Genomic DNA, 72,089 nt, shown 5'->3' with positions numbered 1-72,089 from the left:
GAAATTTCCCTTAATGTCATGTTGGAAGTATAACCATTCGTTTGTTAGGGATTTGACTTCATGGGTTCTTTTCCACCATCTAACTCTTGTGTTTACGTTATTATGTGTGTAGATTATTGTCATACCCCAATTTTGTCCGGGCATATTTAAATTTTTGTAAAATCGATTTCATTTTTAATTTGCATCATATGCACAGCATGACATGCATTCCATCATGAATAATAACTAAAATATCAGTCAGAATAAATTTATTGAAAATACAGACAAATCAGTTGAATCTTTTCTCAAGAACGTGCAAAAATCAGCGGGTAAAAAGTTTCAAAATTAAAATTACAGATGTCAGTATCATCAACCTCCGGCTCACGTAGTTTAACCTGGTGTGCTCGTTGTATTTTTTTAGCGGCTATTTCGGTCGCGTTTTGACCCGCCTGAGTCTTTTAACCGGTGCAAATTTATTTCAGAATTTGAAGAAACACTATATTTTTTCAATAAGTATATTTTGTGTTGATCATTTTAGTGTGCCCGATTTAATTTTTCGAGCAAATTTATATCTGGTTTCTATTTATAATCGGTCAATATTTTTGCTTGTTTTAATCATTCTACTAAAGTAATTAGAATTTATTTAAATCAAATATTTATTAGAAATTTTTAATAATATTTTTTTAAATAATAATGATTGTTTTCAAAAAATAAAATAAAGTTTATACATTGGATTCCTTGTGAAATTGACAGCTGGTGCCACCAATTACTCCAACGGATCTCTCACTAAAAACAAAAAAAAATACAAAAAGAGGAAGCTAACAGATAGGTGAGTCTCGACCCACTGCTCTAGCTCTCTTTAAAAAAGAAAAATAAAGAAAATAAAAGAAAAGAGGATGGTTCCTCTTCTTTCTCAATATACCTCGTTCTCACTTTCTTACTGTCTAAAAAAACAAAAAAAAGATTAAAGATGAACCACTGTTCATCTTCCTAGCAACAACCCGTAACCACCGCGAAACCCATCACGAAACCGCCGTGCTTCTCAAACTCCACCGCTCCACACGCCGTCAACAACGCACCTCACCGCGATCTCACCTTCTCCGTCGTGCACAACCTCGTCGTTACAACCAAATCCGCTTCAACCACCGCGTCTCACATCCTTCCGTCGCACACCTTCACGCGACTCCACCAACAAAAACACAGCTCATCCAACAACGCCTTGCAACTCCGTTTAGTTCCGGCAATCTGAGGCGTGAGACTTTCAGGGACGGGATCGTTCATAAATCATCAAACAACAACATTTCGCTTCCAGCAATGGTCCGACGGTGGTAAACGCAATCTTTTTCGTTTGGATAAATTTTCTTTTTTTTGCTTGATAACGACTTCGACTTAGATTCATTATACCTTTGTCTGTTATGATGAGCATGGATGGAAGCGTTGGTTTGTGTTTAATTATGTGGTCGACATTATATTTCCGGTAATAATTTGGTTCAGGGACCGGTCTATTTTAATTGCGATGTTTGTTCACTGAGAATTCTAGTAATATGTTTGAACTATACTTAATATTTCTTATTTCCATGGCTTTTGGCTTTTCATCATTGTAATTTAAATAAGCATTTTCAAACTCCAAGTTGTAGAATGTGTGCAATCCACTGGCTGTTTTGATTCTTTTCATATCATATTTTGCCTCCAAGTTCTCATATGCAGAAAAAGAGCTATATTAGATGGTTCTTTAAACATTATCATGTTCATTAATAAGTGATATCCTTTTGATTTCTTTTTGGTTTGTTTGGATAAGCTACCGGTAATGGTCCGACGGTGATACCGGTGATGCGAGCCTGCTTGGGAAGTACTTCCATAATGCTCCTAGTTTTCCTAAAAATATTCTAATCCATGTGAGTTTAGTTTATTTTATTCACTATTTAGGGATACTTCCACTTAGCCAGTTAGAACGGTCATAATAAAGAGTACAGTAAAAAAATCAATATGATTTAGGCTTTTCTTTATTTAATATTATTCTGCTATTGTTTTAGGCTTTTCTTTTATTTAATATTATTCTGCTATTGTTTTAGGCTTTTCTTTTATTTAATATTATTTTGCTATTGTTACAGTACTATAATTAAATAACTAAGTGGAGGTTTGTTTAAATTGATAGGGGTTGGGTTTTGTTTAGGAAAATGGAAAATACCTAAAATCTTGGTCCAACACCATTTTTTTAAAAATTCAAATCAAATTATTTTATAATAAGAAACGAAAAGGGAGATGACTTTGAGTCTTCAATTTCTCCCCTCGATTGTTTGAATACGAGTTTTCTTACTCGGTCAGTTAAACACTCGTCATTTCTTTACAAACTTCCAAACCCCGATTAAATCAAAATATTTTCACAGTAAGCTAAATGAAAAGGGAGTTGACTTTGAGTTTTCAGCTTCACTCCTCAATTGGTCGAATACGAGTTCTCTTACTCGGTCAGTCGAACAATTGTCATTTTTCCGCAAACATATAACTTAATCAAATCATTTTCATAATAAACCATACGAAAAGGGAGATGGTCTTGAGTTTTCAATTCCTCTTCTCAAATGCTTGGATATGAGTTGTCTTACTCATCCATTCAAGTACTTGTCGTTTATTCTAAAATACATCAACCATACATATACCTATTTTCATAATCACTGAGATGAAAAAGAAAGTGGTCTAGAGTCTTCTATTCCCTTTCCCGATTATTAGGATACGAGTTGTCTTACTCGACTATCCGAGTATTTCGTCATCCTTTCAAAACACCTTAATCTTCATTAAATCCTTTTACAACTAAGGATGAAAAAGAAAGCGGTCTAGAGTCTTCTATTCCCTTTCCCGATTATTAGGATACGAGTTGTCTTACTCGGCTATCCGAGTATTCGTCATCCATTCAAAGCACCTTAATTATTATCAAATCCTTTCTACAATAAAGGATGAAAAAGGAAGTGGTCTAGAGTCTTCTATTCCCTTTCTCGACTGTTAGGATACGAGTTGTCTTACTCGACTATCCGAGTAATCGTCATCCGACCAAAAAATATCTCAACATAACCAATCAAACAAAACACCCAACATATTAATTCAACTTGTCACCCTCGTGTGATCAAAACTCTTTTCAAAAGAACACTATTTAATCCTTTCTAATGCGCACAACAAACTAGTGTTTAAGCCTCCGCCGAGAGTAGACAAGCCAGCATTTAGCCTTTAGAACGCGATCTAGACAACTGTTCACTAAAAGACACCAACCAACCGTAGTTCCCCGAACTACGAATGCTCTGATTTCCTTATTTAAGGATACGTAGGCAGGAGATTGCTGTATCTTCGCGAGCACACTAATAAAAAACCTCCCCTTTCTCCTTTTTGAGGTTCTCATCCATTTCTATTTTTAATAACCTAAAGATAACAAACAAACATAAATTAACACTCGAAACACACTACTGAACTAAAAGGTTCCCGTTGAGTACAACGGACGCAAGGGGTGCTAATACCTTCCTCTTGCGTAATCCACTCCCGAACCCGAATATGGTTGCGAAGACCATTATTCCATTTCCTAAAGGTTTTATCGATATTTTCCTATCCCTTCATTGGGATAAATAAAGTTCGGTGGCGACTCTGTTCGAACGTAATTTTTTCCGCGACCATTGCGAGGAATCGTATTTTTCGAGATGCGACAGATGGCGACTCTGCTGGGGACTAGCTCCAAGCAAAAGAGAGTGAAGCCTAATTTAGTTCAGTTTCTGTATTGTGTGTTAATCTTGTTTGTTTATTTGTTATTTTTTATTTTTCTATTATTATTCTGTCATAATTATTATATTGTGATTTATTGACTATGTCTTATTTGGGATTCTCTGGCTGATAATACTTTGTGAGATAGGCTCTCCACCCGAGTCTGAGAAAAACCATAAGATTAAGTTGGTGGTTGCGTAGTGGGCGCCCGCAAGGAGTCTTCCTTGTTGGGAAGAAACGAAGACCCCGCCTAGAGGAGATTCTCTTGAGATATTGTTGCCCGACGAGTCTTCGTCACGACTATAGTATTCCCAAGTTGGATCAATGACTCTAGGGACCTTTTAACCCACTATATCCGACGGTTATGTAGTATTAACCTACGAAGTTTCAAACTTGTTGGGTTAATACGAAAGCCCCAATCAGATGAGATCCCTTGGACGTATTACTATCTTACAGTAATATTTCCAACCTCGATCTATGACTCTGAGAACCTTGTTAGAACCCTGGACTCGAGAGTCGTGTAGTAGAATCCTCATGGAGCTTTCCTTGTTTGGATAATACGAAGACCTCACCTAGATGATATCTTCTTAAGGATATTATTGTCCGACGAGTCTTCGTCACGGCAGTGACGTTCTCAAGAAATATCCGTGACTCTAGGAACCTACCAACTGTAGAGCCTACCCATGGGGTTCCATTATTCAGAGATACCCGTCGTTCACCCGTTATTATGATCCCTCTGAGAACACTTTGAACCTGTGATCCTAAACATGTCACTACCTTCATACACATATCATTGCATTTGCATTCATCATCATACATTTCATATCATTTCCACACAAAAATAAATACAAAAAATTCATCCGTCCTTCGTTCATAACCTGTAGTTGGTTTCCCGACACTTATATCAGACTTAAATTAGCTCTTGAAAGATCATGGATCCGTTGGAGCAAAGTCATATTGCATTGGGAGGAGATGTGGACTCGATGGAAAATCAGCTAGACCAACTTGTGGAAGCTATGATAGTTTCATCAAAAAAGGAAGACATCCTCAACACGGACAATCGTTGGATTGATTTGTTTCTATTTTTGCATTTGTAGTTTCTTTGTTGTTAAAAGCTGCTTGTGTTTAAACATTGTCGTTTTTAATGGTAATATTGATGACGTAATGATGCATGTTTTGAACTAATTATCTCGCATTCGCTCATTTTTCTTCTCTTATATCAAAAACAAAAAAATACATCAGTGTTTCTCCCATTCACTTTTCTTTATCATAACTTTTGTTTTAGCAAAGATTTGAGGGAGGATGACGAAAACAAGATACCCATAATTGCTGACTATATGCTTTCAGATAAAATCCTGCTGATGATGTAAAGGCATTGTTTCAAATTCCCAAACACTGGAGAGATAAGGAGTTAATCCCTAGTCAACCACTTCGAGCCTGAAGTAGGAGTTTCTTTCGGATCTAAAAAACCTTACATTAAACCAGGGGCAGGGTAATGTTCAGTTAATCTGACAATGTATTCAAATCACAAGATGAAATATCCAGTATGTGGATCAACTACATGATATTCTTCGCACACATCCTAAAGTGTCGAAGGAACCTTGAAAAATTAAAAAGTTATGACAGTTGTTCTTTAATGACCAATAACTTGGCAGTCACATTCTAAAAAAGAATCAAAGAAAAGCCCTCTAAGTCGATACCCCAAAGGGGGACTTAGGCAAAAACCGGGGCAATCCCGATGGACTAAAGCTTCAAAAGCGCTCCATGCAAAAGTTAGGGATCAAAACAAAAATCAAATGAGGTCACAAAAACCCTCACAAAATAAAAACAAGATTTAGTGACCACCATATCCAAATCAAAAGGTCACCAACATCCATAAAGAACGAAATAAGTGACTGTCATTTCAAAAAGATCTTACACTGCTGAAGTCTCATAAGAGTAAGTGTGTGTCGAATTAATTGAACGTAGGATTGGAGATCATCATGAAGAAGGGGTGGGTTAAAATAAACTTTGAGCCTTATATCCTTTTGTTTCAATAACCATGAACCAAGCCACGTTACAACCCTTAAAAGACCTAATTGAGGTAGGGCTTATTTCGAAAGCATACTACAGCAAGGTTGCGTAAACTGACTCCTAAAGATTTGCTAATCTTCAACATCGATTGTCCTTATTCCCGCTGTGTCTTTCACACTTTAAATTGCTAAGTCAGCATTACATTTGGACTCATGGTCCACTCGTCACACATTATCACATCATTTCAATAATAATTCTTTTCAAAACCTGCATAAGTATCGCATTAAAATTACCATTTCTGAACAAATAATTTTAACTGCAAGTCAGTACTTGACGTCAGGGAAATTCCAACAATAGGGAACAATTAGAGGAACTTGGACATTCGTTGGTGCTAACCCGAACCAAGACTACCTCATAACCCACGAATCAAGTGCATGCCACCCAAAACTTCAAGTTGATCATAGGAAAATTACTCCAAGAATTGGTCAGTCTTAAACAGTCTCCAACATTTGTTAATAAATGTACAAGTCATTTCAAGAATCATTTAATCCAGAGTAAATCATCTCAAAATTCTATTAACTGGGAAAGATCACCTATAGGTTATGTTGGCCAGGGGCAAACCCCTTCAATGTTCAGTTAAGATGAGTTAAGTCGCTTCAACGCTCATACCGGGGCAAGCTACCTCAAGAGCACAGAAAAGTCAACCACTCCAAGAGTCAGTTAACCAAGGATAAATCCTTTCATGGGTCAAAATTCCGGGGCAATCCATCTCCAAATTATGGTACAATTTCTTTCAAAATCCTTTCGAGGTAAACATCCGCAAAGACTCAACAAACTGGGGCAAGATGAGCCACATAGGAGCAAGTCCTCTCCATGTTTTCAAGCTGGTCAATCAAAAAGTTTGGTCACAAGTCAGCAAATGCAGAGTTCAAGATGAGTGTCGGGGAATCATGATACCACCCCATAAAATAACCTGTTGACAGATAGAAGCCTTTCTGTAAAGAACCTTCTCTTCCAATACCCGCGCAGGGGCATTTTGGAAACCTTCCAATCATTACATAAATCATCATCATGCATTAGTCATGTCGCTTTGCTCTAGCATAAAGCCATGCATATCATATCATTTATCAGGCATAACCCATAACATGAACATGACATCAAAAAGCCTTGAAACCCAAAATCTGACGCCAAAGTCCAATTCTCGTTTGGCAAATTATTTCAAAGTCCAGTTCTCGCCTGGAAATTTATTTCAAAGTCCAGTTCCCGTCTGGTAACTTATTTCAAAAGCCCAGTTCCCGTCTGGCAAACCTTTTTCAAAAAAACCAGTTCCCGTCTGGCAACTTATTTCAAAGTCCAATTCTCGTTTGGCAATTTATTTCAAAGCCCAGTTCCCGTCTGGCAATTCATTTCAAAGCCCAGTTCCCGTCTGGAAATTTATTTCCAAAGTCCAGTTCTCGTCTGGCGATTTATTTCCAAAGTCCAGTTCTCGTCTGGCGAACTATATCAAAAATCAGTTCTTGCATGACAAATCATTTGGCAAATACCAGTTCTCGTATGGTAAATTATCTCTTAATACCAGTTCTCGTCTGATAGGTCACTTATTTCGATACCAGTTCTCGTCTGGTAGTCAATTATTTTCACCAGTTCTCGTCCGGTAGCCTATTTTTAAAAAAGTCAGTTCCCGTATGACAAACAAAAAAAATTCAGTCCCGTCTGACATTTCAATTATTTTCACCAGTTCGTGTCTGGTAACATATCCTTCAAGTGCTGTCCTCACCTGGCAGTTCAGTCTCCTTCACCAGTTCTCATCTGGCAGTTCCCATATAAAGTCCAACCTCATTGGCAGTCAAGAATAAAACCCTACAAAAGCATCCAATTACCCAGTTGCATTCCTACATGCATCACATGCATAATTTCCTGCCAAACAGGAAGATTCATCAAACACAGTCATATCAATCATCAACATACTTATGCATAACCTTATACAAAATAAAAATCATTCGCATTCCTACATGCACAGCCAAATATCCCCAACAATTGCATATTTACATACATCTCATGCATCCCCCCATGCATAGTATTTCCACCCAAAGTGGAACGTCATACAAAAATCACACCAAAATATCAGGATCCAAGGTCATTCATGTATGGCTTGGATATTTCTCATTTCCAAATAAAGTTATTTCCCTGCATGTGCTCGTAGAATTATTTCTCAGCAAATTATTGTTCAAATTTATGATTAAAAATGATATTTCCAGCATTTTTCTTTACAGTCATTGCTCCCCAAGCAGAGGTTACCCTAAAAAGTCTCTTATGAGCCTTTTCCCCTGCAGAGCATTTCTAGTATGTCTCCCTCAAAAGGAGTCTTTTCTTAAAATTCCCCCAACAGACGAATATTCGAGATACTGCTTCATTTATCTGAAGAATCTCATTTCTCTGTTTGAGATACTGCTCTAATATCCTCGGAGAGTCTTAGATTCAATTAAGGTATTTTTCCCTTGCTGGAATATTTTAATTATATCATATAAGATGCTGCTTCGACCCGATACAGAGAATCTCATTTTTACTGTTTGAGATACTGCTTCATCAATATGAAGAGTCTCATTTCAGATTTTTTTAGAGATACTGCTCTAAGTATCCTCGGAGAGTCTTAGATTCAATTAAGGTATCATTCCCTTGTTCGGAATATCTTAATTCTATCATATAAGATGCTGCTTCGACTCGATACAGAGAATCTCATTTTTACTGTTTGAGATACTGCTTCATCAATATGAAGAGTCTCATTTCAAATTTTTTTTAGAGATACTGCTCTAATATCCTCGGAGAGTCTTAGATTTGGTTAAGGTATATTTCCCTTGTTGGAATATCTTAATTCTATCATATAAGATGCTGCTTTGACTCGATACAGAGAGTCTCATTTTTACTGTTTGAGATGTTGCTTCATCAATATGAAGAGTCTCATTTCAGATTTTTTAGAGATACTGCTCTAAGTATCCTCGGAGAGTCTTAGATTCAATTAAGGTATCATTCCCTTGTTCGGAATATCTTAATTCTATCATATAAGATGCTGCTTCGACTTGATACAGAGAATCTCATTTTTACTGTTTGAGATACTGCTTCATCAATATGAAGAGTCTCATTTCAGATTTTTTAGAGGTACTGCTCTAAGTATCCTCGGAGAGTCTTAGATTCAATTAAGGTATCTTTCCCTTGTTGGAATATCTTAATTCTATCATATAAGATGCTGCTTCGACCCGATACGGAGAATCTCACTTTTACCGTTTGAGATGCTGCTTCATCAATTTGAAGAGTCTCATTTCATATCTTTTTAGAGATACTGCTCTAATATCCCCGGAGAGTCTTAGATTCAATTAAGGTATCTTTCCCTTGTTGGAATATCTTAATTCTATCATATAAGATGCTGCTTCGACCCGATACGGAGAATCTCACTTTTACCGTTTGAGACGCTGCTTCATCAATATGAAGAGTCTCATTTCATATCTTTTTAGAGATACTGCTCTAGCATCCTGGAAAAGTCTTGAGATTTAGCAGGGGATGTCACTCCATTACTAACATATCTCGACTATGATGTCCAAGATACTGTTCTGACGACTCCCAGAAAGTCTTGGATGTCTCATTTTACCTTTTGATAACTTTTCTTACTGTATTTCTCACTACATTTACTTTCTGCATTTCTTCCTTACATTTCAAAAAGACAAAATTTAGGTCTTTTCGTATTTAATTATCTTCCACTATGAATGTATGAAGACTGTTGTCATTCTTACCTTCTAGTTCAAGATAATGAAATAGGGGCAGCTGTCATACCCCAATTTTGTCCGGGCATATTTAAATTTTTGTAAAATCGATTTCATTTTTAATTTGCATCATATGCACAGCATGACATGCATTCCATCATGAATAATAACTAAAATATCAGTCAGAATAAATTTATTGAAAATACAGACAAATCAGTTGAATCTTTTCTCAAGAACGTGCAAAAATCAGCGGGTAAAAAGTTTCAAAATTAAAATTACAGATGTCAGTATCATCAACCTCCGGCTCACGTAGTTTAACCTGGTGTGCTCGTTGTATTTTTTTAGCGGCTATTTCGGTCGCGTTTTGACCCGCCTGAGTCTTTTAACCGGTGCAAATTTATTTCAGAATTTGAAGAAACACTGTATTTTTTCAATAAGTATATTTTGTGTTGATCATTTTAGTGTGCCCGATTTAATTTTTCGAGCAAATTTATATCCGGTTTCTATTTATAATCGGTCAATATTTTTGCTTGTTTTAATCATTCTACTAAAGTAATTAGAATTTATTTAAATCAAATATTTATTAGAAATTTTTAATAATATTTTTTTAAATAATAATGATTGTTTTCAAAAAATAAAATAAAGTTTATACATTGGATTCCTTGTGAAATTGACAGCTGGTGCCACCAATTACTCCAACGGATCTCTCACTAAAAACAAAAAAAAATACAAAAAGAGGAAGCTAACAGATAGGTGAGTCTCGACCCACTGCTCTAGCTCTCTTTAAAAAAGAAAAATAAAGAAAATAAAAGAAAAGAGGATGGTTCCTCTTCTTTCTCAATATACCTCGTTCTCACTTTCTTACTGTCTAAAAAAACAAAAAAAAGATTAAAGATGAACCACTGTTCATCTTCCTAGCAACAACCCGTAACCACCGCGAAACCCATCACGAAACCGCCGTGCTTCTCAAACTCCACTACTCCACACGCCGTCAACAACGCACCTCACCGCGATCTCACCTTCTCCGTCGTGCACAACCTCGTCGTTACAACCAAATCCGCTTCAACCACCGCGTCTCACATCCTTCCGTCGCACACCTTCACGCGACTCCACCAACAAAAACGCAGCTCATCCAACAACGCCTTGCAACTCCGTTTAGTTCCGGCAATCTGAGGCGTGAGACTTTCAGGGACGGGATCGTTCATAAATCATCAAACAACAACATTTCGCTTCCGGCAATGGTCCGACGGTGGTAAACGCAATCTTTTTCGTTTGGATAAATTTTCTTTTTTTTGCTTGATAACGACTTCGACTTAGATTCATTATACCTTTGTCTGTTGTGATGAGCATGGATGGAAGCGTTGGTTTGTGTTTAATTATGTGGTCGACATTATATTTCCGGTAATAATTTGGTTCAGGGACCGGTCTATTTTAATTGCGATGTTTGTTCACTGAGAATTCTAGTAATATGTTTTAACTATACTTAATATTTCTTATTTCCATGGCTTTTGGCTTTTCATCATTGTAATTTAAATAAGCATTTTCAAACTCCAAGTTGTAGAATGTGTGCAATCCACTGGCTGTTTTGATTCTTTTCATATCATATTTTGCCTCCAAGTTCTCATATGCAGAAAAAGAGCTATATTAGATGGTTCTTTAAACATTATCATGTTCATTAATAAGTGATATCCTTTTGATTTCTTTTTGGTTTGTTTGGATAAGCTACCGGTAATGGTCCGACGGTGATACCGGTGATGCGAGCCTGCTTGGGAAGTACTTCCATAATGCTCATAGTTTTCCTAAAAATATTCTAATCCATGTGAGTTTAGTTTATTTTATTCACTATTTAGGGATACTTCCACTTAGCCAGTTAGAACGGTCATAATAAAGAGTACAGTAAAAAAATCAATATGATTTAGGCTTTTCTTTATTTAATATTATTCTGCTATTGTTTTAGGCTTTTCTTTTATTTAATATTATTCTGCTATTGTTTTAGGCTTTTCTTTTATTTAATATTATTTTGCTATTGTTACAGTACTATAATTAAATAACTAAGTGGAGGTTTGTTTAAATTGATAGGGGTTGGGTTTTGTTTAGGAAAATGGAAAATACCTAAAATCTTGGTCCAACACCATTTTTTTTTAAAATTCAAATCAAATTATTTTATAATAAGAAACGAAAAGGGAGATGACTTTGAGTCTTCAATTTCTCCCCTCGATTGTTTGAATACGAGTTTTCTTACTCGGTCAGTTAAACACTCGTCATTTCTTTACAAACTTCCAAACCCCGATTAAATCAAAATATTTTCACAGTAAGCTAAATGAAAAGGGAGTTGACTTTGAGTTTTCAGCTTCACTCCTCAATTGGTCGAATACGAGTTCTCTTACTCGGTCAGTCGAACAATTGTCATTTTTCCGCAAACATATAACTTAATCAAATCATTTTCATAATAAACCATACGAAAAGGGAGATGGTCTTGAGTTTTCAATTCCTCTTCTCAAATGCTTGGATATGAGTTGTCTTACTCATCCATTCAAGTACTTGTCGTTTATTCTAAAATACATCAACCATACATATACCTATTTTCATAATCACTGAGATGAAAAAGAAAGTGGTCTAGAGTCTTCTATTCCCTTTCCCGATTATTAGGATACGAGTTGTCTTACTCGACTATCCGAGTATTTCGTCATCCTTTCAAAACACCTTAATCTTCATTAAATCCTTTTACAACTAAGGATGAAAAAGAAAGCGGTCTAGAGTCTTCTATTCCCTTTCCCGATTATTAGGATACGAGTTGTCTTACTCGGCTATCCGAGTATTCGTCATCCATTCAAAGCACCTTAATTATTATCAAATCCTTTCTACAATAAAGGATGAAAAAGGAAGTGGTCTAGAGTCTTCTATTCCCTTTCTCGACTGTTAGGATACGAGTTGTCTTACTCGACTATCCGAGTAATCGTCATCCGACCAAAAAATATCTCAACATAACCAATCAAACAAAACACCCAACATATTAATTCAACTTGTCACCCTCGTGTGATCAAAACTCTTTTCAAAAGAACACTATTTAATCCTTTCTAATGCGCACAACAAACTAGTGTTTAAGCCTCCGCCGAGAGTAGACAAGCCAGCATTTAGCCTTTAGAACGCGATCTAGACAACTGTTCACTAAAAGACACCAACCAACCGTAGTTCCCCGAACTACGAATGCTCTGATTTCCTTATTTAAGGATACGTAGGCAGGAGATTGCTGTATCTTCGCGAGCACACTAATAAAAAACCTCCCCTTTCTCCTTTTTGAGGTTCTCATCCATTTCTATTTTTAATAACCTAAAGATAACAAACAAACATAAATTAACACTCGAAACACACTACTGAACTAAAAGGTTCCCGTTGAGTACAACGGACGCAAGGGGTGCTAATACCTTCCTCTTGCGTAATCCACTCCCGAACCCGAATATGGTTGCGAAGACCATTATTCCATTTCCTAAAGGTTTTATCGATATTTTCCTATCCCTTCATTGGGATAAATAAAGTTCGGTGGCGACTCTGTTCGAACGTAATTTTTTCCGCGACCATTGCGAGGAATCGTATTTTTCGAGATGCGACAATTATGTCACCAAATGGGTTGAAGTAATAGTTTTTACCGCTAATGATGTCCAAATTGTTTCTAACTTTTTGAAAAAAAAATGTTTTTGTTAGGTTTAAAGTTCCTATAGTCTTGATAAGTGGTAGACAAACGTGCTTCTTAAACATGTACTTTTAAGGTGTGCTTGCTTAATATAATTTAAAAAACCAAATATTCACACCTTAACATCCTTAAACTTACGGACAAGTCGAAGTGTCAAATAGGCAACTAAAACAAACTCTATAAAAGACAGTTGATACATCTAGAAAAGGTTAGTCAAAAAAGTTAGATGGCGCTCTATGGGCGTATAAAAAAAACTTTCAATACTAACTTAGGATTATACCCGTATCAATTGGTCTACGAGAAAGCTTGTCACTTACCGATACAACTATAACATAAAGCTTATCGGGCGATAAAGTTATTGAACTTTGATGAGAAAGCATCGAGGAGGAAAAAGGTTGTTGAAACTGAATGTTTTACAAGGAGATAACCAAGAGGTATCATGATAATAACTTGGTTAGATGAAACTTCCAACCAGGGTAGAAGGTTCTACTTTACAATTCTTGACTGAGGTTGTTTCCAGGTAAGTTGAAATCAAAGTGGTATGGTCCTTTCGTTATTCCTAAGGTATTTGCTAGTATTGTGTTAGAAATGCAAGATCCTGAAGATTCACACACTCTCATAGTGAATGAACCAAGTTTAAAGTTATATGCTGGAAGGGAGATACCAGTTGCAAAGATGTCTTAAATACTCACGAAACCTTAGAATAACAACAATCAAGTTAATAACGTTAAAGAAGCGTTTAATGGGAGATAACCTATCGGATAAATTTTTATTTTTATTGGAATTTAATTTCATGCTATTTCGTTCTAATAGTTTTTTAGCATGTTGTCATACTAAAATAATGAAGATAAAGTACCAAGAATGTGAAAAATGAGTGAGATCCCTTAGAATTACCGTGGTCGCGATGCACAAATCACTATCACGATAAAGGCTAATCGTGATCGCGGTCATGATAGGAACATTCCAAAGAGACATTAAGGAACATGGTTGTTAGAATGTACCGTTGGTTATCACAATCACGATGTCTGCCATCATGGTCATATGTGGTGCTGAAAACGCCTATAAAAGTCCATTCAAATTGTTTGATATGTACAACCATTATTGCAACCACTTCTATTAACTACTTTCACTCTAAAGTATCTACATTCATCTAATTTCCTTATTGTTATTTCTCTACACGTTAACCTTCTGCGTATTTCAGTTGAAATGGACCAAAATTGCAGTTGCGTCTCTGGTCTATCAACCTCATATGCACCATCAACTCAAGATGATACTATCTTCCTAAATTATCAATTGTATCTCAAACACACACAAAGAAGTGCCTTAAATTGAAAAATTACAACATAGCGTGTGAAAGAGCTTTTGATTGTCTCAATCTGGAGGGATACAAAGCTTTAATAGAGATGTTGGAGTAAAAGTGTTGGATAAAGCTCAACAATATGATTAAAGAAACCAACAAGTTGTCTGGTTTGGAATTTTATGCGAACACAACCCATCATGATAAAAAGTAGTACACATTATATATGCAAGGTAAATGTATCGATTATACTCCTAATGATATTAACATTTTACTTGATTTTTACCCCATATGTCTATGTGGAATTCAAAATAGATGGGGCATCAACCACAAGCTAAGAGAGAAAATATGTGAAATGATGAATAACGAGATACGCTAACCATGAGCATAATTATTTGTTGTGCAAGTCATTCCATTAAGGTTACTCATATCACAAGTGCGCCCAATTCCAAATGTACAAACATCATTTTTTTGTTGAAACTCCAAAGGCAACTTCTAATTAACCAGAATTCATTGTGAAGAGAGTTATGGGTCTAATGTCCATTTTGAACAATGATCCTATCGATGTTGGGCGTCTGATGGCTAAAAATATTAAACATATGGTTGATGCATCACAACATGTACACTTTTGAAAAATTACAACATAGTGTGTGAAAGAGCTTTTGATCATCTCAATCTGGAGGGGTAGAAAACTTTAATAGAGATGTTGGAAGAGAAAAGTTGGATAAAGCTCAATAATTTGATTAAAGAAACCAACAAGTCGATTGGTTTGGAATTTTATGCGGACATACCCATCACGATCAAAAAGAGTACACATCATATGTGTGAGGTAAATGTATCGATTATATTCATAATGCTATTAGCGTTTTACTTGATTTGCGCCTCACATGTCTATGTGGAATTCAAAATAGAAGGGGCATCAACCACAATCTAAGAGAACAAATATGTGAAATGATGAAGAATGAGATATTCCGACCATGAGCATAATGGTTTGTCGTGCAAGTCATTCCATTAAGGTTACTCATGACACAAGTGCGCCCAATTCCAAATGTACATACATCATTTTTGGTGTAAACTCTATAGGCAACTTCTAATTAGAGTTTATTGTGAAGAGAGTTATGGTTCTAATGTTCATTTTGAACCATGATCCTATCGATGTTGGGTATCTGATGGCTAGAAATATTAAATATATGATTGATGTATCACAACGTGCTTGTGGACACTTTTGTATTATATATTAATAAGTTGTATGGGTTGGAAGGTGCCCAAAGTAACCAAAATGACTAAATGATCACTTATATTCAACAAATTAACCATAGTTCCACGATGAGGATACAAATAATTCATATTCATGGAGGTGCGTAAGAAGAAGCCCAAGATGAAGGCTCAAATCAATTTTATCATCTAAAGATACAACAACAATAAGCATATCCTCATCAACAACAAGAAGATCCATATCATATGCAAAGGCTTAAAGAGAGCGCACTTGGTATGTCTAGTTAGGCCTCTAAAATTTTCATCCATCTTGTATGTCGAACCACTCAGATTCATACATCATTTTCAAGAATATTATAATGAGCACTAAGATCATATGCTTGTATAGAATCAGAGATAACATTTTGCAACTGTAGAAGACATGGAGGCATACTTTAGAGAGCATGACCAAGCACTGATCCAACAAACATATCATATGATAACCACATGGGCTAGATAGAACCGACATTTTAGAACATTATGGAGGATATGCACAACTGCTTCAACTCCGACAACATGTGACTTAGGAGTTTCATAATTTTTCTCAGTTTTGATATTAACTATCTCTATTTGTGTACTTCAACTTGATAAAGAGTATTAGTTAGTCTTATGAATACTATTTCCTTTATGTAATTTCTATATGCTTTACTTAATGAACGAGTTTGTGGTTGTTATTTCTTTTAGTTAATGATTTGCTACCTTGCCAATGACAAGATGAAAATCAACATGAAATAAGTCATCATAAAATAGTGAACAAAAAAGGAGTTTATCATTATATAAGTTACAACTATAGATAGACAATGCATGAAGAAAATGGAAATCCAACTAAAGTATGCTTCATCTCTAGATACCTAAACTAATAAGGTTTCAGTCAAAAATTCTATTATTTACTTTTCGTTCTTTCAGGAGTATCTGTATAATTTATATTTTCTAGAATTTGCTCTAATTTTTATATAGTCTATTGGTATGACAAATTACATACTAAGACACTTATTTGTGGAAACTCTGAGCCTTTTTCAACCAACCTGTTTAAAATGTTTATATTTTTTGCTTAAACCCTTTCAACCCGGGCCTTTTCTTCTGTGACATAGCCTGATATGTAGTCCATTTGACTTGAAATATTAGTCTTTCCACCCTTTTTGGAGTTAGTTGGAAATTTTAATTTCCCTATCTAATGCAAAAGAATAATTATGGGGTTGCTATTGGAAGTTAGCAAAATTTAATTTTGGGGTTGGGGTACTAGAGAAAAATTGTCAATAAAAAGAAATAAAAAGAAAGAAGATAGAGAATTAAGAAGTTAAAATGACTTATTGAAAAAAATGAATGAGTGAAAAAGATGATGAAGATGAATGAAAAAGGATCAACAAATTGCATTCTCTAGTACTGGTTAAGCAAATGAAAATGGTTATAAAAGGAACATGACAACATAAGGAAAACTAAGTACCTAACTCTAAAGATTTAAGTCTGCTATTCTAAAATATCCTACACTGACATAAGCCTCATTACAATCTTGAAAGACCTTAAAAGTGTGTTTAAATATGACTTTGATTGACTTTGTTAGAATTTTTGAAAACTTATGATAAAATACTTTTGTGTGTTGATTGTGTGAAGAGAAAGAAAGACAATAGTTTTGGGTCATATGAATCATGTTAAAGACGAAGAAGGAAAATTATTGGTTTAGGAACAAGATATAAAAGATAAGTGGAAGATGTATTTCTAAAATTTATTTAACAAAGAGCATGATATCTCACCAGATTCTAGCAAACCCGATATTAGAGAAGAGGATTGAAACTACAACTACTATCGTCGAATTCATAAACAAGAGGCAAATGAACCATTGAAGTTATGGGAAATACTGATTGAATGGAGATAAAGAAAACATACTTAAGTCATTGAGAGTCAATTTGGTTTTATGCTTGGAAGATCGAACATGGAAGCGATCTATCTACTACGACATATGATATAGCAGTATTAGTTAAACCAACAAGACTTGCACTTAACTTTTATTGACTTGGATAAGGCGTAAGATAAAGTGCCTAAAGATATTTTAAGGAAAACCCTAAATAAGAAAAGGGTTAAGATTGCATAAATTTGAGCTATCCAAGATATGTACGAAAGAGTATCTATTAGTGTGCGGATACAAGATGGAGAGATATACAAATTTCCCATTACAATATGTTTGCACCAAAGCACAATACTAAGCCCATACCCTTTTACTTTAATTTTGGTTGTACTTACGAAATACATCTAAAAGCTATAACTAAGATGCATGCTTTTTGTAGATGATATAGTTCTGGTTGGATAGTGGAAGAGTGATTTAAACGAGAGGTTGGATACTTGGAGATGATTTTTAAAAATACATGATTTTTGCCTAAGTAGAAGTAAGACAAAGTATATGGAATGCAAGTTCAAAAAAGAAAAAGTGTTTGTAACTTATAGGTGAAAGTTGGAGACCATATCACCCATAAAGTCACACAATTTAAATATTTTGGGTCTATAATACAAAATGATGGAGAAATAAAATAAGATGCAAATCATCAAATTCAAGTTAGGTGGCTGAAACAGAGGATAACTTCAGGGGTTTTATGTGACACAAAGGTACCACTCATATTGAAGAGAAAATGTTACCAGACTATGGTAAAACTTAGGATATTGTATAGGACAAATGATTGGGTGGTTAAGAATTAAAACAAGAACAAATTGAGTGTAGCCAGGGACGAAGCCAGAGATTTTAAGAAGTGGGGGCAATATATTTCTTATAGCATATATTATGTATCATATATTGTTTAAATTATAGATATTTTATTTATTTTTTATGAGATTTATTTTTAAAAAACATTAATATTTTTTTTAAAAAAATTTGTGTGTGTAATTTTCTCAATTTTATACAATAATATCTATCTATCTATCTATCTTTATATAAGTAATTACAAATGATATGAGTAGTTATCCGAAATATTTAGTCATAACATTTTAGTGTTAAAATAAAAATATATAAAATTAAAATTATTTTTTAGTAAAAAAAATATTTTAAAATTAAACACAATCAAATTGACAATATTTTAGACAAATTTTAAAATTGATTTTTAAAATAATAAAAAAAACTTATAATTACCTATAACAAAATCTTCTAATAATAAATGTTGTAAAATATTTCACTGAAATATTAAAAAGTGATTCTTACATGTTACATCTACATGCTTTAAATAAGAGAGAATAAAAAACCTAATGGGCTTTGACTAATGGGCCTCATTACTAATAGAAATAATTACTATTTACAATCTAATATTTACAACACTCCCCCTCAAGCTGGTGAATGGATATCTATCATTCCCAGCTTGCAAGTAAGTTGCCTGAATCTTTCTGTTGGTAAGCCTTTTGTTAACACATCTGTCAGCTGATGCCCGGAAGGAACGTAAGATGTAGTTATCAGTCCAGTATCCAACTTCTCTTTGATAAAATATCGGTCAATCTCAATGTGTTTAGTCCTGTCATGCTGAACAGAATTATGAGCAATACTAATAGCTGATTTATTGTCACAAAACAATTTCATAGGACCTTCACATTGTATCTTCAAGTCTTCTAGAATTTGTTTCATCCACAATAGCTCACAAATTCCTAGTGTCATAGCTCTAAATTTTGCCTCGGCGCTTGATCGAGCAACTACACTTTACTTCCTACTCTTCCAAGCTACAAGGTTACCACACAGAAAAGTACAATAGCCTGACGTAGATCTTCGGTCACTCACTGATCTGGCATAATCCGCATCAGTGTAAGTCTCCATAGTTAGATTTCCACCTCTTTTAAACAAAAGTCCTCTCCTTGGAGTTGCTTTAAGATATTGTAGAACGCGGTCTACAGCCTGCAAATGTCTCACCCTCGGATCATGCATGAATTGGCTCACCATACTGACTGCATATGCCAAATCTGGTCTAGAGTGTGCCAAGTAAATCAATTTTCCCACTAATCTCTGATATTGACCCTTGTCAACTTTGTCACTTTCCTCCTCAAAGCTTATCCTGTGATTTTGTTCAATGGGAACACTTGCAGGTTTGCATCCAAGTTTGCCAGTTTCCTGCAAAAGATCAAGCACATACTTCCTTTGAGAAATAAAGATGCCTTGCTTTGAGTAGGCTACCTCAATTCCCAAGAAATACTTGAGTTGCCCAAGGTCTTTCATCTCAAACTCTGCTGATAATTTCTCTTTGAGGAAATGTCTCTCAATCAAATCATCTCCTGTAACAATAATATCATCAACATAAACAAGAAGTACAGTCGGTTTTCCTCCTTGTGAATGTTTAAAAAATAAAGTGTGGTCTCCTTGACTTTGCTTATAGCCCAAACACATCATTGCCTTTGTGAATCTTCCAAACCATGCCCGAGGGGACTGCTTTAGTCCATATAAGACTTTCTTCAATTTACACACCTTGTTAGCTCCATTTGTTATGCCAACACCTGGTGGAATCTCCATATACACTTCTTCCTCTAAGTCTCCATGCAAGAACACATTTTTAACATCAAACTGTTGCAATTCTCATCCACATGAAGCAACAAGAGATAGTAAAATTCGAACAGTATTCATCTTTGCCACTGGGGCAAATGTCTCCTCATAATCAATACCATACGTCTGAGTATAACCTTTTGCCACTAGTCTTGCTTTGTACCGATCAAGTGTACCATCAGATTTATACTTTACAGTATAGATCCATCTGCATCTAACTGGACTTTTGTCTCTTTTCCTTTCAATAATCTCCCAAGTACCATTTTTTTAAAGTGCTCTCATTTCCTCATCCATAGCTTGGACCCAATTTATATTTTGCAATGCTTCTTCAACAGATGATGGGATTTTCACAGAATCAACAACTGCAATAAAACTTTGATATTGTGTGGAAAGATGTTTAGTGGAGACATATTGAGAGATAAGGTGTCGATATAGGGAGGGACAAGATCTTTTATCCTTCCTCAAAGCAATGGGTAAATCAACTGGATTAGTGTCACAAGTATCAGAAATGGCACAATCATCACTAGAGGAATCATTTTCAGTACTTACCTTCGGTTCAGGCGATTGAATTTGTTTCTGGAGAAGGTCATGTTTACTTCTTCTCTGATACACTAGAGTTGGTGTTGGAGGTGCTGATTCCTGTAAAACAGAAGGCCTTGAAGGACCATGAACACTTACTGGCTCAGATTCAGGTGTTGAACTAGAACTCAAACTCAAACTAGGTGACAACTCGGGTTCAAGAGAGGGAACACTGATAGGTGTTCTAGGGAGGCTAGGACCAAGGATCAGAAACTCGGACTCAAACTCTGACTCTGACTCTAAGTCACTTATGTTCTCCCCCTGAGACCGAGAACGAGTGAAATATGACACATTTTCATGAAAGGTGACATCTTTGGAGACAAAGAATTTTCGACTCGGAGGATGATAACATTTGTACCCTCTTTTGTTGGGTGCATAACCCAGAAAGATACATCTGACAGCACGGGGATCCAATTTGTTGCGATATTGTTTGTGAACATGAACAAAAGCAACACAACCAAAAATGCGAGACTCAAGAGTGTGTAAGATAGGAACAGATGGAAAACGTGAAAGCATAAATTAGGCAGGACTTTTATTACCTAACACTCGAGATGGGACCCGGTTAATCAGATAGGCAGCAGTAAGAATTGCCTCATCCCAATAAGAGGTAGGAACAGACATTTGAAAAAGGAGAGATCTAGCAACTTCAAGTAAATGACGATTTTTTCTTTCTACGACACCGTTTTGTTGTGGGGTGTCAACACATGTGAATTCATGGAGAATGCCATGTTTACTAGTGAAGTTGGAAAATGTATGATTGACATATTCTTTACCATTGTCAGAACGAATTCTTTTTATGCCTTTCCCAAATTGCGTTTGTACCATATTATAAAATTGGATAAATATTTGTGGTACTTCGGATTTAGTATTCATCAAGAAAATCCAAGTTACCCGAGTACAATCATCAATAAATGAGACAAACCATTTTGCACCAAAAATATTAGAGGTAGGGGCAAGTCCCCAAACATCAGAATGAATCAAATCAAAAGGTTCATCACTTTTATTAAAACTGGAAGGAAAAGATACACGATTGTGTTTTGTCAACTAACAAACATCACACTTAAAAGACTCAACAAAATGGTGTATCAACAACGACGGAAACATAGACTTAAGTATATAAAATGGAGGATGACCGAGACGCTTGTGCTGAAGCCAAATTTGTGAGGCTGAAGAGGAAGACTGAGACTGGAAACAGGAGGACAACACCTTTGGATGGTCATCAGAGAAGTAGTATAACCCTTCCTTTTCCTTAGCAATTCCAATCGTCTGCCTCGTGGTAAGGTCCTGAAAAACACAATGGGACATAGAAAAAATTACTTTACAATTCAGATCACGGGTAAGCTTATGGATGGAAATTAAATTGTGGCAAAGTGTGGGAACATGAAGCACAAATTGCAACTGGAATGGAGGTTGCAAGTTAATATTTCCAGTGCCAACAACACAAGCATGAGAGCCATCAACAACAGTGATATAAGGAATACTCGAAGGTGTGGTATAAGAGCATAATAATGTGGAATCAAATGTCATATGATTAGTAGCACCAGAGTCAAGAATCCACGTATTCTTAGGAATATTACCACAAACAGTAAGAGATCGGGAACACAAACTCTTACCAGTAACTGCTAGAGACCCAAAACCAGAAGGCTTACTCATGGAGTCAAGCATAGACTTCAATCGTTCCACATCATTCTGACTGAAGGAGGAAAGATCAGTTCCCCTCTTTTCAAAGCTTTCAGTATCCTGGACATGTGTAGCAACATGTGCCTGATACTGGTGTATGTTGCGAGAACCGCCACCTCGGCTAAGAACCTGCTCCCTCCCATGAAGTTTGAAACACCTATCCTTTGTATGCCCTGATCGGTTGCAATGCTCACAGTAGAATTTATCACGATCATTCTTGGATGATGATGGTGGCGGTCCTTGTCTTGTTGTTTTGCTAGCTACTAATGTTGACACATCCGGGGGTTGTTCATGAAGCATAGCTTGACGACGAGTTTCCTCACTACGGACAATGTAAAAAACTTCATTAAGATCAGGAAATTTTTCCTTACCTAAAATCTGCACCCGAATAGGGTCAAATTCAGCATTAAGGCCTGCTAGGAAATCAAAGATCTTATCCCGCTCAACAACAGTATTCAAGGTGGCAGTATCCTTGCTGCACTCCATCTTCAAATTCTGATACTGATCCAACTCAATCCAAAAACCATTGAGAACTCCAAAATACTCAATGATCGAAAGATTTCCCTGCTTAATGTTGAAGATTTTCCTCTTTAAATCATAACAAACAGACATATCTTCTTTCATGGAATAACTGCGACGAAGATACTCCCAAACTGCCTTTGCACTTGAGAGATACATGCAATTTCTACTAATTTATGGAGATATGGAGTTCCAAAGCCAAGTAATAATAACAGAATCATCTTTATCCCAGGAAGGGAAGTTAAGAGCAGTAACCAGAGGAGGATTTCCTTCAATATGATCAAGCATGTCGCAACATTTTAGAGTGTGTCTGATGAACTGAGACCATTGAAAATAATTTTTGCCGGTAAGCCAATAACCTTTTTGAACGACAAAATCCTTAGCATTAAATGGGGCTGGTGGATTTGTGGGAGGTGGAGGTGGAGGTGGAGGTGGAGGTGGTTGATCGTTAATAATCTCAGCCATTGAAAGGACAATCGAGAGAAACAAACCAAGAAATAGGATGGGTTAGGGTTTCAAAGATGAGTGAACAAAAACAAGAAGCACGATGTGCTACAACACAAAACAACAATGACCCAAACACCCAAAAACAACAACAAACTGCAGTAAAAAAAAACTCCGCTACAAGGCGGCTAGGGTTTAGGCGGAAGCGAATCCCCCAAAATCGGGAGCTCCTGATACCATGTTGTAAAATATTTCACTGATATATTAAAAAGTGATTCTTACATGTTACATCTACATGCTTTAAATAAGAGAGAATAGAAAACCTAATGGGCTTTGACTAATGGGCCTCATTATTAATAGAAATAATTACTATTTACAATCTAATATTTACAATAATAAATATCTTTCAATTAATTAATAGGTCATTACTATATTAGTTAATCTCATTTAAATAATTAATGAGTCATTACTATTTTAATTGAACATTTTTGTATTAATAGTTATATGAATGTGAAGTAACACTATTTTTCTTTAAAAAATATAGTGGGGGCACGAGACCCCTACATGTGAACATGGCTACGTCCCTAAGTGTAGGAGAGATGAATATGTTATGTTACGTGTGTGGTAATACTTGAAAATACATAATTAGAAATGAACATATGATAAAGAGTGTCGGTGGTTTTGACATGTAAAGAAAGACCTGCAAATTTTGTGGTAAGAATATTATATCATATAGAGAGAAGTCACACAATTAGAGGAAGAGAAAGACATGTAAAGATTTTTGTATTTTAAAATTTAAAGAGTGCAAGATCTGTAGGTTTTTGCTGCTCCGCTTTCACTTTTTTACGAGACAGACATAAATTTTAGACTCACATCCTCAATAATATATACAACTTTTTATACTTAAACTTGAATTAATATATACAACTTAACAATATCAACCTACTCTTTTTGATCATTATTATAAATGAAAAATAATCTTAAACATTGATCACTTTTATAAATAAAAAATTAATTTTTTTAAATACTAATAACATATTATTTAATTTAAATATATTCAATATTAAAGATAAATTCCTTATTTAACTTTACTTAAGAAATCAATTACTATATTTTATTTTTAAACAATTTTTGTCTTGCATTCCCAATTTTGCTCAATAAAGAGCTGAATTGTATTTTTTAATTTTAATATTTGGCATTTTACAGATTATTATATTTATTAATACATAAATGAAAATAACCCAGAAACATTTCATCATTGTTTTCGGAATATTTCTTCTTCCTTGTCTAACTTTTTCCATTATCTTCTTCCTTCCCTATGTGTGTTTATATAAATATACACAAAACGAAAGAAGTAAAAATCTACACTAATACAATCAAAGTTGTTTAAAAACTATTAGAGAGATTGATGTAGTTTAGCCTAATATTAATTAATATTGATGATTGATCACTTGCGTTTATATAAATATACATACTCAATCACTTTTAACTAAGTTTCTTAATCAACAAAAAGTTAATTAGTTTTAATTTATGATAATGATCGGAGAGATTAACTGAAAATTTACTAAGTTAAACTTATACTTTCCATTTTAGTATGTTGAAAAAAACACAAATTCTCTCTTTCCACACACTGCTTAATCACACTGTTACTTTTGCGCGTTCCATTGCTTCACTAAAACCCTAAACCCCAAAACCTCACTTCTTCATCTCTCACATTCTTTCTCTCCTCTCCGCGCAATGCAAAATCCCTAAACGCGAAAAAGGATGGAGAAGAAGAACATGGCGCTTTTTTCGCTGAGTTGTGCAGTAATGGTAATTACTGCGTTTGTAGAACACGCTGCTTCATCATCACCACCGCATGCTTCTTCTGGTCCTCACATCGCTGATGTTAACCTTCTTTTACCTCCCAAAATGACTTTCCCTGTTGAATATAGACTTCAAGGAAGTGACGGTTGCTTCAAATGGTTACTTTCTATTTCCATTTTTTGTTTTTTGACTGAATGATGAAGTACTTTTTATCACATTTGGTTAAACTGATGTTTGAGGCAGAATGGATTTTAATTTTAAGCAACTTAACGTCTTTCTTTTATGTTAAACAGTGATTTCTTCAATCAAACTTTATTTTGAAGGTTGCAGATGGTTGTTTAAGGCATGTTATCTGTAAATTGTTTATCATTTCATGAGCAAATAGCTTGAGAATGTTTTTGGGTGGAGGCTCACTTTTGATTTTTGAATTAAGAGAGTTGTATAATGTATTAATGGGGATATTTAATTTCTATGTGGTGTTCATTGATTCGATTTGGCTGTGAATTGTTATTCCTTGTTATTGATATCATCTTGATGATTATGCAGTTACTTATTTGTTTGTTTGGGGTAATATTGTTAGGTCATGGGATCATCATGATATTCTGTCTGTTTTGCCTGAGTATAATTCAAGCCACAAGTGCTCAACTAGTGCGAGGCTGCGATCTATTGCCCCTTACAGTGGTCGGAAGGAGACAGCTGTTTATGCTACGGATGTGAAAACTGGAATTGTGATTCGCTGCAAGGTCTTCATTGACAACATATCCAGAATCCAGATATTTCATAATTCTATTAAGCTTGATTTAGACGGGCTTGCTACATTGCACGTCCGCGCCTTCGACAATGAAGGTATTTTTCAAGTGCATATATTGGAAATTTTGTACTTCAGACCGTGGCTCTTAATTCGCTGTAAACCTTTTTGATACGGTTGGTTTTACTAATATTGCGCTATTGATTTTGCAATTATGCTTCATTGGCCATATTTTCTCTTGAAATCTTTCACACGATGAGAGAAGCTGTGAGAAAACTTGCATCTTTAATAAACAAAAGATGACATCAGCTATTAGACACAATTGCCTTTAGCTTAACAATTTTTTATTAGTTTCAAGATTATCATATTTTCCTCCTTGAGTCTAGGTCTGACAGACAGGAATTTTTTATTAAACTTCTCTATTGTGCTGCAGAAAATGTATTTTCCTCATTAGCTGGCTTACAGTTCATGTGGAGCCTTATGCCTGAAGCCAATGGACTACCTTATCGGCTTGTTAATGTTCCTATAAAGGATTCTCCCCTCAGTGATTGCGGGGGACTCTGTGGTGACTTAGACGTACAGATAAAACTTGAAGATGATGTAAGTTTGCTACTAGCTGATTTGAATGTGTTAGATCACTTTGCTATAACTAATGATGCATATTCAATATTATATCCAACCTTTTGTTTGATCCTGTTTTGCAGGGTGTATTTTCAGATCTTTTTGTAGTAAAGGGAATTGAGATTGGCCATGAAATTGTGTCGGTGCATATGCTTGAGCCACAGTTACATAATTTGGCTGATGAGATTCTTCTCACTGTTGCTGAAGCTATGTCACTTGATCCTCCCTCACCAGTTTTTGTCCTTGTTGGTGCAGTCATTCCCTACACCCTTAAAGTTATCCGCGGAAATATTCCTCAAGGTTTTCTCAATTTTTTATTTTTCATTTGATTCTTTCCGGTAGACTTTTAAAGTTGTAATTCTTTCATTTTTGCGCTTATGCTAATATCTGTCAAAATAGGAATACAGTTGTCCATTTATAGGTGCAGGCTTTTTATTTTTCTGTAATATATAAGTGTTCACGATCTCTTGCACTGCGTTCCTTTTCACCCAGAGTTCCTTTTCTGTTTAAAACAAACTACTGTAGTGAAATTTAACTTCTTATTGCATGGATAAACAGATTTGAGCATACTCATTTTATGAAATCTTTCTTTATACTATTTTTGCTACTTTATTCCCTCTGGGAGTCAACCAGCTATCTGACCTGACAGTTTCTGTGGATGCCAAATTAACAGAAATATCGGGATGAGTTTCCAACAGTATACTCTTACACTGTCCAAAAATTTTCTTTTATGCTTCGGTTCTAATTGTCAAACACCGTCCCAATGTGATTTTTTTTTGGATATAGACGGAAATGGCCTCCTGATTTTGTGTGGTTTTTTTTAAACCTAATTTAGAAGTTTTCTTTTGGGGTATAGAAGAAATAACAAGGGGTTAGGTAATTTGGCTTTTTGCTGGTGCTTGGTGTGTTTAAGTGAAGCAAAGGGATAATTACCAGAACTTTGTCTGTTGTGCAGAGGGACTGGTTTGCTTGTTTGACCTTATTCTTTTCTTTCACCGATAGCTTTTCCTCTTTAGGAGGGTTCCCGATCCTCCATCTTTGTTTTCATTTTAATCTTTTATGTGGACAGAAACTAATGTCACAACTAATGCTTGGTGCTAGCACCATAGTGGCAATCAGTCAAGGCATAATATCTAGTCTTTTCTCTGGGTTTTAGTCAATGGTTGAAACTTGCAATACTGCAAAACTTCTGATAAGTTTAGACAAATGTTTTGTGCTCTATCCCTTCATACAAATGGTTTGTGTATATTTGTTTTTGATATGATATTATCAATAGTCTTACCACCAATATCTTTCTTTTGCATTTTTTAGCGGTTACTTTACCTTCACCACATCATCAGTGGTCTGCCTCAAATGCTTCGGTTGCTCAGGTTGGCTCGAAGACAGGATCAGCGTATGCATGGAACTTGGGGACGACAGCTATCATAGTTGAAGATACAAGGGTTTCTGGCCATGTGCAAGTTTCTTCACTAAATGTGGTTCTGCCAGCTTCTTTATCTTTATATATAACACCTTTGTCTAGTTCTGGTGATCCTTTGGAAGAAATTGAATCTATTCCTCTAATGGCACGTTGGTATGTTGTATCTGGCCGTCAATATCTTATCCAAATAAAGGTTTTTGCACATGCTCATGGCACACAAGAGATTTATATTACAGAGGTAGTTTGCATTATTCTACTTTGACTACTTTAATATCAATGGTAAAGCATGTGTATTTTGACATATTAGATTTTCTTCTCTGATCTTCATCTATCCTATATATTTTGTGTTGAGATTTTAAGCAACTTTTCTTAATCTTTATGGTAGCAGTAGCATTTCTCTTCCGTCTGCATAATAAATTATTTTTTACCTCCCAAAGTTTGCCATATTTTCAAAGAAAAAATTGCATCAGGAAAAAGGATTCTAGGAGTAGTTTAACAATCGTGCTTCAGTTGTATGAATTTATTGTTTGAATTGTATTGCTTTCTGATAGAAATTGATAGTATATTCAGGAAATAGGTGAAATTTCTTGAAGAAATTGTCTCTCACAGTTACACTAGAGCAGTATAGCTCAAGTCACGAAAAAGAAACGAAAGAAAACAGGATTAACAATGCAGAAAAAGGAAATACCCACCAGAGCTCTAAGATAAGATGCAATCTTTGCTGCCTAGGCAATTGCGTTACAAATCCCTCACTAATTCTGTTCTGCCTCTCCACTACCATCTCCCTTTTCTATAACACGGCCTCCACAATATTTGGCATTGTTGCAGAATATACATCTCCAATCTCCTCTTTCCATGTGGATATTCTCTGCATATTACAATTTGTCAGTTTCCGCCCATGCCATTCCACATCCAGCCCATTTGTGTCCATATTTGTAACACTATAAACGACTTGGTTACTACCTGAAACAATTGGTTCTAAAACTTTTTTCTGGTATGATAGTTTATGGTAAGAATAAGCGCCCCGTTACACGACTAGGGCATGCCACAAACTTCAAGCAGGCTTACAATGGCAGTTAAGTTAGGGATGACCTGCCTTTGAAGGACCACCATTTACATAAGACCTTTGTGTTGATGATATCCACTCCTGCTAGTTGAGTCTAGTCAACCCTTGTTTGCTTAGACACTATTTTTAAACAAGGCAAAGGGGCTGATGCTTTTAAAAAATTGTCTTACTATCAAGTGCTATCTTTCTCTATTAAGTGTTCCATGTGGATATTCTCTGCATATTACAATTTGTCAGTTTCTGCCCATGCCATTCCACATCCAGCCCATTTGTGTCCATATTTGTAACACTATAAACCACTTGGTTACTACCTGAAACAATTGGTTCTAAAACTTTTTTCTGGTATGATAGTTTATGGTAAGAATAAGCGCCCCGTTACACGACTAGGGCATGCCACAAACTTCAAGCAGGCTTACAATGGCAGTTAAGTTAGGGATGACCTACCTTTGAAGGACCACCATTTACATAAGACCTTTGTGTTGATGATATCCACTCCTGCTAGTTGAGTCTAGTCAACCCTTATTTGCTAAAACACTATTTTTTAAACAAGGCAAAGGGGCTGATGCTTTTAAAAAATTGTCTTACTATCAAGTGCTATCTTTCTCTATTAAGTGTAGCATTCAACCTTGCCTGTTGACATCAAGTAATGTGGTCATGGGCCTCATGGCAATATGATACTTTTAGTTTACAACACTTTTCTTATTTTTTCTGTTACAAATTATACGTGTTAAGAAATGTGGTCGGGCCTAACTCAACCCTAAAAGACCTGCTTGTTGGATGAGGATTGCCCCCACTTATAAAGACATGTTCAAGCCATATAATGTCCGATGTGGGACTCTTAACACACCCCTTCATGTCCAGGACTGGACATTTGGACCGTGAAAATAAATGGTGGTGGATGACCCGATAGCGGAAATCTACCGGATCTTAAACGAGGCTCTTGATACCATGTTAAGAAATGTGGTTGGGAGTCTTAACAATACACATGTATTGGGAATTTCATTTTTAGTCATTCTTTCCTATATTATATGGATTGCTTTTGTGCCTTTCTTTTGATAGTTTTTCATTCATAACATTCTTCGTTGTGTTGCAGAGTGATGATGTTAAGGTTGATGATTACCAGTCGGATTATTGGAGAACTGTGCCGGTTTCAAATGATATCGCCTTAAAACATGGTTGGCGGAATACTAAAATCTTGAAAGCTTATTCTCCAGGACTTGGAAATTTGGCAGCTTCTGTGAACTATCTTGGTGGTGCCAATGACAAAAAGGAGGTGATCTCTCTTTCTTTGAGGCTTTCTTATGGAAGCATATTGTTTGTTTATGTTCTCCTTGATATTTTTTAGCCTCCTATGCACCATATGTTTCTTTATGGTCATTTCATATTTCTTCGCTGGTTGAGGTTGGATAGAGGCTTTTTGTTGCTTTATAGTATTACGAACATTCTATTACTTTTTTTGAGGACTTACATTGTTTTTGGGACCTTGTAGACTATCACAGTTGTTCAAGAAATCATGGTCTGTGATAAAGTAAAGTTAACATTGGGTAATGAAAGTGGAATAATTTTACTGCCGTGGGCCCCTGGTGTTTATCAGGATGCTGAGTTAAAGGCTGTAGGAGGTTGGAAGCTTTTTCTATTTGCTCCAATATGAAGTGACTAGCTTATTCCTGGTATTTGTGCTTATACTTTTTTGACCCAACCACCTGCTGTAGGTTGTGCAAAGGCAGCAAGTGATTACAAATGGTTGTCTTCAGACATATCTACTGTATCTGTCTCAGCTTCCGGTACTATCCAGGCAAAAAAGCTTGGAAAAGCTACGATTAAAGTGCTATCTGTATATGATTCACTAAATTATGATGAGGTAATATTATTAATAACTTCAGTAAAGACTGTAATGTTTGGGTCTGTAAGCCCAAATCTAGCAACATAAATTTGCATCTGTTCCTATGTTATATAATATGCTATTTGAATTTATGAATGTTGTTTGGTTGGGGGGGGGGGGTAATATGCTACTCCCTCCGTTCCTTTTCAAGTGTCATTTTTTTGATTTTTTACACATATCAAGAAAGCTAATAATTATTGTTACTTTTTAAACAACAATTCTCATTTTACCTATAATACCCTTAATTATTTATTACATTTATTTTACTTTTTCTCTCTCTGTAATAATTACCTAGGGGTAATTTTGACAAAAGTGCATTTAATACTACCTAGAACTTTACAAGTGACAATTAAAAAGAAATAAAAATTTATCAAGAAAATGACACTTAAAAAGGAACGGAGGGAGTATTTGCTAAGGATATTGGCTGGGCAGGCTGTAGTCATTACTCAAAATTGTGCTCACTTCTACCATATGTGCCTTGTTTGTGAGTTCATTCCAGTACACTTCATTCCTTTCTAAATGGCATCTATATCTTGGTTCTTACCAAGCAACATTCCAAATATTGTCCCCCTAATCCATGTTTTACTCTCGAAAATCCGAGTTTTCTGTCTGAATTTGATGAATTCCTTCTTGCTTGGTGGTGGATCCCTTCCCTTGTTATTGAGGCATTTTTGTGATAGCTTGTGTAGATTGATGTGTGATTCCCTTGTTGTTTTAATCATGCAGTTGGTACTTGTCAGTATGTTTCTAATGTCTTCTGTCTAGAGTCTAGCTATTTCATTGATTTCAATAAGTTTGTCAGATTCTAATCTGATTACACAGACATGAATGGGATGATTATAATTTTTGATACATATTTCTGTGTTTTATTCGCTTTATATGTTGAATAATATCACATATGTGTTTTTTTTGCTATCACGATGACACTAGGAAGGTTTTTCTGTAAAAGTAGGAAAAACATAATCACAATCGAAGAGTCTGGTTTATTTTCTGATGATAGCTGATGATTTTTCTCAAATATTACAAAAGTGTTTTCTCTGAGACATTCTGTGTCATTTATGTATTTATTACTTTTGATCCACATATAAAATATTCATAAACTTACTATGAATTGCTATGGATATCTATACAATTCTTCCATGTTTTTATTTTGTAATTTTATTTTCTTATAGGTCTTGGTTGAAGTATCCACTCCATCTTCTATGATTATGCTTCACAATTTTCCTGTAGAAACTGTTGTTGGATCTCATCTTCAAGCTGCGGTGACAATGAAAACAGCAAATGGTGATACCATATTTTAGGATATTTTAAAGTTTCCTTTTCATTACACTAAAGGCAAAACTGTTTGATATTTTTGGTTACATGGATGTTTCACGTGCAGGTGCGTTTTTCTACAGATGTGATGCCTTCAATTCTTTGATAAAGTGGAAAGCTGGAAGTGAGTCTTTTGTAATTGTCAATGCATCTCAGGAGTTGTCATACTTGGAAACAGTGCCAAATAGTCAGGTCCATCCATCAGATGATGGTTTTCCCTGTTCTTGGACTTACATACATGCTTCTAATACTGGTCAAGCTTTAATCCATGCCATACTTTCTAAGGAATATCACCAATTCAGTAATGGTCCTGTTGTCTTAAAAGCTTCTTTACGTATTGCGGCATATCTACCCTTTATCGTAAGCCAGGCAGGTGATGGAAACCACTTTGGTGGTTACTGGCTTGACTTGGCTCAAGCCGAAAATAATAAGCAATGGCATAACTTGGAGGAGCTATATCTTGCCCCTGGGACAAATTTAGACTTATTACTTGTTGGTGGACCTGAACCATGGAACAAACATGTTGATTTTATTGAAACTGTGGATGTTTTGGGTGGAGAGAATGCTCTGACAGATGATGGAGTTCTTGTGCATCGAATATCCGACAACAATAGGACATTGTACAGGGTTTTATGTCAAACACTGGGAACCTTTGTAAGTTTCAGTATTCTTTTCTTATTAGAAAGTATTCTAGTGTCAGTATAGTGCTTTTGTGCAACAATAGTCACTTAGCTTGTCTAGTTAGTTTAGTGGCTGCAACAAAATTCTTTAGTAACTTGTAACATAATTTTATTCATCTCAGATATAACAGTATATACTATATACAACTGTAAATAGTTATAGAAACTGGTAGCTATATGAAGATGGTAGAGAATAGTAAATTTATTACTTAGATATCTCAATACTCTATTTTCTCTCATTTTCCTTCAGTCTCTTCTTGATACCCCTGGTATTTTAAAAATAAGCCAGGAGTCAGAAAATAATAACTTTTGTTTCAAATGATTCAGAAACTGCTTTTCAGACGTGGAAATTTGGTTGGAGATGATCATCCCCTGCCTTCTGTAGCTGAAGCTTGGCTTCCAGTGATATGTAGCATTCCTTCTTCTATTGTACTTATAGCTGATGAGTCAGGTAGGCGTTTCACATAGTTTTAATAACTGACAAGAGTTTTTTTTATAGATTTCTGTCTCTTGATTGAATCATTCTTTCCAGTGAATGAAAATGAAATTATTAGAGCAGCCGCCCAAGCTGAGCGCGGTTCACGGAGACTTCGTGATACCCCTATTACTGTGGCAAATGGGCGCACTATTCGAACATCCGCGGCTGGTCTTAGTGCTTCTGGAAAAGTTTTTGCTAACTCATCTTCTCTGAGTTTGAAGTGGGAACTTAGCAGCTGTGAGGGACTAGCATATTGGGATTACGCATTTGATATTATAAAGTCCAACAGTTGGGAGAGGTTTTTGGTCTTGCAAAATGAATCAGGATTGGTACTGAGAGATTTGATTCCTAATAACTTTGTCATTTTATTAACTGTCCAACCTTTTGACTGAATTTGACAATTTTTGGTAATTTAGTTGTGTGAAAACTACTAGTTTATTTTCATTTAAATTTGTGAACATTATTTTTTGCTTGTGCATGCCCTACTTGTACATGGCAGACAAGCTAAGTAAGTGTGCGTAAGCTCACAAAATGCCTTGGCCCCTCCTTCCTATTAACTAGTCATATGTTTATGTAGTTCTTTGATATAGTGTCTAGCCATTTAGGAAGTTGATATAAAGTTTCTTAGAGTGTAATACAACATGTTAGTTACTAAAATGTCATTCTTTAACTCTTGCATTAGACAATGAAGTGTAAAGGTAAAGATCTATGTTGGTGATTTTACACTATATTCACCTTACTAGCCTGTGGGAAATATTGATTATATTAATATGATAAACTTCACTTGCAAAATCATTTTGGCTGACAAAGGTCTAATTTCCCATTTCACGTGAAGGATGATATAAGGTTCCTTAACAGTTGAGTGACATCATCAGTACATGATTATAATCTCTGAATGCAAAAATCTGTCGAAGTTATGATTTAAGATATTTGTCGCAGAAATAGTTTGAAGTTTTGATTTGTCTTGTATAATGTATACGTGATGTGTAATATTCGTGTAAACTTATTTTCACTAATTGTTAAATTTTTTCAGTAAAGAATAAACATTATTTTACATATCTTGTTCTAGTGTATGGATAACTAAAGTGATCTTAAATGCTCTGGTTCTTAGTGCATTGTTCGTGCCACTGTTACTGGCTTTCTTGGTGGCCTGGGAGATGATACATTTCACCAGTTTCCTCAAACTGAAAATGTGCTTACAGATGCCATTCGTGTACAGGTACTATCGGTTGAAACTGGTTTATCAGACTGTGAATCTAGTTTTTTTACGTGATTAAAATTGAATCGTTTTAAGTTTCATCGTTAAGTTCTGCATCATCTCTCTGCAGTTGTTTTTTATTATCGCCTTGTCTTGAGAAGTTGTCTTATTTTATATTGGTGTTACAATGCAGCTTGTTTCTATGCTAAGAGTTGATCCGGAATTCAGCTTGATATATTTCAACCCTAATGCAAAGGTAACACTTGTAGAAAGCCATATCATCTTATATTCTAACACCTATAAATAGAGGTTGATGTTCAGTCTTTTATATCAAGTTATTATCCAATTATTCTCAATAATATTCGTAGTTCTTATTATTTCCTCATCTCTTTATTGAAAGTTCATAACTTCAACGGGTTTCTCTATGTCCGTTGATCACTATTTAAAGGGACTCACGAATTATGAATGGATTTTTATGAAAACAAGTCGAGGATAGCTCCAATTTTAGAAACAATGGCAGAGCCCACAATGTAACAATTATACAGCTGATAACCTCTTGTATTAATGAAAAATGATTCAAGATGGGAGGTTGAAATGGAGGAGGGTCTCAAGGGTTTTATGCGACACAAGTACCGCTCAAGCTGAAGGAAAAATTTCACCGACATCGATAAGACATGCGATGTTGTATGAGACAAAATGCTGGGCGGTTAAGAATCAACACGAGAATAAAGTGTAACATAGGTGGGGGTTGTGTTGGATGCGTGGCAAGACTAGATGTGATAGGATTAGAAATGACAATATTAGAGAGTGTTGGAGTAGCATCTATAGTAGAAAAGATGGTGGAAAATAGCAATGGTTTGGACATGTGGAAAGAAGATCTGTAGATTTTGTTGTTAGTAGGGTATATCAGATGGAGAGGAGTCAAGCAACTAGAGGTAGAGGTAGACCTAAAAACTATAAAAGAAACTATTAAGAAAGAACTCGAGATTAATGAATTGGATAGAGAAATGGTTTGTCTTTGGTAGAACATTATGGCGTTATTTGATCCACGTAGCCGACCCCATTTAGTTGGATAAGGCTTGTTGGTTGTTGTTGTTATTGTTGTATACAACACCGTTTAACTATGTTCTTTCTCTTCTTACTCTTATCTAATGGTATTGGAGCCCACATGTCCAGAATCAAAACCTGGTCTGATACCATATGAAATAAGAGGAAGTCCTAAGAAAACTATAGGCCCAACTACCATGAGAGAGACCTAGAATTAAATGGTCTAACTGTTGGGATGGTACATGATGGAATATTTTAATGTCATTTGATGAATGTAGCTGATCAGACCTTGCAAGAAAAGGTTTGATTGTTGATACTCTGAAGCATCAAATTATGCTAAAACACCAGAAATTATTCAAGTAAAATCCTGTATTAATTTTACCATGAGAGAGACCTAGAATTAAATGGTCTAACTGTTGGGATGGTACATGATGGAATATTTTAATGTCATTTGATGAATGTAGCTGATCAGACCTTGCAAGAAAAGGTTTGATTGTTGATACTCTGAAGCATCAAATTATGCTAAAACACCAGAAATTATTCAAGTAAAATCCTGTATTAATTTTACCTAGACAATTGGTGATTTTTTGTGTAAGGTATATTTGTGTTATAGGCTATTTTTGTGTGGGGGGTGGGGGTTCTCCTCTCCTCTGTCACAATGCAGGTCTGTCTTCCATGGTAGCCTAATTTTCTTTTTCGTGCTCATACTTGTGTTGCAAGTATGTCTTGCATAATGGTTATTGCGCATGAAATTAAATTGTTATTACATTTCAGCAGAACTTATAGACTTTTTTACTATATTGTATGTCCACCTTCAGGTAAATTTGTCAATCACAGGAGGGAGCTGTTTCTTGGAAGCCGTGACAAATGATTCTCAAGTTGTGGAAGTTACTCAACCACAAACAGGATTAGAATGTCAACAACTGATTTTGTCCCCTAAAGGATTAGGGATTGCTAATCTAACTTTATATGACATGGGGCTTACTCCCCCATTAAGAGCATCTGCACTTGTAAGCTCTATTTTCAATCTATTTTAAATTGCTTGAAATTTAAGGAAAATGCTTGGTGTTTGTTTGATAAGACTATTTTGCAGATATTTTCGTAGTTATGAGCCCTCATTATGAGCCCTCGTCTGTCAGAATGACTAATTTTCAATCACCTTTTTTCCTGCATGCTTGTGACATTTATTTTTGTCTGCCAAACCACATTTTTTGTCCTGTCATTCAAACCTAAATATCAATACAAAATCTTGAACTTGGCCATACCAAATTTTGATCTTTCCCCCTAATGGGAAAATATTCTTGTTGTTATTGTCTAGTGCTGTCCTCAATTCAGTGATTAAAGCATGTGATCTTGTAGGAAAGTTTATTGACTTGTTTAGGAGTTCAAAACTTGCTTTAGTTTTTATCAATCTTTACTGAAACACGACATGAACAGTTCTCATGATCGAATGATGTTGTTTAATGTTCGGTGCTTTTAATGGTTGAATGTTACAGGTCCAGGTTGCCGATATAGAATGGATTCAGATCACGTCAGGAGAAGAAATTAGCCTAATGGTATGCCTTTTCTATTGTATTTTGGTTTAAAATGGCGTAATTATGATATTTTAGTGGATGGCCATATATGCAGCACATATTGACTTCACTAAATAACAGGTAGAGAAAACCCAAAGAAAGGCTGAGTAACATTTTTTAGCCTGCTGAAACCCGACTTTTTATTAATAGTTCATTAGTAAAAAAATTAAGTATTTGATCCTCCATTGACTATCGTTTCTAGCTCTCAAGACTGTTGCAGGATTGGGTGTTTTCCTGCTTTCTTACACATCGAATCACTTTCACCACATGCTATAATGAATTATTTACTTCTTGGTTGGCAAATTGTGATAACTAAATCTCTCTTGTAATCTATCTAGGATAGTAAACATGCAAAGCACCAGTGTGAAAGAAATTGGGTCTTTTAATATGTGAAAGAAATGAAACATTTGTTAAAATAAGTTACTCAACCACACCTTGATTGCATTCCGCTTAAATCTTCTTTCACCAGTGTTAAAGAAGGGATATTTTGTTATAGGTTCAGCTGGTATAAAGAGATATGAAACAGAGACAAGCAAAATATTTATTTGGGCAAAGGATATCCCTAGAATCTTATTACTTTATCTTGCTGTGGTGGCCTGGAAGTCTACAAGTAGACATGAGGGTGAGTTTGAGATCTCCTTAATTAATTCCTCACTGAGCCACTAAATGCCTACCTACTTTACTGATCCATTATTTATAGATTTCAATCACATTTATTGTTAGTTAGCCCCCTTCTCCTTGTTGCCATTCCTTGTATATTTTACCATCTACTGGATCCCCCTTCTCCTTAAACCTTGACTAGGTTTGTTGCTGCTTTTCATCCCAGACCCATAAAGCTTTGAGCCACTTTATGGATAAAATGTGTGTTCTGTAGTGAAGGGGAGCCTTGACACAATGGTTGGAAATGTTGCCATGTGTCTAGAAGGTCATGGGTTAAAATCATGGACTTAGTCTCTTGCAAATGTAGGTTGGATTGCCTACAATAGATTCTCAATGGATCCGCGCCCCTTCCTCGACCCAGCTTGTGGGAGCTTTATAGCACTAGTTTGCTCCTTTTGTTATACTGTGTATCATACATACTTAGCTTTCCTAAATAGTGTGTATAGCTTCTGGTTGAGAGCAAGAATTGTATGTAAATGAAAAAAATTTCCTGGCATTATTACTGTACAGTGTCTATATGTATTAAAATAAAAAAACACGAAGCTCATTCCGACAAACTGAAATATTTACAGTTTCTATTCTCTTCTTTGTCATTTTAAATATGATTATTGACTACTGCACATGTATCCAACCTAGAATTTCAACAAAATATATTATTCTCATCTTTACAGGAAGGAAGTTTGCATACTATTGACTTATTGGCCGGTATAAATGGGGGAACCAGTTTTCATGCTTCCCAGGTTTGAATTGTTTAACCTATTAAATTTTGCTACAGGCAGTTTTTTGTGCATGGCATGTTTTTTACCTGATCTTGTGGGACATAATCTTTACTGCCTTATATATGGTCAACAAGATATAATAATAATAATAATAATAATAATAATAATAATAAATCATTATCATGGAAATTAATTATTGGGAAATTATGACGCAGTTTGTTTACATGAATATCCATGTTCATATTGAGGATACTATAATTGAGCTGCTGGATGCTGACAGTCTGTCTAGTCTTGTTGGTAGACATGTTAATGCACCGAGTTTTAAAATAAAGGGGAGATATCTTGGAATTACAACCCTCTATGTAAGTCTATTATCAATACCTTAAACCCGACTTTAATCTAAATAAAATATTTCCCGAATTTGTGAGAACTCAAAACTTGGTCATTGTTTATTGAAACCAGGTCAGTGCTATGCAACAGTTTGGACATGTAATACAAAGTCAGGCTATTAGGGTGGAAGTGTACAAAGCCCCAAGAATACACCCTCATGAAATTTTCCTGCTACCTGGTGCATCATATGTGGTATGCTCTAAAGTACTGGTGTTGTTTCTTTAGTACTAGTTTGACATGAAAATGCGGGCTTTGAAAGAATCACATACCATATTATTCTCTTCAATTAACGTTCTATTTTTCTGTTGGAAAAGGCAAAGTTGATTTCTTTCAGAAAAAAAGTGCATACATTTATTTCTAGGTTCACAATATGTAACATCTCTACTTATTTGTTTACTTTATGCCCTAAAATTTCTGTCACTAGTTTCAAGGTTAACTTAATGGTTCTAAGTCTAGAGTTATTTAAGGAGCTTGTGAAATTTTGAAAATGTACTTGTTCTTGAGCTAGTATGAAAAGTTAGTCGTAATAATAAATTTGTCAAATATTGGTGTTACTTTTACACATTTATCCCTACATTTAATGATATCATAAGAGAGAGAACATGAATTTACATTTCCCAATGGTAAGTCAAACATGGGCATTTTGTAACGGAATCATTAAGGCACATGAAATTTTGAAAAGGGTTTTGTATTATGGGACACAGAAAAAGTGGAAAAGGGACTTATAATTAGGGGCAAAGGGAGTATTGTTTTCTTTTGTGACTATTTATCTTCACAATTGGTTTTTTGATCTTGGGATACTGTAATTTCATAATTATTGGCACTATATTTTTCTCATTCTTTGATTTTTATTAAATTATTTGCTTAGCTTACTGTGGAAGGTGGCCCATCTCTTGGTGTTCATGTCGAATATGCAGTTGAAAATGATAAAATTGCAAGTATTGAAAGATATTCTGGACGGCTCTTGGCAAATTCTATTGGGAACACAGTAAGATGTTAAACCCTGCTCAGGGTTATTATTGTTCCATATTTTTTTTAATTTTTTTTTCTTTCAAATTTGCTGTGAATTATGCACAAAATATGTATAAGCACAGTTTAGCTGATTGTCAAGCATAAAATACATTCTTTTATGCATGTACAAAGATATGTTTTATGCTTAGGCTGATTGTGAGCTGTTGTATTTTAATAATTATGTTACTAGAACAGAAAACTTTCTGATGCAAAATAAGTTGTGCTGCTGGCACTCTCAGTCTTATAAAAACGGTTAATAGTAGTTTTCAACAGAGACAGCATCACATGCTTTGTTCTCATTTTATATTCTTTCATGTGTGGGCGTGTTAGTAATAGGTAAAATAGTAAAATACTATACCTTGCTGGACATACTATGTTTTTGTGTGTTTTGCTCTTAGATTAAGATAGAGTTGTTGTACTCCAAATTCTTTAAAGTTTCATAATTGATCTGTCATAAAAGAAAAATCATTATAAATTGTTCTCATGATCTTAATGATATTCTTCTGCACAAATAATCTCACTATTTCTTCTTTTGGGAACACGTGATAATATTTCTGTCGTATGGCTGTTTGCTTTCACATAAGCCAGAAAACTTTTTGTGGATTATGTATTTTATATTGAACATATCTGGTTTGTGAAAGATATAAGTTTGATCTAATACTGCATTACTATTGTCAGACAATTCTCGCCAGCCTGTTTGTGAACGGAAATACTGTGGTTTGTGAAGCAAGGAGTATTTTAAGGGTGGGAGTTTCATCTACTATCAAATTGCATATGCAGAGTGAACAACTAGGAGTTGGCCGCAAACTGCCAATTTATCCATTATTTCCTGAGGTAACAGTTACAAAAAGATATGGAACTTATCCCTTCTGTTGTATACTTCAAATGTTAATATTGACGACCTTTTTGGTTTTGCCAGGGAAATTTGTTTTCTTTCTATGAGCTATGTAAAAATTACCAGTGGACTGTTGAAGATGAAAAGGTTTTGCCTTTATTTTACTTGAATCTGAATATCCAAATTGATACTACTAATAAAAGTAATAAATACTATTAAGAGTCCCACATCGGATAATATATGGCCTGAACATGTGTTTATAAGTGGGGGACAATCCTCACTCTATCAACCGGTTTTGTAGGGTTGAGTTAGATCCAACTGCATTTTTTGATGCTATCGGGCCACCCACCATTTATTTCTACGTTCCAGTTGTCTAGTCCTGAGCGTGAGGATGTTAAGAGTCCCACATCGGATAATATATGATCAAAAGTGAGGGCAATCCTTATTCTACCAACCGGTTTTGTAGGGTTGAGAATATCTCAACATTCCCCTCGTAAGGGTTTATAAGCAAAATAAAACACATCTACTTAATTTCATTTTAGCATTTTATTCTCAAAATGCATCTTTTTCAATGTAAAATTAAATGCAAATTGCATTTAATTTACTTTCTCTCTAATTTTTTCAATTAACAACAACCACTTGAAATTATTTTTATACCTCCCAAAAAACATATTTCAAAAAAGACATAAATTTAAATTTTTTTAATACGTGTGAAAAATTGAGTTTTGCTTATAAATTGGTACGGAGGGAGTATGCAAGTAATCCGAGGTCTCCGAAGAGATTTTGTAAAGTGGTCAACAAGTTGATTCTTCGAATTGGCACATGAGATTTTGATGGCCCCGATGGTAATCTTCTCTCTAAGAAAGTGAAATTTTGGTATGCAGATAACAAATATCGTATACGAGGTCACGACACCAGGATCATGACATGTAACGCCAGAAACAAGTACACAAATAACAAATGTCGTATACGATGTCACGATACCAGGATTAGAACATGTCACACCAGAAACAATTACAGTGTTAAAGTAAAAAGCAGGAAGTAAATAACACAAGTCAATTGTTAACCCAGTTCGGTGCAACGTCACCTATATCTGGGGACATCCAAGCCAGGAAGGAAATTCACTATAATAGTATTAGTTTGAAGTTCTAAACAACCTCTGGTTTTACAAACTTCTCACCTAATCACTACCCTTGAAATTTCTATCTAAGACTCTTAGATATGAGATTCCTCTCACTTTCCTTCCATCACACAACAATGATAATAACTGAAAATAATCAAAGAACAAAAGACACACTTCCAATGAAACATAATATACTCTTGCTTAAAAGCTCATGAGTGATTCACAACTACAACTCAATAAACTCAGTCCAATTCAAGTATCAAAGAGATACTAGAATGACTCATAAATAACAGCGACAACTAAGCCCTAACAATGACAATTTCCAACACAACTTCTTTGTTTTCTTAGGTTTAGAATCACCCTTTAAATATCCCAAAATAGCCTGAGCTTTGGGCTAAAAAATCAACAGATACAAATCAAATCAAATCAAATCAAATGTCTCCTTAAATGTTGTAACATCTGTTTTGAATAATATCTAATCAAATCAAATCTGATGTCTCCTTAAATGTTTTGACATAGGAAACACACTCCCCCTCAAAGAAACAATCTTCACACAGAGAATAAAAAAAATAAGAGCACAACTCTACACTATCTACTCCCCCTTTTTAGCTAGAATATGACAAATCAAGCAGACATTCATCAATGACATTCAGGTGTCAGTAGAAGCATATGATTCATTCCTTGCTGGCTCAATGTTTGACTCAATGTCTTCCACATTTTCTGAAGCATCAGTCTGCACAGATGATGTTCTAACATGTTCATCGACATCAGCCCCTTTTACAATAATTGAATCATCAATCACAACATTAATGGATTCCTTCATGCCCTTGGTTCTGGAGTTAACCAAGAGATGTCCCTTTGAGATTCAGATGTCCCTTCAATCACACAACAATGATAACAACTGAAAACAATCAAAGAACAGAAGACACTTCCAATGAAACGAAATACACTCTTGCTTAAAAGCTCATGAGTGATTGACAATTACAACTCAATAAACTCAGTCCAATTCAAGTATCAAAGAGATACTAGAATGACTCATAAATAACAGTGACAACTAAGCCCTAACAATGACAATTTCTAGCGCAACTTCTTTGTTTTCTTAGGTTTAGAATCACCCTTTAAATATCCCAAAGTAGCCTGAGCTTCGGGCTAAAAAATCAACAGATACAAATCAAATCAGATCAAATCAAATCTAATGTCTCCTTAAGCGTTGTAACATCTGTTCTGCATAATATCTAATCAAATCAAATCTGATGTCTCCTTAAATGTTTTGACATCCATTATGCAGAATCAAATCTGATGTCTCCTTAAATGTTTTGACATCCATTCTACATAATCAAATCTAATGTTTCCTTAAATGTTTCGACATCCAGTCAACACAATCTTCTGCAGAATCAAATCAAATGTTTTCTTAAATATTTCGACATCCATTCTGCCCAATCTTTTGCAGAATCAAATCAAATTTAATCTAATGTTTCCTTAAATGTTTTGATAACCATTCTTAGGAAACATTGCACAGCTGAAACCGATCTTTGAGCTTCTAAAATACGCATTTTGAACCGCAAAATGCGTGAATCAAATCATCAAAGAATCTTCACTAAACACGCTGAAAAACAAATCTTCCAAGAAACTGAAACAACAATAGTCGTGGTGTTGTACAAGCATGTCAAAACATCGTGTCCAACATCTTGCTATTTCACTTGTTTTAACAAAATGTTGTCAATCATAAAACACAGAACTAACAATCTTCCCCTTTGACCAATTTTGGCTAAAACAACCTTTGCATCATATAGTTGGAGAAAAGATAAAACAATAGCAGTAATCACAAGCACAAAAACCAAACAACCAAACACTTGGTATAACAACAAGACATATCAAAGGCATGCGCAACAGAAATAAGTAGTAACCCCCCATTTATAAACTCATGTTCAGACCATATATTGTCCGATGTGGGACTCTTAACACACCCCCTCACGCTCAGGACTGGACATCTGGAGCGTGGAAATAAATGGTGGATGACCCGATAGCGGAAACCATAATAGGTGGCCCACCGGATCTTAAACCAGGCTCTGATACCATGTTAAGAATGTGTGGTTTGGGACTAACTCAACCCTACAAAACCGGTTGGTAGAGTGAGGATTGCCCCCATTTATAAACTCATGTTCAGGCCATATATTGTCCGATGTGGGACTCTTAACAAAGACATAGAGAGAAATAAACTCTCACACTCAAAGCCTCCTTCAGAAACAAAATGTCTAGATATTTTGTCTGACATCACAACAAGCACACAACAACCTAAGCACAAACTGAATTCTCTGAAATAAAATGTCAAGACATTCTTCTGAGATCACAGCAAGTACACAACAACCTAAGCACAAACAAAATTCTCTGAAACAAAATTCAAGACATTCTGTAACGCCAGAAACAAGTACACAAATAACAAATGTCGTATACGATGTCACGATACCAGGATTAGAACATGTCACACCAGAAACAATTACAGTGTTAAAGTAAAAAGCAGGAAGTAAATAACACAAGTCAATTGTTAACCCAGTTCGGTGCAACGTCACCTACATCTGGGGACATCCAAGCCAGGAAGGAAATTCACTATAATAGTATTAGTTTGAAGTTCTAAACAACCTCTGGTTTTACAAACTTGTCACCTAATCACTACCCTTGAAATTTCTATCTAAGACTCTTAGATATGAGATCCCTCTCACTTTCCTTCCATCACACAACAATGATAATAACTGAAAATAATCAAAGAACAAAAGACACACTTCCAATGAAACATAATATACTCTTGCTTAAAAGCTCATGAGTGATTCACAACTACAACTCAATAAACTCAGTCCAATTCAAGTATCAAAGAGATACTAGAATGACTCACAAATAACAGCGACAACTAAACCCTAACAATGGCAATTTCTAGCGCAACTTCTTTGTTTTCTTAGGTTTAGAATCACCCTTTAAATAGCCCCAGAATAGCCTGGGCTTCGGGCTAAAAAATCAGCAGATCTAAAATAAATCAAATCAAATCAAATTAGATTAAATCAAAGTCTAATGTCTCCTTAAATGTTTTAACATTTGTTTTGCATAATATCTGATCAAATCAAATATGATGTCTCCTTAAATGTTTTGACAACCATTATGCAGAATCAAATCTGATGTCTCCTTAAATGTTTTCACATCCTTTCTGCAGAATCAAATCTAATGTTTCCTTAAATGTTTCGACATCCAGTCTGCACAATCAACTCAAATGTTTCCTTAAATGTTTTGACATCCATTCTGCACAATCTTCTGCAGAATCAAATCAAGTTTGATCTAATGTTTCCTTAAATGTTTTGATAACCATTCTTAGGAAACATTGCACAGCTGGAACCGATCTTTGAGCTTCTAAAATACGCACTTTGAACTGCGGAATGCGTGAATCAAATCATCAAAGAATCTTCACTAAATACACGTTGAAAAACAAATCTTCCAAGAAACTGAAACAACAACAGTCGTGATGTCGTACAAGCATGTCAAGACATTGTGTCCAAAATCTTGCTATTTCACTTGTTTTAGTAAAATGCTGTCAATCACAAAACACATAACTAACGGAAAGTGACAATTGACATCTATATGTTTTGTCGTCTCATGAAAAAAAATGGATTGGAGGAGAGGTGCAAAGCTGACTGGTTATCACATACAAGTTTCATAGGGGTCGACTTCACAAAAATGAAGTTCCCGTAGTAAATGCTTTAACCACAAGAACTCACATGTGGCATGAGTCACGACTTGATACTCAACTTTTGTATTTGATCGAGCAATATCTGTTTGCTTTTGGCTCTTCCATGAGAACAAATTTCCACAATAAAATTACAATAATCCGATGTAATGCGTCTATCACTTGCATCTCCTGCCCAATCGGCATATGAATATCCAATGATATCATTGTTGCCTCTATCACAAAAAACAATCCCTGATGGACGGTAATCAAGTGCACACTATGTGTTAGTCATACCTCCTAAGAATAGAAACACCATTATTTATGGTCTAGAAAGGAAACAAAACACGAAGGGAGAAGTGCTAGATTCAGAAGGAGAATGTATTACGGGCTTAGAGAGACAACTAGTTTCACAAAAAAAAGAACGTAAAACTCCTCATGCTACAACTTTTTGCTGTTAGCCAAGCACACAGACCACTTAAACCAGCCTGGGAGTATTCTCTATATACTCACTTTTTAGCACTAGAATTGAATCTCCCGTAACATTATAATGTTTAACTGCACTCCATAATAGTCTTAAAAGCCAAATAAAATTTGTGACATAAAGGTACCGCTAAGTTAAGGGGAATTTTATCGGACTGCGGTAAGACCTGCGATGTTTTACGGGACAAAATGTTGGGCAGTTAAGAATCAACACAAAAATAAAGTAAGTGTAGCAGATATGACGTATGAGGATGTTGTGTTGGATGTGTGGTAAGAGAACATGATAAGATTAGAAATGATAAAAGAGTGTTGAGGTAGCATCTTAGTAGAAAATATGGTGGAAAAAAGACTTGGGTTGTTTGAACATGTATAGAGAAGACCGGTAGATTCTTGATAACATTGTTATTGTTGAAGTCTTGAATTTCTAATTACTGACTATGACACCTTGTTGAAGTATGGAATTTCTAATTACTGACTATGACACCATCTGCCTTGCATATAATGCCAGGCTGTTATAATGATATGCCTTATTTCCTCAGTTATCAACACACTTCATCCGATGCACAACTTTACTCTCACCCCTAACTTATAATAGAGTATAAGCTAGTATGATAGGACTTGTATCTCTTGTAACTAAATGAGTTAGCAATCCCAGGGGTGTAACTAATTGTGCTGAGTCAGTACATGTTAGTTACCCTATACAAACCCATCGTTGAGTTTAATGTAACTAACTTTCCATTGAATGAAAGCAGTTAGAAATAATAACTGAATGAATACCCTCTCTCTCATATCTTCTCTTCCCCCTATTCTCTTCTTCCTCTATTTCTCTCTTTGTAATAAGTTAAACAGCTATTATTGTTAACAAACCTGAGAGAAACTTCTACTACCACACACCATAACATCGTTTCAAAGAGATAATATAAACCTACTGGCCCCTGCCAAAGCATAAAACTATCATTTTTGGGGAGTAATTGTTGTATCCTTGCTCTGCATATATTTTTGGCTAATAAATGTTAAGAATATGTTATCAATCAATTAGTATTGATTGATATTCAATTAATCATAACTATAATTGATATTATTTCCTATTGTATATTCCCTATTTGCATATAAATATACACCATGTGTGATCATATTAGACACACAGAGATACAATTACAATATGGTATATAGAGCTGGTTGACCTACTGTCTTCCACAAAATAAAAATAATTTTTTTTTTCTCTTTTTCTTTCCGGCCACCCACAGCGCCGCCACCGTCTCCGCCGCTCCTGTCGACTTTTCGGCGAGATTCCTATACGCCGGAATCGTCTCCTACAGATCGGCCAGATTCACTGCCTTCCGCCGCCGCACGCATCCGCACACGTCTCTCCTTCATCGCACGTGAATCTCACGCGCCGGACAATCAGCCGCGCATCCGCTGCCCCCAGCCGTCGCCGTTTTTCCAGATCTGCTCTCGGTTTTTCGTTCCAAGCCATCAAATATCATGGGAGATACCGATTCCATCATGTTCACTAAAATTCCACTTATTCCGTGTGAGAAACTGACCGGAACAGCCAACTACAACATATGGGCTGGTGCTGTCAAGATGTGGTTTCACGGTCAGGGATATGAGGATCACTTAACTACAAAAGCCGATACTATTCTCGCCGCCAAACGCGATAAGTGGAAACAAACCGATGCTTCTCTATGCACTGTGTTATGGTTTTCCATAGCAACTAATCTCCAAGCACAGTACCAAGCCTATACCACTTGCTACGAGGTTTGGGAAAAGGCCAAGAAAGTCTTCTCAAATGATGTCCATAATCTTTACAGTGTCATCACCAAACTCCGCTCTTTGAAATTGGAGAATATGGATATGCAAGGCTATCTGACTCAGCTTGACGCGTTAAAGGCAAATTTCACAACCTTAATGCCCTTTACAAAAGATGCAACAACTTATGCTGAACAACAAAGTAAGTATTTCATGGTCATGGCACTTGCTGGACTGCCATCTGAACTTGATTCCGTTCGGAATCAGATTTTATCAGGTACCAACGTTCCTAACTATGAAGCAATTAGTGAACAATTGTTACGCTTGGCTACACCTCATGCTTTTGGACCGGTCCCTACTTCCTCTCCCACTGAATCATCTGCTCTTGCTTCCCACTATCACGGTCGTGGTGGACGAACCGGTGGACGAGGTGGACGTCAAAGTATTCGTTGTAACTATTGCAATCGTTACGGTCACATTGAAGCCGATTGTCGTACAAAGGCAAGAGAACAACAACGACAACCACGGATTGCTGCTGTTGCTCAACCGGATATCACTAAAGATGTCACTATTCCCGCCGCTGATTACAATGATTTCCTCCAATACAAAGCAGCCCATCAACAATCATCATCTGCCGCTGTTGCTCAGTCGGGTAATCCTGTAGCTTTTGTCTCTACATCTTCACTTGGTCCTTGGGTCCTTGACTCTGGGGCATCTGATCATATGACTGGTAATAAATCTCTTTTATCTCATTTGTCTTATTCTGATTCTTTGCCTTCTGTCACTGTGGCGGATGGTTCTAAAGCCAAAGTTCAAGGCCTTGGTTAGGCACATCCACTTCCAAACTTGTCTTTAGAGTCTGTCCTTTACATTCCTGGTTGTCCCTTTAATCTAATATCTGTTCACAAGCTTATTCGTACTCTTGATTGTTCAGTTCTTTTTAATGCTAATTCTGTTCATATCCAGGATCGACGTACAGGACGGACGATTGGAGCAGGGAGTGAAGCTGGAGGATTATATCATCTTTCTCCACCGGTGGCCTGTGCTTCTATTGCTTCTCAAGAACTCACACATCAACGTTTGGGTCACCCTAGTCAAAATAAAATGCGTCTTTTAGTTCCTAGTCTTTCTAAGCTTTCTTCTTTTGAGTGTCAGTCCTGTCAATTAGGCAAACATACTCGTAGTACTTATTGTCAACGAGTAAATAAAAGTGTTGCATCACCTTTTGCTTTAGTTCACTCTGATATTTGGGGTCCTAGTCGTGTGAAGTCTACTTTAGGATACTATTACTTTGTAACGTTCATCGACGATTACTCACGATGCACTTGGTTATTTCTAATGAAAAATCGTTCAGATGTTTTCCGTATATTCCAAGAGTTTTATGCTGAAATTAAAAATCAGTTTAATACTACCATTAAAATTTTACGCACAGATAATGCTCGTGAATATATGTCATCCCAGTTTCAATCTTTTTTAACATTACAGGGAATTATTCACCAATCATCATGTGCTCATACACCACAACAGAACGGTGTTGCTGAACGGAAGAATCGTCATTTAGTTGAAACTGCACGGACTCTTCTTCTTCACCACAATGTACCCTCTCGTTTTTGGGGTGATGCTCTCCTCACCGCATGTCACCTTATCAACCGAATGCCTTCCTCGGTCCTTCAAGATCAGATTCCATACTCTATCTTGAATCCGGAACACGATCTCTACCCCATTCCCCTTCGTGTGTTTGGTTGCACATGCTTTGTTCATGATCTTAATCCAGGTAAAGACAAACTTTCCGCTAAATCTCTCAAATGTATTTTTCTAGGCTACTCACGTATACAAAAGGGATATCGTTGTTTTTGTCCTCAACTTCAACGGTATATTGTCTCTTCCGATGTAACATTTTTTGAAGGTTCTCCTTTTTTCTCTGCCTCTTCGTCCTCCCAGGAGATTTGTAATTTAGATGATCAAGATATCCCTTCTGTCATCCCCACACCCATTAAACCTCCTTTGCAGGTATATCAGCGACGCACAACGCGTCCATCGGCAGTTAGAGATGATATTGATCCACCAGCACCATCTCCTACTCCAATTGTTCCTCCAGCTACGTCACCTGAACTTGACCTTCCAATAGCATTACGAAAAGGTATTCGATCTCATAATCCAAATCCTAAATATGTTTGTGCTTTAAATTATGACCGTCTATCTACTTCCTATATTTCTTTTGTGTCTGCTTTGGATTCTGTGTCTATTCCTAAGTCTACAGGTGAAGCTATGACTGATCCCAATTGGCGTCAGGCGATGGTGGAAGAAATGACTGCATTGCATTCAAATAACACTTGGGACATTGTTCCTTTACCTCCAGACAAAACTACAGTGGGCTGTCGATGGGTTTATACAGTGAAAATTGGACCAGATGGTCAGATTGATCGTTTTAAAGCTCGTTTGGTAGCCAAGGGATACACACAAATATTTGGCCTTGATTATGGTGACACCTTTTCTCCAGTGGCCAAGATTAGTTCAGTCCGTCTCTTCCTTGCATTGGCTGCTATTAATCATTGGTCGCTTCATCAGTTGGATATTAAAAATGCATTCTTACACGGAGAATTGGAGGAGGAAGTGTATATGGATCAACCTCCAGGTTTTACTATTCCTGGTAATTCAAGATTTGTTTGTCGGCTCAATCGATCTCTTTATGGGCTAAAACAATCTCCACGTGCTTGGTTTGGTCGCTTCAGCTCTGCCTTGATACAGTTTGGTATGACTAGATGTGAAGCAGATCATTCTGTTTTCTTCCTTCTCTTCCAACGGACAACACATCTTTCTTGTGGTTTATGTTGATGACATTGTTATCACTGGAGACGATACAGACGGTATTCAGCGACTCAAAACTCATCTTTTCAAAAACTTTCAGACAAAAGATTTGGGTCCACTCAGATACTTCTTAGGTATTGAGGTTGCACAGTCCTCATCAGGCATTGCAATTAACCAACGTAAGTATGCATTAGACATCCTAACTGAAACTGGTATGCTTGACTGTCGTCCGATTGATACTCCTATGGATCCCAATGTCAAGCTTCTTCCGGGTCAGGGGGAGTTGTTGAAAGACCCGGGAAGATATCGACGTTTAGTGGGTAGACTCAATTATCTTACCGTCACCAGACCGGATATTACTTTTGCAGTGAGTATTGTGAGTCAATTCCTTAATGCTCCTTGTGATACTCATTGGAATGCCGTTATTCGGATTCTCAGATATATAAAGAATGCACCAGGAAAAGGCCTATTATATGAAGATAAGGGTGATGCTAAAATCACTTGTTACTCAGATGCAGATTGGGCAGGATCACCGTCGGATAGGAGATCCACTTCTGGATATTGTGTTCTTATTGGAGGAAATATGATCTCATGGAGAAGCAAGAAACAAAACACAGTTGCATTATCTAGTGCTGAAGCTGAATATCGGGCTATGGCAGCAGCCTCAAAAGAACTTGCTTGGCTTAAGAATTTGCTCTCAGAACTTAGGTTCGGTGACCTTCAGAACACAAAACTCATATGCGACAATCAAGCGGCACTCCACATTGCGTCCAATCCGGTTTTCCATGAACGGACCAAGCATATAGAAATAGATTGTCACTATGTAAGAGACAAGGTACTGTCGGGAGAAATAACCACGGAATTTGTCAAATCTGAAGATCAATTGGCTGATATGTTTACCAAGTCTCTCAAGGGTTCTCGAGTGAATTATATTTGTAACAAGCTCGGATCATACAATATATACGATCCGGCTTGAGGGGGAGTGTTAAGAATATGTTATCAATCAATTAGTATTGATTGATATTCAATTAGTCATAACTATAATTGATATTATTTCCTATTGTATATTCCCTATTTGCATATAAATATACACCATGTGTGATCATATTAGACACACAGAGATACAATTACAATAAAATTTACTCCAAAGAAAATCTTACTCAACGGTGTAAGATAGTCTAAACTATTGACTTTGCTATGTTTCTTCAGGTGCTGAGTTTCAGGGTGTCAGAGACCTTGCACGGTGAGAGATATGGGAGAGCTTCAGAAGAGAGTCAAGTTGGTGGTAATTTTGATGAGAATGACCTTGGCTTTATTAATGTCTTGTATGGAAGGTATAAAACTGTGCATCATTCTTGTCAAGAATAATAGCATTCAATACTTTTTTTTCTATTAAAAACTCTTAAAAGATCTGAATCCAAGAATATTAGCATTCGATACTTTTCAAGCTTTATATTGATTGTGCAGTTTTAATTTTTTTTCTTTTGGTTTTTCATTGGGCACAATTCATCTGATAGGACGTAATGGTTTGTTTAATATATGTATCTGATCCCACCCATTGAGAAAGACGCCGAGGCTTTAACTAATTTTTTTATTTATTCCTTGATATGCTATGTTTTCCTCGGATATATATGATTCAGTTTCTGTTTTTCAATCACTAAACCTTTGATATCTATCGCTGATTCTGTTCTCCTTGTGTATATTGTCCGATTTTCCTCATGTAATACAACACAACATACTGTTATGTATTCACTTTGTAGTGAAGTGTACATATAATTTACAAGAGGCGACCAATTTATAACTTCTATAAACATTTTAAAAGATACAGTATAGAAATATGCAATAGTACCATATATTATTTACTTTATTTATTTATTTTGGTCAGATCGGCGGGCAAGACAAATGTTGCTGTGTCATTTTCATGTGAATTTGTAACTTCTGGGTCGAAAACACAGTCAAGGCTGTACAGTTCATCTTTATCAGTAGAAGTGGTTCCTGATCTTCCCCTGGCTTTGGGACTCCCAGCAACCTGGATTCTTCCTCCATATTATACAACTACAAGCCTTTTGCCTTCCTCCTTTGAATCTTATACACAACGTGGTGGTCAGAATCGCAAAGGAACAATCAAGTATTCTTTATTGAGTAGTTTTGATAAAAATGCTCTGCAGAAAGCAGCCGTGTTCATTGATGGGGATAGAATTAAAACAACAGAAAGTAATAGTCTTGCATGCATTCAAGCCAAAGATCGTACCACTGGTAGAATAGAGATTGCTTCTTGTGTCAAGGTTGCTGAGGTATGGATTTATCTTTCATCTACTGTTTATTTGGGACCATTTGTTGGCAGTTGCACTCTTAGGAGTGTCAAGTTTTAACTTTACACAGTTAGTTGTTAGAACACTAAATGGTTTTAAACCTGTATAACACAATTTGTACACTCTGCTCATTAACTGCGATAAGATAGCGCTGCTCTGTGTTACAATAAGTCTTTGACATGCTAGCAGGCCTTAGCCTTATTTTGGCGAGACCTTTGTATTTCAGCTCAGCGTAGGGATTGAAAGAAATCTACTAAACCATCTGATCCTTCCATTTATAAATTCATACAATTGCAATAATAAAATTTAGTGGATTGGATAGTGGATGATCAATAAACTAGCCAAACATGTAATGATATACGTTGTATATTTAATTATTAACCATTAGATTTACTAGAGTTCAATTGAATCTGAAATCTATTGTCTAATATTTTACAAAAATAAAGATCTTTAGGTAAATGTTTCAGCTATACATGTGTCTGTATATACAGTCTTAAGGGAAAATAGTTTTGAGAAGTTTTCGAGAGTAATATTAGGTAAATTTAAGTAGGTCCCACACACTTTTGCGGGACCTATATGGAATTCAACCAATAAAAGAGACCGTGTTGGAAAGAGCGTACTCCCTTCGTCCCTTAAGACTTGCTTACAAAATTCCAAGTATTAAGAAAAGTAGATGTAGCATTATTTTTTTTAAAATAGTGTTAATTATCCATATAATTATTGATTGCTAGCACTCATTTTTTACTAAATGGGACTTGATGGATTGGATTTTTTCAGTACTTTTTAACTGATCTTAGATGCATTGATGGCTTAATTTTTATCCCTCCATCTCGGTCCATCCTACCTCTGTGTGCCATTTCGTTTCAGCATAACAAGTATATTTACTATTTTGACCATGTTATTTGCTTTTATAGTCTTGATATATGCCAATTTTTTGGAAATTGTTACTCACCACAATTTCTATATCATGATCAAGGTGACTCAAATTAGAATAGCCAGTAATGAGGTCCTGCTCAAAGTGATTGACCTTGCTGTTGGTGCAGAACTTGTTCTTCCAACAACATTTTACGATACTTTAGGTATCAATGTCGCCTTAATAGTGAATCACAGTAGGAAATTCAGACTGAAAGTACTCATGTTTTATTGCATTTTCCTTTGGTTAAACAGGAAATCCTTTCTATGAAGCATACAATGCAATGCGTTTCTATGCTGAAACTAACTACCCTGATGTTCTCGCCGTAAACAAAACTGCTGATGGAAAAGGGAATGTCAGCATCAAGGTTTGTTGGTTGTTTTTATAAAAAATCATTTTCTTGCTTTTTGATATTCTTTGGATTTCGACAAAAACCAGTATAAGAACCTTCAGCTTGCACATTTGCAGAGTTTTAGAACTAACTAGGTAGATATAAACCTTTCATGTGTTTTCACCTAAAAATTTATCACATGACTTTAGTTTCAATTGAAGTTGTAGGGTTTGGGATTAGATTATTAAGAAGGGGAGAGAAAAAATAAGACTTTGTATTGTGATTATGACTTGACACAGTTGTGTGCTATTTATTTCTTAGTTTTACTAAAAGATGATCTAAGGCATCCAAAATTACTCCAAGACTTTGAGATATTTTTCATTAACTCCAGCAGTTTCTACTAAAGTGAAGCCTGCATAGTCTTATCAAAGTCAGACTTAGTTCACTTGATTTGCACATGTGGTTCAACTTAAAGACCCTATCTCTGTGTGTGTAGCATCAGAAAAAACGTCATTTGTTTTAGAACTAGCCTGATTTTTCCATTCTAGTACTTAAGTTTGCTTTATGTGGAACTGCTTTGCTCAGCTAAGTTAATCAATGGAATTCTGTTTTGACCGATTCATTGTTGAAGGCAATTCGGCACGGGAAAGCTCTTGTACGTGTAGCATTTAGTGAAGCCCAGCAAAAGTCAGACTATGTGCTAGTAAGTATTAGTTTTTTGCCTTGCATATCATAACAGTAAATTACAGTTCTATATGCATATCTTGATCATATGCCCTATGCCACATGTTTTGAACCTATATTTCAATGACAATAAGATTGTTTCACGCCAATGCACCTAAACATGATTGTAAACTGGGCAGGCTTCTGAATGTATTTATGCGCCATAATTTCAATGACTGTAAACATTATGTCTCAGAATCACACTGTAACTGGAGTTAGTACCTGACATTTGCCTTATAATTGCAATTTTTGTGTCTCACCAATACCTAAGTAATTATCCTTTGTACACGTAATACTTGCTATGTTAACTATTCTTCCTGGTGTTTATCTGGCGCCTGTTCCTCCTCTGTTCTATTGGATTCTCTAAATCTTTTTTTTTTGCAGATCAGAGTTGGTGCCTATGTATATCCTCGAAATCCAGTTCTTCATATTGGAAGTCCTCTTAACTTGAGCATAAAAGGTGTGGCTGGTTTAAATGGTTGCTGTTATTTTAGTCTTCTATCAATGATTTCAATCTCAGGAATAGTTTTATTTTTCTAAGAAAAATCTATTTGTTAGAAATTCAAATAACCATTTGCTTACCTTTACGGAACAGCTTAAGATTCTGGGAGAGTTAGTTTTTGACTGGTAGTATTATAGAATTTCTTACGGAACTCTATCTTGTGAATATGGATGTATATGTATTATGTCACATGCCACGAAAACTTATTGCACTCCTAACTAATATAATTTATTGAAGTATATTTACTTACTATTTCTTTATGATATCCTCGACTTTTGAGAATGTGCATCATCCCATGCTTATGCCATGTTCTACCCATATTATATATACATCTAATGTGCTTGCTTTGTAAACCTGCAACAGTGATGGACTGTTCTTTTTTCAGTTGTTCTAATGAGCTTTATTTTTCTGCCTAAAATCTTTGACCTTTTCACTATTTCTTCAGGAAGGATAATGCCATTCTATCTTCATATTTCAGGATTGAATGATAAAGTTTCTGGAAAATGGTCTACAACTAATGAAAGTGTAATATCAGTGGATGTGTTGTCTGGAGTGGCCAAAGCTGTTGGAGAAGGTTCAGCCCAAGGTGCTAAATAACAATATTTAAGTACTTGAAATGAACTTTATGATTGTCAACTAGAGTTTTTGCTTAATAAACAGTTATACCAATCGCTATTGAAATATGTTATTATGAACAGTATATTTCCATTATGCAAGATCGAAGCTGCAAACAACAATTACAGTGTTGAAAGGCCACAGTATTTCCGTGGATGCTCCAAAAGGGATGTTGACTAATGTTCCATACCCTACAAAAGGATACAACTTCTCTGTGAAGTTCAGGTTTGTAAATAATGACTCTAGACATGACCTTGTTTTTAATGACATCATCTTTACCTACTTTTGTGACCAATTCAATTACAACAGTACCACATATGGTGAAAGCCTTGATCCACCAGGACGAAACAAGATAATTTCATTCGACTGTAGAGTAGATCCTCCATATGTCGGGTACTCTATCTTTACTCATATTCATCTGATATGACCCTTTAAGTAATTGATTCATTCTTAGACATTTTTTACATGCATTAACTGAAGGTACGTCAAGCCATGGCTGGATTTGGACACGGGCAACTCATATTGCCTATTTTTCCCTTACTCGCCTGAGCATTTAGTGCACTCAATACCCAAGTCAGAAGGCATTATTAGACCAGACATATCTGTCTCCATATACGCTTCTCTCAGAGAACATGAACATGTTTTGGGATCTGCATCAGCTCTTTTCATTGGAGGCTTTTCTATTGTGGAAATGGGCAAGGTATGGCATACTAACTTGGAAAAATTGGATCATGATATTTTTGTCACCTTGACATTGCATGAAAACACACATGTAGGGGTTGACCCAGCTTATAGTCAGGGTGTGCAACTGCACACCCCTCAAATTTCTAAATTTGCACCCAATTATTCTATATTCCCTCAAATTTAAACCTTGCACCTATTTTGCACCTTTGTCCAGTAAATCAAGCGCCTCTGACCTGTTAAAGCTGGCTGCAGTTGCACCTATATAGTCAAGTACCAACTCTCACCTCTGTCTAGTAAAAGCTGGCACAACCAGACTGTCCAATGGCAGAAAAATTAAAGCACATTAAAACACATATTGAATTGGAAATGAAAAACAAAATATTCCCATTAAATGACTTGCTGGAAATAAAACTAGGTTAATAGAATATATAATCCGAGTCTTTGCCATTGGGGCAAAGTAGAACTGGTACAAAAATATGTTGAAGTATATATTTAATATTTAATATGATATTTACAAATTATATCTGATAAAATATTTTATAATATAGAAAAATTGTAAGGTACATAGTTTATCTTAGTAATGATATTCATAGATTTATTTTTCCTTACACGCGTGTGCGTTTGTAAATCACGTTTTAAAATGTGGTTAATTCAGTTGAATGCATGCTTAATTGAATTTATGGTCAAAATTGTGGTTAATTCAAGTATATGATTGACTATAATTTCACAATTTTTAAGAAGATCTAAATTAAACAAATAGACATTCATGAAATATATATTTTTCCACACGTGTGAAACTATTGTTTATATAATTTGCATCTCCTGACCCCGGGTCTGAGATCTGCCACTGTGCATGTATGCATGCACTTGTCTCTTTGTGCATGTTTGTGTGTAAAACTAAACTAGTGTTTGATTTATTAGCCAGAGTGCCTCCTATTTTGTTGGGACAGTTTCTTGATCTTAGTTTTACCAATTTGCCATCCTTTCTGCATGCCTGTGTTCTGAATTGAAATTTAGCAGACCCCACAAATTCTCATTGTCAAACAAACCATAGAGATTTAATTTGTGCTGTTCAAGATTCGTTTTTTTCCCTCCCCTCAGGATCCAATGCAGCTGAATCTGACTTCAAGCTCCAACAAAACTTACATAACCATCGCGGGAAATACCGGTAAGATGGCATATCATAGTAATTTTTTATGTTGGAAATAAATTAAGGCACTATGTAAATATAGTAAATAAGGAAATGTTGACCTTTTGATTTATTGTGGATATTAATGGACTCAATCCTAAATAAATAGGGAAATCAGGAAACAAATCATAATAATAATGAATAATATGTAAACTATTCCTAAGATATTTTATAAGATTAATAAATTTTTTGTGTAATGAAGTCCTACATTAGATATTTAACTTTTTATTGGGTCATAGGACCATATTCCCCGTGGCAACAACTGGTTTCTTTACTTGTTGAGAGCATAATGAAGTCCTACTAGTTTCTTCTACCATATTTAATACTTCTTCCTATTCAAAATAAATTTCTTTTATGGTTTTTGCACAAATTAAAAAAATGTAATTAAATTATAAAAAGACATGACAACCTTTAAAAAACTAACCATACTATGTTTGGTGGATTTTTTTTTTCATTATAAATGAAAAGTGAAATATAATATTTAGCTGTAGTGTATAAAGTAATAATTAAAAGACATAATTGAAAAATAATAATTAATTCTATATTAAAAAATGATTGACGTTCATTTTGATTTTTGTTTGTGACTGAAATGATGTTCATTTTGAAAAGAAGGGAGTACTAAATTAGTTGGGTGTCTTGTCACAGATGTCGAAATTCACTGGAATCACCGAAATTTGATTATGATTCTTCCTATCAGTAAAGATGATTTTGGCATTCGAGGTTTTGCACGCTATGAGGTGAGTGGTTCAAACTTCCAAGGATAAAACGTTTGCCACTAACTAGTGAATCTAATTAAAGTTCTGATAATGAATTAAAAATCTACATTTAGTTTATTTTTCTTGTTCATGTTTCCAGGTCAAATTGCTGAAAGCTGAGAGATTCAAAGACAACATCATCATCACACTCCCAGCTAATGGTTACGTATTTGAGGAGCTTAATGACTTGATTTCCACTTCATAAATTTACATTACAAAGGGAAAGGTCACAAGTTTAATCTATTTTTTACTTGTTTTGTAGGTCAGAGAATGGAAATAGGCATCACCCATGAACCTGAATCTGAGGAAAAAGCACTATCCAATGTTACGACAAACAAAATCCTCTGGGCAAGTCTCTTGGGTTGTCTGGTGCTGCTGATTCCCTCAATTGTTGCTTTCATGTATTTCATGGATAGACCAGATAGATCCCAGCAAACAAGTACTCCGGTCACTGCAACCATTGCAGCACCAGCATCGCCTTACAGAAGCAGTCCCAGTCTCAGTCCCACTGTTACAAATGAAATGTCTCCTCGGACGCCACAACCATTTGTAGACTATGTAAGAAGAACGATTGATGAAACTCCTTACTACAGGAGAGAAGGAAGGAGAAGAACTAATCCACAGAATACGTTTTAGACTTGTGGCCTATCCGTGACACTTTTATACCCAGCACTACTCCCACATCAGAGGCTGTCGCATAGATTCCATCACTATGTTGTATTATTTTCAAACTCACAATTTTGGTCGCCACACAGTGTTGTGTAAATTTAGGAATATATATTGTCAATTTGTGATGATTATTGTAATGACCATGTTTCCATTCAACGTGTATTTGTTATAAGTGCATATACATTGCTTCTCCAATTATAGCATATCTCGTTGCTTTTTTATTTGTTAGAATGTTAATAATGTTTTGGTTAGTGTTCCTAATTTATCTTAATAGATTTTGTTACTTTTGAATCTCTAAACCATACCATATATTGGGAGGTGGAGCCTATTCTACAAAGCATATTAGGTTTATTCTTTTCTCATATAGTATATTGTTTCAGTATTGTAATTAAAATTTTAAATATATCAAAACTTCATATTAAAACATGGTATCACTATTTGTTCATTATTGTTACTTTTCTCAAAAATCTTTTTCGGATAGTCACTATTTACTGTTATATGTTCCATCTCTAATTGTTGTTTAATCTTTATCATTATTCACTCTCATTTGATTTACTTAGAATTCATTTTCCCACAAAAGCCTATATCATTGACTGCAACCCTTAGACCGACTAGTCCTTAAACCAGAATCACAGTTGGCCACCGCACGCACCCTTACACTTTTGGCAATCCAGATGACAACTTGCTTGTTTGGCCTTAATTGTTTTGTTTATGGTTAAAATTGAATCCTGTCATACTTCATTTTTTTTTATAGATTTTTATTCGATTGTTTATTTGATGCTTGTTGTCTCGTCAATGGAAAAAGTTATAAATAACTGCACACCCTTGGGAATAGCTAGCAAGAGTTTGCACTCTCAATTTGTTAATGTTTGTGGTATTATTCTTAAGAATGATTCGATTCTTGACTCGGGTGTAATTAAGCATATGACATTTGATTCTATGTTACTATGCTTTTATAATACACCTTCGAGTAGTCTTTATATCATTGATGTTGAGGGCTTTTAGACTTATCTTATTGGTAGGGAAATATTGACTTACAATCTTTATTCAAGTAATAAGTTGTACTTTATGTTCTTACATTTTTCAACAATTTAGTTTTCATGCATAAACTTACATGTGATTAGAATTGTAAAGTATCATTTTTTTTACTTCTCATTGTTTTTTAGGACCTTAGTATGGGGAAGACGATTTAAATTGTTGAAGTAAAAGAAGGATTGTACTATTTGACTAAAGAGTCAAATGATTCAAAGGTATTGTCTTCTTGTCTCCCATATGAATCTTTTTCTTTTGTCTCATAAATTTGACTTCATCATAATTGTTGTATATGGATGGAAATTAAATTGTGGGAAAGTGTGGGAACATGAAGCACAAATTGCAACTGGAATGGAGGTTGCAAGTCAATATTTCCAGTGCCAACAACACAAGCATGAGAGCCATCAACAACAGTGATATAAGGAATACTCGAAGGTGTAGTATAAGAGCATAATAATGTGGAATCAAATGTCATATGATTAGTAGCACCAGAGTCAAGAATCCACGCATTCTTAGGAATATTACCACAAACAGTAAGAGATCAGGAACACAAACTCTTACCAGTAACTGCTAGAGACCCAGAACCAGAAGGCTTACTCATGGAGTCAAGCATAGACTTCAACCGTTCCACATCATTCTGACTGAAGGAGGAAAGATCAGTTCCCCTCTTTTCAAAGCTTTCAGTATCCTGGACATGTGTAGCAACATGTGCCTGATACTGGTGCATGTTGCGAGAACCGCCACCTCGGCTAAGAACCTGCTCCCTCCCATGAAGTTTGAAACACCTACCCTTTGTATGTCCTGATCGGTTGCAATGCTCACAATAGAATTTGTCACGAACATTCTTGGATGATGATGGTGGTGGTCCTTGTCTTGTTGTTTTGCTAGCTACTAATGCTGACACATCCGGGGGCTGTTCATGAAGCATAGCTTGACGACGGGTTTCCTCACTACGGACAGTGTAAAAAACTTCATTAAGATCAGGAAATTTTTCCTTACCCAAAATCTGCACCCGAATAGGGTCAAATTCAGCATTAAGGCCTGCTAGGAAATCAAAGATCCTATCCCGCTCAACAACAGTATTCAAGGTGGCAGTATCCTTGCTGCACTCCATCTTCAAATTCTGATACTGATCCAACTCAATCCAAAAACCATTGAGAACTCCAAAATACTCAGTGATCGAAAGATTTCCCTGCTTAGTGTTGAAGATTTTCCTCTTTAAATCATAACAAGCAGACATATCTGTAGCACCTCAAATTTGCACCTATCATTGTACATACATTCTCATATTAGGTCATAGCATAACATGGTCCACTGCATAGCATTGCATTGTCCTATTTGCCTCAAGTGCAAGCCAATCAAGAGAATTAGGTCAAACTGATCAGGAGACCAGTCAACCAAGCAAGCAAGCACAATTTCCAAGGAGCCAAGGCCCTAGGGTTGGTCCAACATGTTCACATTACTTGGGGGTCCATTTGAAGTATTTAGGTCAAAGATTGGATGCTCAGAGGCCACCAGTCCATGCACAATCAGTCAGAAACCCTAAAAAGTCAAACTTGGTCAACTGTGGCTGATTTTATGGATGGATTTGGTTTGAGAGAGCTTATTCATATCCAAATAGGCCTCATATATCATGGCAAACAACATCATTGAAGAATTTGAAGCCAAATCAGAAAATTTCCAAAAATAGAAACTGGACCTGTAATTTTAACTGCCAAAAATGGAAACTTCTTGATCCCAAACTTACATCATGATACAAGCTTCAAATGAATTTTTGCCCAACATGAAAGTTGAAGATCTTGTTCTCCCATTTCCAAAAAGTCAAAGAACTCTCAATTCCCATGAATGGTTGGCAAGATATGATCAATTCATTTTCAAAAATTCTTGAACTTCAAAAGGCCATATCTCTCAAACCATTTGGCCAAATTTGGTGAGGTTTTTTCCAACAAGTCATATTTAACCTCCTCTTTCCAAAAATGTGACTCTCATGCACCAAAACTCTATGGATCAAAATGGCCTTTTTTTGAACTTACATGGTTAATTTCAAGTGTGGTGCAAAAGTGAGATTGTGAAATAAACATTTTTAATCAGAATGGCCAATTGGGAATGACTTGAAATGATATTTGTGACTTGTGGAAGGCCCAAATTCGTGCAGAACACACACCCCATGCCAACTTGGTGAAACTTAGCAAAATGAGCAAATTACTTCATTTGAGATAAGTGTAATTAGCATTCACTTAGCAGCTCACTAAACAGCAAATAAATACCACTTTTTCTGTCAATAGCAACCCTAGCAGCCACAATTAGAAACAGAAAAAACCCTTTGTTCTCTCACTTTCTCATTTTGCTCATGGAACTTTTTCTCTGAAAATTGCCAAAGCACACGATTTCCGCTTGCTTGTTCCATCATCCATTAACCATTTGGAGGCCTTTGCAAGCATCAAACATCAACTGGAAGCTCATTTCGAGTTCTGTTTTCTCCAAGCTCCATCAATGGTGATTTTCAATTTGAGCAAAAGGGAAGGCAACTAAGCTAAACTTCTTCGAGTATCCATCATTACAAGCTTGGAACCTCATCTGTTTTGAACCAGAACCACCAAACAACATCCAAATCATCACTGTGCATCAGTTTTGGTAAGATTTCGAGTTCCTTCATTTCCTAAATCGTGCCATGCTTTAGATAGTTTATGCCTTGCTGGTCACAATGAACTTTAAATCACTAAAAATGGTTGAGTATGGAGTGAGTAATTCGGTTTTAAAGATTGGTGTTCAAATGATGTTTTGTTTGATTCTTCCATATGAGCTCGAATTAATGATAATGGATGCTGGATATATGATGCATGTTGCTTGCTGTTTCAAATGCCATGTTTGATTTTCATTTCTGGGTATAAAATTTTGTTCACGATTGGAAGATGATGATGAATGTCGATGCTGTACCCAGAAACCCTAAGCCATTCCCAGAATTTCGTGTTGTGCATGCTGTTGTTCCTGTACCATTGCCATGCACCGCTAGCAGCTTGCCACGTCCCAAAACGCAACGCAGCGTTTCATTTAACTTCCCCCAGATTTACAAATATGCCATCGGTCACACATTAAACTATTAATTCATGTTATTTTCTTCAAAATTCACACCATTTTGTGACCAAACTTGTAAAAATCATAACTCATCCATTTCTAATCCAAAATTCATGGAAATTTTTGCATTGTGCTCATCTTGATGTCTAGTATTTTATCATGATTTTTCCAGATTTTTTGGATGAGTAGATTTTAAATGGAATTAGGGTTTTGTTCATGTGCCCAATTTTTGTACATCCTGCCAAATCCTTTGTGAAATTGTGATGCATTATCCAATGGCCCTGAAATTTTTTGTGCTCAAACTAGACGCATTCATGTTTTTTTTGATGTAGAGTTTGTGAATTTATCTTATTTGGATTGTGAGTTGTGAATTTTTGAAGTAGGGTGTGACAATTTGTGTCACACCATTGATGTGTAACTTGTTGATTTTTGATACCTTGCTTCTTGACCTCCAATTGATCTGAATTTTTGCATGAACCTACTCTTGTATGTCTAGTTCACATGGGATTTTTCTTGGAATTATTTGTGCCATTTTCCATTTGTTTGAGATTTTCTCCCCTGTTTGACCAAAATGTTGACCTTATGTGATGCATGTGCCCATTTGTTTTGTGAAATGCTCATACTTTATTAGATGGACATGAAATTTTATATGTGATTACTAGACATCTTAGCTTTGCCATGGTTTTAGTCCCATTCATTTATCATATGCCATTTCTGATTTATGAATTTTTCAAGTTGATGCATGATTGGTTGACTTCTTTGAGCATGTTCAAAATTGCTTTGACTTTCTGATTTTCATTGACTGCCTTCCACTTGTCCAAATGAGATGAAATTTGACATGCTTACCATGCTATGTGTTGTGATTGATCATGATTTATTTGGTGATTTTTGGAAATGTTTGAGTTTGCTTTTGATGCAAGTCTTTCTGTTGACTCCTATGAGCTTCTGTTTGCTATACCTTGAACTAAATTGTTCATGAAATGATGATAGTGATTGATATGAATGTGAACCCAATTGGCATTGATTCTTGATTGTTTGAACATGATTTTGGATGCTTGCCCTTTGCTGTTTTGACTTTTTCATTCCTTTTTGACCCTAGGCTTGCCCTAGTGGTCCTGTTACTCACCTTTGAGTTCATGTTTTCAGGTTGACCAACAAATGACCAATGAGACCATTTCTTTTTGATTGAGCTTGCTTAAATATCATTGACTAACTTGTGTGTTTTGTAGGTGGCTTGGCTCACATGCCTTGAGCATTGTGCTTTGTACATTTGTTAATTGTATTGACTGTTGATTCCTACCTCCTTTGCTTTAGCTTTTGAATTGTGTACTGATCTGTTTGACTATTTCAGGTACCATTAGTTGCTTAGTTCTTTGAACTTGCTTTGCTTTGCTTTAATAGCAATTTGCATTGAGGTATATTTCTCATCTTCATGTAGTCTGGAAGACCTGGCCTGTTACTTGGCCAGGCAACTGTCTGAAGTCCTCCTTAAGAGGCAATGTTTGTGTATGTTTAAATCTTGTCCCTGTACATAGTCAAAGACCTCCTAAGTGAAGAGGCAATTGGCAGAACCCAAGGGATATGCAACCTATCCCCTGCTATTCTGTGTGTCATCTGCTTTGCTCACACCACTGTGTTGATGCATTGCAGATACAAACCCAAGATCTTGTACAATTGTACAGTTGAGTCAGTTTCAAATGTGTAGAAGGGTTCCCACTTTCTGAACCCACACATTCTTGTCTTAAGCTCTCCCAGGCCAGGGATAAGAGCTGTGAAGTCTCATCTTCACTCACCTTTCATCTGCTTCACCTTAGCCCCTCAATGGCAAGGTTAAGAGCTAACATTACCCAGTTCCAGAGGTTTGTTTGTTGAGGTTGATATGACCCCTCGACTAAAACCTAGCCTTGATGTTTGAGCCCCTTGTTGGTGTGTTTATTTCATGCTGTATGTGCTTGTATGGTGTGATTGTATCCCCTAGGTTTGCTAGACTCCGCGTAGTCTCGTTTGCATGTCAATTAAGGTAGCACGGTTCCTTCGTATAGGACTTCCTTTCTTGCTTGAGCTTTCCTAAAACACAAACAAACATTATCCCCTCTTAAGGATACGTTAACTCCTTCTACTACAGGTGAGTAAGTCTCCAAAGGTCGAGCATCAGGTAGATTGCGCAGTGACGTTGTCCACTTAAAAAACACAAACCAACGGGAATAGTTTAGCCGAACTACGGCAACTCTGATTCTCATGTCCAGATGAGATACGTAGGCACGAGATGCGATGTCTTGTCGACTTTGACTAACAACTAACACTAATTCTCTTCTCTCGCCCTCGTTGCGATTGAGACCTCCCCTTTCTCTTGCCCTAGTTGCAATCGAGACCCTTGCTTCCTGTGCAAGTTAGGTTTGGTGTGGCTTGCTTCCTGTGCAAGTCATGTTTAGGATAGGCTTGCTTCCTGTGCAAGTTAGCTAGAAACCTTAACTTAGGGACGACTTTGCATGACAACATCTAGGCTCGAGTCGTAGTCTCCTTAGTGTTGTGTCTCCCTCTGTTATCTGGTTAGGCTAGTCCTTTTTCCCTGCGTAGGGGAACTACGTCGCCTTGATCCTCATACCAGATGAGGTACGTAGGCAGGAGATGAGCTGATCTCTCCGGGCGCCTTTTTTCTTTTTCCGCCCTTTTTCTTTTTCCACCTTTTGTCTTCAACCCCTCTGTGTGTGTTGTTGTGTGCTTGGAAGCTGATATAAGTCCATCGAGTGGCATTCAGGTTCCAGTGTGGTTTTGTTTGGTTCGGATGCTGATGTAAGTCCAGTGATTGGCATTCGGGCTCCATGTTTGCCTTTGCCTGTGTTTGTTTGTGTGCGTGTCAGCCGAGCTACGAATGCTCTGATTCTCCTTCGTCCAAGGAGATACGTATGCATAGGATGCGACATCCTAGCGAGCATGTGTCGTTTCCCCTGTCCGAACTACTTTGACTCTGATGTCTATGCCTGATAGACTAAGTAGGCCCAGGATGCGATACCCTGCCGAGTCAGTTTCAGTCTGTTTTCTTGTGTCTCTTTCAGCCAGTGTGTGTGTGTGTGTTTGAGCAGTGTTTTAGCAACCATTTTCCTTTCTATTGTGCGTGGATCCCGTCGAGTACGACGGATGCGTAGGGGTGCTAATACCTTCCCTTCGCATAACCGACTCCCGATCCCATTCTCTTTGGTCGCGAGACCATGCTTTTTCCAGGTTTACTCTGAGCGTTTCCTTTCCCTCTTTTGGGATAAATAACGCACAGTGGCGGCTCTGTTGTTCTTGTTTTCCCGCCGGTTTTTCGCGTAATGCGACAGCTAGCGACTCTGCTGGGGATCTAGACAAGTTGACCTCTTGCTGGTCCATCTTCCCTAAGCGAGTCTCTCCTAGCGCTCTCTAGGTTAGGGTTTTGGTTGCTTTGTGCTGTTATTTATTGCATTCATTGTATATATGTGCATTTATTATTTGCATTTATTGTTTGCATCAATGTTTGCATTCATTCATTATCATCTGCTGTGCTGTCTGTGTTTCTCTGTTTGGGGGTGGGAGTTACTTGAGGTAAAAGGTCCAATACCCAGACCATGAGTGAAATCTAGGATGCTTAGGAATAGAGTGATTCGTGGGAAGCGGGTGGTATTGCGCCACTCAGCGGAACATTGATATCACGAACAGTTCAGACCCTGGTGGGATATCGTCGTTACATACTTCGGGTGTGTATATGATGGTATTCTGCGAAAGGTTATTTATGCTGCGTTTCTCTCGACCTTTCCCTGGCCTAGACTACACCTGTGAGTGGGGAAGGGTTGATCATTATTACAGGTACAGTTGGTGACTCCCGGTACAGATGGTGACTGTGAATTATGGACATTTATTTCTGGGACGCCGGAGTTCTGTCCGTGGTTTATCAGCGGGTTCCGTTTATTTCGGATCCCCGGGTTGAATTTGAGAGTACCTGTTCAGAGGATCTGACTGTCATCCGTTCAGTGGATGTTCCTGTGATGATAGTGATGTAATCTCCAGTTTCGTTTATTTCGGAACTCCCCAAGTCGGATTTATGGTGACTTGGTTCCTCAGATTGGTTTCAGATGCCAGTTGATCAGATTGACTTTGGGTTTCAGATGTTTGTGATCAGAGTTCAAGCCGAAGCTTTGACCGTGTGCCTTGAGACGCACAGCCTGACCAGTCATGTTGCATCATTTGCATTATAGCATGTTTATTTTCCAAAAAATAGTAATGCATGAAAATGAAAAGAAAAAAAAGAAGTTAACTCGCATACGCATATCCTTTATCAGGATCATTCATGACAAAATAATACCCATATCATGCATATCATGCACATAGCATCCTTGCATTACAGACATGTTTGGAGGGACTTCTCACTTCGGTTCTTGACTGAGACAGGATTGCTGACCGCCGACCGCACCGCTACTCAACCAGATTGAATCAATAGAGGAGTATGGATCAGGTTCAAGCAGAATTGGCCGAAATGAGGGCAAACATGGCCCGGTTCATGACACTGATGCAAGAGATACTGATAGTTGTCATCCCCGGGGGGATCTATCACAATTGGGTCACTGTGGGTTTTCCTACAGTTGTTCATAAGTCAGAGAAATAATCACTTTGTTTAAAAACCCTTCTCCCATGCCAAAAGGAGAAGTGATGGCATTGTTGGCAACATTTTGTGCAATGATATTTTCATTCAAATAAATTCATGTTAAACATTTGTTTTTCCATTTGTTTTCTCTTTTCGCCATTTACATGAAATTGGTGATCACAAAAAACCTTAAAAACAAGAATAAAAGCAATCTTTTCATCTGCATAACGATTGTCTTGTTTGATTTTCAAAGAGCTTTTCATATCAAAATCTTTATGCAGGTTGTTTCTCAAACCCATTGAACATAATGATCGGACGTCATCTCCCAATTTTGAATTCCCTGTATTCGAAGCGGAAGAAGATGATGTTGAAGGGATTCCTGACGAGATTTCCCGACTTCTTGAGCAAGAAAAGAAGATCACACTCAGCTGCATCTCGAGAATCAGCAGAACAGCCAACTGGGGCATAACAAAAAAAAAAAAACAACAATAAAACAAAAAAAAAAGAAAGAAAAGAAGAAAAAGAGGGTGCAAAATCAAAAGAAATCAAAAGCAAAATCAAAAGAAAACAAAAGAGAAAATAGCACCCTCAAAGTCCCTAGTTGGCTGATGCTGAATTCGATCGAAAAGAAGAGATCAACTGCCATGTGTCATGGTCAGTCATATCAGCAGAGAGTGAAAAAGCATTCGACAAGAAGGGCAAGTCTCAAGTTCTGAGAAAAGGACCGTGTGCTCAAGAAAGTCTTGTCTTTCGTGCCCGATTCCAGGGGCAAGTGGACTCCAAGCTAGGAAAGTCCATGTGTTTTCAAGAGAGCCTTTTCAGGCAATGTTTTGACACTTACAACAATGGATGGAGAAGTTCACTCGTCCTGTGAATTCCGATACAGTCAAGAAATACTTCGCCTAAAACAAAAAAAAAACAGAATAGCTCGCTAAGTCGAACACCCCAAAGGGCGACTTAGGCAAAAAGGAGCGTCTCGGTGGATTGAAAACCCGAAAGGGCAATCCAGGCAAAAGTTAGAGACATTGAAAAAAGAATTTGCATCCCGCTAGATTGATCACCTCACACTGGGGCAATCTAGGCAAAAATTAGGGATTTGGCAAGTAACTGCATCTTGACAAGACTGTGCTCTATATCTATCATCCGTCAGGGATTCTCGATTCGTCGTCGACTGAAGCTTTGAATACATCGAAAATTCGGAATGGTAGAGGAAAGGTCACTATGTTCAATGTAGCCCTCTCCAATATATATCACCGATTTCAAACTTGTACAGATCTATGGAGTCTCGCCCTTTGCAGACTACCATCCCATCACATTAATTTGAGCTTTTATCCAATTATTTGCACTCCTTTTTGTTTCAACTCAACAAATGTTTTGCATGTTTTTAATTGATAAAGTATCATTGTTTTCAAAATAAACAAATTTTTCAAAAAAAATTGTTCTTAAACAAAGTGAACATTCACAATGATGGAAGGATACTTAGGAGATCCGCAGTGCTCTCCCAAGGGTGGTATGATTACCAACAGGTAAGACATTTGTTCGTATCTCGAGCATAACTGTATCTTTTTCCTGTCGAACCTCTTTTGGTTTCTCCTCAGCAAGGTTGCTCAGTGCAGTGTTGGTTGAAGTTGTTTATCTTCATGTTCCCGGCAGTACAACATTCTTCCTCCAGGTCCCTGTGAGCCCTATTGTGGGGCATCTCCAGTATAGGTTTGTTTGAGCCCTACCGTGGGACATTCCCAGCAAGGTTGCTGTGGAAACGTTATTGTGGGGCAGCTCCCCTAGCAGAGTGTTTACTGAAGACTTCAACTTTCGCCTCTCCAACAGAGCAGTCTTCTCCTCTCCCCACAGGATGGTGTTGTTCCCTGATATCCCGGTTTCCAGCATATAGCGTTTGCTCTCTGGTGTTTTTGGCCTTCCCTATGGAAGAGGAGTAGTACCGGGTGGTTGATTCCCGGACCTGTGTGTTTACATGTCTGTTTGTCAGCATTCATCATACATTCATCATGCATAATCATAGCATTCGGATACTCATGTTGCAGCTGTTGCCGTGTATCTGTTGATTGTTGCCTCCTGCTATTTGTTGATACAGATCTCCCTAGTAGATTTTCCTCAAGTAGATGTGGGTGTGTCTGATCTCTCCATGTAGAGCCAACCCCTTAAGCAGAAAGTGTCTATCCTTTCCTGCCATTTCCCCATTGAGATACATCCTCGTGGATGACGGTTGCTTCCGTTCCCTCCCTACACGGGATGGGTTGTACCTATTGAGTTCTTTCCTCATTAGGATGAGTCTTGTTTCAGTCTGCCTTTTTGGATCGATCCTAAATTGGCTTCTTGTTGGCTGTCTCCCGTGCTTCCCTGGGGCATAAATGAATAGTCGCTCACTAACCGGCACTCATTCATCTTATCCTCAGCGGAATTTGTTGGCCTCTACCTACGAACCGGTAGCTGTAAGTCCTCTCTTTACGGTCTTCTACCCACTACCCGGTAGTTGTAAATCCTTTTTCTCACTCTGTCTCTCAGCAGACTGTTTGTTGGCTTCTACCTACGAACCGGTAGTTGTAAGTCCTATCTTTGTGGTTTTCTACCTACTAACTGGTAGTTGTAAAATCCCACTTTCCTTCCCTAGCAGAGTTAACCCTTTGTGCTCATCCTATTGATGACTGGTTACTTTTCTGTGGTTTTCTACCTACAAACCGGTAGATGTAATCCCCTCTTTGTGGTATTGATAATCTTTTCCCCTTTGGATACTTGCCTTGATCAAGCAGTATTGTCCCCATTGGGTCTTCCCCTTCTTTTTGGATATTTGCTCCGAGTTAGCAACTTTATCCTCTTTTGATTGGTCATCTTTTGCATACCTAGTCCTGGTACCCTGATGCCTTTCTTTTCGGTCGATTATTCATTTAACAACCTACAACCCGGTTATGGATAATCTTCCATGCGAGTGTATTATCTACGTTCTGACGGCTATAGATAATATATCTCATGCACTCTTTGGTCAATCTTTTGATTGTTATCTCCAGCAGAGTAAGATTCGTATTCCTCGTGGAATCGAATGTCCATCCTTTAACAAGTTTGCTTTCGCTCTCTTCAGGATGTTTTCGGTCGATTATTCATTTAACAACCTACAACCCGGTTATGGATAATCTTCCATGCGAGTGTATTATCTACGTTCTGACGGCTATAGATAATATATCTCATGCACTCTTTGGTCAATCTTTTGATTGTTATCTCCAGCAGAGTAAGATTCGTATTCCTCGTGGAATCGAATGTCCATCCTTTAACAAGTTTGCTTTCGCTCTCTTCAGGATGATGTCGGTCGATTATTCATTTAACAACCTACAACCCGGTTATGGATAATCTTCCATGCGAGGTTATTATCTACGTTTTGACGGCTATAGATAATATATCTCATGCACTCTTTGGTCAATCTTTCGATTGTTATCACCAGCAGAGTAAGATTCGTATTCCTTGGGGAATCGAATGTCCATCCTTTAACAAGTTTGCCTTTGCTCTCTTCAGGATGATGTCGGTCGATTGTTCATTTAACAACCTACAACCCGGTTATGGATAATCTTCCATGCGAGGTTATTATCTACGTTCTGACGGCTATAGATAATATATCTCATGCACTCTTTGGTCAATCTTTCGATTGTTATCTCCAGCAGAGTAAGATTCGTATTCCTTGTGGAATCGAATGTCCATCCTTTAACAAGTTTGCCTTCGCTCTCTTCAGGATGTTGTCGGTCGATTATTCATTTAACAACCTACAACCCGGTTATGGATAATCTTCCATGCGAGGTTATTATCTACGTTTTGACGGCTATAGATAATATATCTCATGCACTCTTTGGTCAATCTTTCGATTGTTATCTCCAGCAGAGTAAGATTCGTATTCCTTGTGGAATCGAATGT

At 36.4% G+C, this 72,089-nt stretch overlaps 1 protein-coding gene across 2 annotated transcripts; it reads left to right on the top strand.

Moving 5' to 3' along the window:
• Window positions 1–24,992: 24,992 nt before the first annotated feature.
• Window positions 24,993–59,688, top strand: LOC127119062 (nuclear pore complex protein GP210). 2 transcript variants are annotated; one of them, XM_051049279.1, is made up of 36 exons: window positions 25,002–25,414; window positions 25,837–26,102; window positions 26,438–26,604; window positions 26,709–26,925; window positions 27,937–28,283; window positions 30,205–30,384; window positions 30,601–30,730; window positions 30,824–30,972; window positions 32,166–32,277; window positions 32,375–32,961; window positions 33,315–33,438; window positions 33,520–33,794; window positions 34,577–34,684; window positions 34,857–34,919; window positions 36,529–36,720; window positions 37,207–37,266; window positions 38,616–38,684; window positions 38,879–39,025; window positions 39,126–39,245; window positions 39,922–40,041; window positions 40,743–40,898; window positions 40,984–41,046; window positions 51,984–52,108; window positions 52,660–53,068; window positions 54,063–54,165; window positions 54,254–54,366; window positions 54,962–55,033; window positions 55,438–55,513; window positions 56,034–56,141; window positions 56,254–56,395; window positions 56,480–56,563; window positions 56,651–56,870; window positions 57,956–58,022; window positions 58,689–58,780; window positions 58,899–58,959; window positions 59,061–59,688. In XM_051049279.1, exons 1-36 carry the CDS (start codon window positions 25,215–25,217, stop codon window positions 59,432–59,434), a joined length of 5,898 nt encoding a protein of 1,965 aa, XP_050905236.1. In that variant the 5' UTR covers window positions 25,002–25,214; the 3' UTR covers window positions 59,435–59,688. The 2 variants fall into 2 exon arrangements, 1 of the variants encoding a protein (XP_050905236.1); XR_007802586.1 differs by lacking the exons at window positions 57,956–58,022; window positions 58,689–58,780; window positions 58,899–58,959; window positions 59,061–59,688 and having other exon boundaries at window positions 24,993–25,414; window positions 56,273–56,395; window positions 56,651–56,738.
• The last annotated feature ends 12,401 nt before the right edge of the window (window positions 59,689–72,089 follow it).

This window comes from Lathyrus oleraceus, chromosome 1, assembly GCF_024323335.1.
Source record: "Lathyrus oleraceus cultivar Zhongwan6 chromosome 1, CAAS_Psat_ZW6_1.0, whole genome shotgun sequence".
In the NCBI taxonomy this organism is placed as follows: domain Eukaryota; kingdom Viridiplantae; phylum Streptophyta; class Magnoliopsida; order Fabales; family Fabaceae; genus Lathyrus; species Lathyrus oleraceus.
Note: the sequence above shows the minus strand (reverse complement) of the source record. Positions and strands in the feature narration are given on the sequence as shown.

Excerpts from the sequence above, each read along its gene's own strand:
- LOC127119062 (XM_051049279.1), top strand. The coding sequence starts at position 25,215 with ATGGAGAAGAAGAACATGGCGCTTTTTTCGCTGAGTTGTGCAGTAATG. Across the intron at positions 41,047-51,983 it reads GGACTGTTGAAGATGAAAAG|GTGCTGAGTTTCAGGGTGTC; the intron begins GTTTTGCCTTTA and ends ATGTTTCTTCAG. Across the intron at positions 55,034-55,437 it reads AAAAGTCAGACTATGTGCTA|ATCAGAGTTGGTGCCTATGT; the intron begins GTAAGTATTAGT and ends TTTTTTTTGCAG.